The sequence below is a fragment of the Trachypithecus francoisi genome, unplaced genomic scaffold (assembly GCF_009764315.1).
Source record: "Trachypithecus francoisi isolate TF-2019V2 unplaced genomic scaffold, Tfra_2.0 Lachesis_group20, whole genome shotgun sequence".
NCBI classification, from domain to species: domain Eukaryota; kingdom Metazoa; phylum Chordata; class Mammalia; order Primates; family Cercopithecidae; genus Trachypithecus; species Trachypithecus francoisi.
This window is the reverse complement of record NW_022681466.1, coordinates 65,507,969-65,571,899: the sequence shown is the minus strand read 5'-3', so window position 1 is coordinate 65,571,899 and position 63,931 is coordinate 65,507,969. Positions and strand designations below refer to the sequence as shown.

General features: G+C 42.7%; 1 protein-coding gene across 1 annotated transcript; it reads right to left on the bottom strand.

Moving 5' to 3' along the window:
• Nucleotides 1-3,684: 3,684 nt before the first annotated feature.
• Nucleotides 3,685-29,903, bottom strand: TEKT1 (tektin 1). Its single transcript, XM_033184852.1, has 8 exons — nucleotides 29,794-29,903; nucleotides 28,271-28,477; nucleotides 17,062-17,227; nucleotides 13,723-13,851; nucleotides 13,048-13,191; nucleotides 10,695-10,917; nucleotides 4,456-4,652; nucleotides 3,685-3,938 (listed from the first exon to the last, which is right to left on the bottom strand). The coding sequence occupies exons 2-8, from the start codon at nucleotides 28,458-28,460 to the stop codon at nucleotides 3,731-3,733; spliced, it is 1,257 nt and encodes a 418-aa protein (XP_033040743.1). The 5' UTR covers nucleotides 28,461-28,477; nucleotides 29,794-29,903; the 3' UTR covers nucleotides 3,685-3,730.
• Between the last annotated feature and the right edge of the window lie 34,028 nt (nucleotides 29,904-63,931).

The window sequence follows — 63,931 nt, the reverse complement described above, 5'->3', positions numbered from 1 at the left end:
TGAACTTGTTGACAGCAGGCTGTACGAACATTTGTTGGAAACTTCAAGAATCTCACTAGCCTCCTCTATCCCAGAGCCTGGGATGGCAAAGTGCTACACCAGAAAAGGGCTATGTGGATCACAAGAACGGTGTAGGCCTCATGACTCTGAGATAATAGAACAGAGGCACAGAGAGGCTAAGCAACTTACCCAAGGTCACACAGTAAGAGAAAGAGTGAGTCAGGATTTGAACCTTGGTCTATCTGACATAAAGGCCAGCATCCCATCTATAAAATGGAGCTAGTAATCATACCAGCCTCTTCAGGTTTTTGTAAAGATTTGGTGAGAAAATATACGAGAAGTCACTTTATGAACTGTGGATCACAGCCGAGTGTGACAGGTCATCGCTATTGTTGTCCATCAGTCAATTATCTGGGATGGCCTGAGGTTGTGTCACACCTACATAAGCCACAGAAAAACTAACTCATGAAGGAATCAGGGCTGAGCATGAATGAATGAGAAACTACGCTTAAATAGAGCCCAGACTGAACGGGAACCAAAGGTGGGTTCTAATACCATTACTCACTACTGTTATGTGATCCTGCTCTCCTGGGAGGGCGGCTCTGACCTTGTCACTCCCAACCCTGGCACCCCCACAGCATGCTAGAGTGGTGGTGGAGGGCGAAGATGACAAGACATGGGCTCTCTGGGTTAGGGTGAGTGGCAGGCAACAGAATCCACAGAGCAGAGGAATACCTACATTGGGTACTCTGGGAGAAAAACAACCTTCTGGAGATTTTCCCAGCGTGCCGAGTCCTGTGCCACCGGGATAATTCCCACTTGTCACTGCCAAATGAACCACAGGAGAGACAGAAACTTTACTCCTGTGTTTCTTTTAATTATGTGGATGACAGACACGTTCGACTTTGGTTCTATCTTAAGAAAATTCAAGTTTAAGTGACTCCCAATTTAAGCGATGGTATTTTAAAATAAATTTTGTATTATCTAAGAAGAAAGCTGTATTTTATCTTGAAAAGATATCTGGCTTGGATGGGTCAGAGGGGTATGGAACAGGGTGGCCTTCACCAGTAGCTACGAAGGCTTTTGCAACTGTGGGCTAATTGCAGGTGTCCTTCATGAAACACAGGCTAAGACCAGATTTCATTTGGGAAACACGTCGACACCCAGTAAGACCTAGGGTGCATGAGCAGGTTTACCAGCAAAACGTTGTTTTCTTGAAATCTTAGATGTTTCTGCATTTTGTGTCTACATGTTGAGAAATGGCCTCAACCGTAATCAAAATTGCATTTCCCTTAAAATCAGCGTATTCCAGACACTGTTGAGAGTCTTCCATACGTTATCTCGCTCACCTAGGCTTTATTAGTCTTGTTTACAGATTAGGCAACTGAAGCTCGGGGAAGTTGAGTAACTTGGCGGCGATCACACCACAGGTAGACCGTGGAACTCATCCACCAGCTGATCTGAGTTACATCTCCCTGCAGAGCCTGAGATCTCAATCCACCACTGAGGCTGGCTGCCTCTGAGAGCAGTATTCACCAGGAAGGATTTAGTCTACTGTCTCCACATCCTCTGGGACAGACCTCATAACCCTGCTAAGTTAGCAGAATCTCTGAGGTCTGCCCAGTGAGCTGGGAAGGCCTATTTGGACTCTTCCAAGCCAGAGCAGAAGAGCACCCAGAGGTTTCCTAGTGAGCAGAGAGGGTCCTCCCTCCTTGATTGGGGCTTGGGAAGGGCTGTGTATTTGCTGAGCACTCTGAGAGGAGATATTCAGCACTGGAGTGGCATAGATCAGAATTAAGCCAGCGCTTTTGGCCTCAAAGGGGATTTCTCCATCCCAGATTGGGAACATCCCTTTCTGATGGCAAAGAGTCTCTGGACCAAGGAACACCTAGATTGCAAATCTCCCAGGTATTAGGCCCACACTCTGCATTATCATTTTGCCCTCCGACGGCCAGATTCAGGGAACAGCAAGGATTAGGAAGAGTTCCGGACCATATAGTCCATTCCTTACTTTACAGGTGGCCCTAAGGAAGGAGAGACACTTTCCTGGCAATGTTGGAACTAGAAGGTAGGTCTCCTGAGCCCCACACCGTCAGGTGTCCATAAGCATCAGGGAACCAAATGTTAGCAGAGTGTAGCAGCGGCTTCACACATGGGAGGGTGCTGAGATGGTAAGCCTCGTGCCTGGAAGGTGTTCCTTCAATGTTAGCGGAATAAGAAATGAACGAGCAGCCTCCCCAGCAAAGGTCTTCCTTTGACAGTAACCCACATCGATCTCCGACCTGCTGCAACTCAGCGGAAGGCAGCCTCCCGTAAGTAGAACTCTTTTTGGAAAAGAAACAGTAAGTATATAAAAGTCTTGCTGAAAACTTGTAAAGAGGTACGTAACCATTAAAATAATTATAAAGACAATTTAGCCGCATGAACAAAGGCTTGCAATAATTAGCAGTGAAGGAAAAAAACAATCATGAAATTGAGTTTATGCCGTAAGTACAATTGTGCAGAAATTATGCTGGTAAAGGGTGGGACTGCTCACAATGGCTTACATTCATTAAACACTTACTGCCCCATGATACAGGCTCAGTATGAAGCCCTTTACAGAAGTGATCTCATTCAACGCCCCCGTAGCCCTATGAGTACAGACTGTTGGAGGTCCTGTACTGCAGATGGCGAACTCCAGAACCTCCAGTCTTACCCATTGACTTGAACCCATGGCATGCATGGAATTTTTTTCTTTTTCTTTATGTCGTTTGAGTATGTAAAAGAAAACAAGAAACCTCTCACAATGATTACTAATGGTCTGGAAATCTCCACCAAACTCACACTCTGAGGATATTTACATTCAGGAAAAGAAGAGATGTAAATATCTTACCGCGTGGTGGCGCTAAAGGACCTACTCTACTGGTACCTGGAAAAGCTTGCGCCTGGAGCCCGGCAATGTTTGCCTCCTCTTCTCCAAGCTGGCAATTCTGAGACTGCAGTTCCTGGGGTGGACACACAGCACACAGGCTGTGTACCCTCATCAGCTGCCTCTCCCACGCCTGCCACCCACAACTGACACGCGCGTCCACAGGCGCCCCTTAGAGCCCTCCTCCAACCTGTGATATCCCCATCCTATGACCCCATAACCCCAGACAACAGCAACCTGGCTCACCCACTCCGCATTCCCTGCCCCCAGATCGAATTTTACTCCGGAGAAAGACCCAGAGAGGTGCCTACAGGCTCAAGACGACTCCCAATGGGGGCTGCTGCTCTTCACCTAGGTTTTGTAGGACTTGAATAAGCTTCCTATGGACCAGCCAGAGGGGTCTAAGTCAGCCATCACCACATTCTTTTCTAGACAAAAGAAATTTTGAGAGCCAAGAGAAAGGTTAGCATCCCATCTCATGAGCAAGAGGGGCATGGTCTACATAGGTGATCCAGCCCAACTACTTTATTGAATTGAATCTGAACTGAAATGTCTTGAAACCCTGTCCTGGGGCCCCAAGTCCTGTGACATTGTAAGAGTGGCCTGTGCTAAAATATGGATTTTAATTGTTAGGCAACCACCACACCAGCAGCACAGGAAAAGAAACTCGCCCCAAAATCAGCCCCCGGAGCGGGCTTGGAATGCCAGTCAAGAGGTCGCTGCAGGCTGGCTAGAGGCTCCGCCAGCCTGAAATGAGAGCTCGGTACTACTGTAACTACTGTTTACAATGTGGTTTAATGAGAATTGGAACTAGCCCTACTATTAGCAGACAGCATCAGGGCGGAGGCCCCCGGCCCAGACCCCTTGGTCTTCGCCGTCCCGGAGTGGGATGGACTTCCTCATCTGCATACACAGCACTTCATCAATATAGATGGTGTTCTCTTTGACCTGGATCTCCTCCTGCAGGGCAAGCTGTCTGCGATGCAGCCCTTTCAGCTCAGACTGCGCTTGGGCTAAAGTTTCCTTCAATCTGGGAGAAAAGGAAGAACAGAAGAGAATCATTTCTCTCTATGCATTGCTTTTTCAAGGGAAAGAATGTTCCCCAGTGTTCAGTGCAGGAGCCAAATCGACATGTGCTCTTCCCCTTTCTCTCTCCTCATGAAGACAGAGATCTCATTAATTTTAGAATAAAATGCATACTGAAAAGGCCCTGGAAAAAAAAAAAGAGAGAGAGAGAGATTTCAAATTGGTGGCCACAGGCCAGATTCATGACGTTGACACCTTATGAAATGCTGATGTTTAAAACTGCAGATTTGACCTAAACATCTGGATGTGGGCTTCTGTAGAATCATTCAATATTGGGATCCATTTTCTCCAAGTCAACAATTTTGGCGGGAGGTGGTGGAGACTGCCCTGTAGCGGGGATTCCTCAAACATTACAGAGCAGGCTGGCTTCATTCAGCCCGCTGGTCACTACCTAGCCTCTGCTTGAAATCCAAGTTGGGATTGAGACCCTAAGGCCCTCTGCCCATTGGCTGCTAACCTACCTTGCAACGTTGTGGGTGATCTCTTGAACCTCCTTCATTAGCCTGTATTGTGCAACGTCACGACACAGCTCCACGTTCGGCCGGTGTGTCCTGGTCTCCAAGCGCGTATGAGCCACCTTGGCTGGCCCTTCTTGGTCAAGGATGGCTTTTTCAAGAGCTGTAATATTTTTCTCCTGGGAAGCAATCTCTTCCATGACCTTACAAAAAGGATTAGAGTAGGTAAGGCCAAGCTGTGCTCCTCAAAACTCAACAGCTGACAGCAGATGCATTGTGATCACGTAAGTTAGGAAAAGGGAACCTCGGATTTCTTCTTAAGCAGCATGCCAGAGTGAGTCTGATCTCTCTTCCCTAAAGCAGTGATTGCTGGTGGGCAAGGTCACTCACCCAGACTTAGAACCTTATGGACTCAAGGGACAGGACGGGCCATTGTCACCTCATCTACCCACAGAAGAATGCCCTCAGCAAAGTCCTGGCCAGCGTGGGGATCTCACTGCTGCTCAAAGCCGCCTGCTCGCCTTGGTACAGGGTACCTTTGTATCGTGAGCAGAAAGCTGCCTATTTCCTCACACTCCTATCCTGCTAGCACCAGCTCTGTCCTCTGGAAGCCTAAGGAAAGCAGTTCGGTCTGAGTTTGGTTGTTATGTTTGAGTGACTTTATGCACAGAAAAAGACTACTTTTAGGCCAGGTGCAATGGCTCACGCCTCTAATCCCAGCACTTTGGGAAGCCGAGGCAGGCAGATCACGAGGTCAGGAGTTCGAGACCAGCCTGCCAACATGGTGAAACCCCATCTCTACTAAAAATACAAAAATTAGCCGGGCATGGTGGCACACACCTGTAATCCTAGCTACTCAGGAGGCTGAGGCAGGAGAACTGCTTGAACCCGGGAGGCGGAGGTTGCAGTGAGCTGAGATCGTACCACTGCACTCCAGCCTGGGCGACAGAGTGAGATTCTGTCTCGAAGAAAAAAAAAAAGAAGAAAAGAAAAGAAAAAGGCTACTTTTAAGTTACTTGGTTTTAACAAAATTAATATTTAACTGGTTTAAAATGTATTTCTTCATGAAGCATTTTTTTAAAAAACTTGTACATCTACTTTTGCAATATACACAAAAGTAGGTAGACTAAGGCACCTCGTATATCCACCATCAGTTTGAGCAATGAGCAGTATGTGGCCAATCGTGCTTCATCTATACTGCTGTCCATCAGCTTCGTTATTTTAAAACTAATCCCACATATTATCTCCTTTTAGTTAAATATTTCCCTTAAATATTTGAGTGTATTTCTAAGCATAAGGATTCTTTTTTTTCTTTTGACATAACCACAATGCCTTTATCACACCGAAAAAAGAGACAAAATACTTATTCTTTAATATTATAATAATATTTAGTGATGAAATTTCACCAGTTGCTTCATATATTTTGGTAGAGTTGGTTTGTCCAAATTATATCCCAATGAGGTCCAGAAATTGCACTTGACTTTCTTAAGCTTCTTTTTAAACACTCCTTAAGCTTTTCATAAGTCCAGTTCTATTTGTTTTTAAATTTTTAAATTTAGCAGACATTAGCAATTACTTTACGCTGATTTTGACTAATAATTGCTCCTACTTCAAACTTACCTAAAGTCCTTTGAATATTTATTTAAAGCAGCATTTATAAATTTGATATATAACTTTTTAAAAGATTTGAATTATCTTAACAAATAAGACCTTCTGGAGTTGTTAAATAAATTTGTCAATCTAATAAATTAGTGAAAAACGATGATGCTTTAAATTCTCTTAAATATTCTAATGCTATCTTCAAATTTAAATTTTCAACTAAAACTATAAGGTTAAAACAATTATGTAATTATATATTTTAAAGAAATTTTTTAAAAACAGTCCAAATCTCTTAAATTTTACAAATACCTTAACCATCCAAAATACACAGATAACAATCCACTTATAATAAAACTACTACTGCTGTGAGTGAGATCAAGAATCAGCAAACTATGGCCTATGAACTAAATCCAGTCTGCAGTCTGTTTTTGTACAGACTGAAATAATAATTTTTTTTAGGTAATAGTTTTCATTTTTTTAGAGCTGCTTTAGGTTTAAAGAAAAATTGAACAGAAAGTAGAGTTCTCATATGCTTTCTCCCCCCTACCTAGGTTTTCCTTATTATTAGCATCTTCCATTAGTGTGGTACGTTTGTTATTAATACAATTGATAAGCCAACATTGATATATTATTATTAACTAATGTCCACAGTTTACATTAGGGTTCACTGTTTGTGTTGTACATTCTATGGGTTTTGTTTGTTTGTTTTGTTTTGTTTTTTGAGACGGAGTCTCACACTGTCGCCCAGGCTAGATAGCAATGGCATGATCTCAGCTCACTGCAACCTCTGCCTTCTGGGTTCAAGCGATTCTCCTGCCTCAGCCTCCCAAATAGCTGGGATCACAGGCATGCACCACCACACCCAGCTAATTTTTGTATTTTTAGTAGAGACAGGGTTTTACCATGTTGGCCAGGCTGGTCTTGAACCTCTGGCCTCAGGTGATCCACCCGCCTCAGCCTCCCAAAGTGCTGGGATTACAGGCGTGAGCCACCACACCCGGCCGATTCTGCGGGTTTTGACAGATGTATAACTACGTGTATCTACCTTTACAATATCATACAGAATATGTTTTGCTGGCCTAAAACCCCCCAGGCTGCTCCCATTGATCCCTCCTTCCTTCCTCCACCCACCCAAACCCTGACAACCATTGATCCTTTTCGTCTCCATAGTTTTGTCTTTTCCAGACTGTCATATAGTTGGAATCATGATTCATATCCTACAGTATGAGTTTCAGATTGGCTTCTTTCACTTAGCAATATGCATTTAAAGTTCCTCTCTGTCTTTTCATGGCTTGATAGCTCACGCCTTTTAGTGCTGAATAATATTTCATTGTCTGGATGTACCACGGTTTATCCATCCATTCACCTATCTTAGCTGCTTGCAAATTTTGGCAATCATGAATAAAGTTGCTATAGACATTCATATGCAGGTTTTTGTATGAATATAAGTTTTCAGCTCATCTGGGCAAATACCAAGGAAGGAGATCGCTGAATCCTAAGTGTGTATGTTTAACCTTGTAAGAAACTGCCACATTCTCTTCCAAAAGGACTGTACCATTTTGCATTCTCATCAGCAGTGAATGAGAGTTCCTGTCGCTCTACATCCTCAACAGCATTTGGGGTTGTCAGTGCTTTGGATTTTCTGTACGTGCAGAGGTGTTGTTGTTTTAATTTGCAATTCCCTAATGACATAGGATGTTGAGCATCTTTTCTTGTGCTTACTTGCCCTCTGTATATCTGTACTGGTGAGGTGTCTGTTTAGATCTTGTGTTCATTTTTTAGTTGGTCTGTTTTCCTATTGTTGAATTTTAAGAGTTCTTTGTATATTTTGGATAATAATCCTTTATCAGATATGTGTTTTGCAAATATTTTCTCCCAGTGTGTGGTTTGTGTTTTCATTGTCTTAAGCGTTTTTAAATTTTTAAATGGCTGGGGAGAAAAACAAAAGCAGAATATTGTCATGTGAAAATTACATAAAATTAATTTTTAATGCCCATCAATAAAGCTGTATTGAAACACAGCCATGCTTATTCATTTATTTATTATTGCTTCTGAACTACCATGGCAGAGTTAAGTCATGGTGACACACTGTATGTGATGTTCTCATGGCTTTGCACTGTTGCCCAGAGCACTATAAATCACAATGACATGTTTATAACTTGACAGTTTTCCAACCGTGTATCACCATACAGTGATATCTTATTTTATTTTATTTTTATGTTTTTTTTTTTTTTTTGAGATGGAGTTTCGCTCTTGTTGCCCAGGCTGGAGCGCAGTAGCGCGATCTCAGCTCACTGCGACCTCCGTCTCCTGGGTTCAAGCGATTCTCCTGCCTCAGCCTCCCAAGCAGCTGGGATTACAGGCGCCCACCAACATGCCTGGCTAATTTTTTGTATTTTTAGTAGAGACGGGGTTTCACCCTGTTGCCCAGACTGGTCGTGAACTCCTGACCTCTCAGGTGATCCACCCACCTCGGCCTCCCAAAGTGCTGAGATTACAGGCATGAGCCACCACGCCCGGCCGTGACATCTTATTTTATTGTTTTATTACCAGTGTGTCTTTGTTTCTGCTCCTTAGCCTCTTCTCTTCCTCTCTTCTCAGTGCTCTCCCCTCCTCGCTCCTCTCCTATCTCGGATCCATCTTTCAAGGCCTATACTGAGTTCTTATTCCACCAGGAAGCCTCTGCAGTATTCCTTGGCTACCATCATCATCATCATCATCAATCAACTAATTTTTATTATTTATATGTATGATATTATATGTTAATCATATATGCAAATTGTATGTGTGTGTATGTGTGAAATGTATACATGCCAGGCACTGTTCTAAATATTTCATATGAGTTGTCTAACTTAACCCTGGCTGGAGAAAACTATTGTTTCTTCCCATTTTATCAAGGAGGAGACTAAAGAACAGGGGCTGGCTGGGCGCGGTGGCCCACGCCTGGAATCCCAGCACTTTGGGAGGCCGAGGTGGGTGGATCACGAGGTCAGGAGATCGAGACCATCCTGGCTAACACGGTGAAACCCCGCATCTACTAAAAATACAAAAAATTAGCCGGGCACGGTGTAGTCCCAGCTACTCAGGAGGCTGAGGCAGGAGAATGGTGTAAACCCGGGAGGCGGAGCTTGCGGTGAGCGGAGATCCGGCCACTGCACTCCAGCCTGGGCGACAGAGCGAGACTCCGTCTCAAAAACCCTGCTTCAGGGTCTCCCTAAGGTCCCACGGCAAGTGTTGAAGCCACACTTCAAACCCAAGATGTCTGGCTCTGACATCTACCGATTTCCACTAGGCTAGTCTACCTCTCCGTTTGCTGAATATTGCAGTTTCACCCTCGATGATACTCTGGTTTCTCCTGCACATCACAGAAATAAATCTTGTCCGCAGCTGGGCTCTGAGCTCCGGGAGGGAGTGTTCAGGATGTGGCAACAGGACAGGGATTCAGGGGCTGAGAAGGCCTGGGCTCCACTCCCACGCTGCCGCTTTGGGGCCCTTCCCCTCTCTGTTTCAGCTGCACCAGCAGTAAAGTGTAGGGTGGGCTGCCAGGGACCTGCTGAAATGGGTAGCTTGAAATCCACCAGTGTGGGAATATTTGTACTACAGATATCGACAAATTCTACAGGAAGGACCCTAATCTGTAGAATTTGCCGATATCTGTAGTACAAATGCTCCCACATTGTATTTGCAGTACAAATACTAACCCCCTCTGATATGGTTTGGCTCTGTGTCCCCACCCAAATCTCATCTTGAATTGTAATCCCCACATGTTGAGGGAGGAATCTGCTGGGAGGTGATTGGATCATGGGGGCAGCTTCCCCCATGCTGTTCTCATGACAGTGAGGGAGTTCTCACGAGATCTGATGCTTTAAAAAAGTGGCAGTTTCCGGTGCACTCTTCCTCCGGTGCACTCTTCCTCCGGTGCACTCTCTTCCTCCGGTGCACTCTTCCTCCGGTGCACTCTTCCTTCGATGCACTCTTTCCGTCTCCTGCCGCCTGGTGAAGAAAGTGCTTGCTTCTCCTTCACCTTCTGCCGTGACTGTAAGTTTCCTGAGGCTTCCCCAGCCATGCGGAACTGTGAGTCAATTAAACCTCTTTCCTGTATAAATTACCCAGTCTTGGGGAGCCCTTTCCAGTGGTGTGAAAGTGGACTAAAACACCCTCTGAGGGCCAGTTTACCAGCACAACACTGGATAACCAGGAGAAACGACCGGCTAGAGTCCTAAAGCTACAGCCGGTTTGGAGAAACTGGCTGCATTAACTCCTGTAGCTTCAGAGCCCTAAAGGACATGTGAGAGCATGTAGTCCATTTCTATATTTCACATACGGAGGAATGGCAACTGGAGTGGGAAGACAGCCAGGCACAAAGCTGCAGCCAGCCCCTAAGCCTCAGGGTTCTGCCCTCTGCATTTGTGTTCTCTGCAACAGTGAGTGAAAATGGAGGCCCAGAGTGGGGCAAAGTCCCACTCCAGTCTTCAAAAATGCAAAGCCTGCCGCTAAGCTGGAGAGATAGGAATGACCTTTACCCACAAGTTAACCCAATATCCCAAGCCCAGAATTCTAGCGGTCTGGCCCAGGGGACATTCTTGTTTTCCATGGTGAAACCTCCTGAATCTGCTCTTCTTCCATGCTCCCTCAAGGGACCTCACCTTGGCCAGATGAACAGCCAGCTTGTCCCTGGCATCCTTGGTATCCTTCAGCCCATTCTTGAATGCCGTGTCCACCACATCACACTGCTTGCGCAGATCATTGGCTGTCTGGGACAGGATTCGATCCACCAGGGCTTTCAGCGTCAGAGAGTTGTTTCGCTGCTTGTCAGCCTTCTCCACATTGGTGCTGGAGAAGTCCAGCCAGTCTTCCAGACTCACGGAGCTGAAATAGACCCCACGCTTTCATTCACAGCATATTTCGGGTGGGGAAGGGCTTGGGGAAGGGGAACGAGCTACACCTACCTCTCACCAGAAGTACCTAGAACATTTCCCTATCTCTAGGCAGAGCAAATAGTGGTCTGTCAGTATCAATAGCTGTCCCTTTGGGCAACCTTCCTACTCTGGCATTGGGCTGGCACCTTATAGACATTATCTCATTTAATCCGCATGATGGCCAGGAGAGCTAACTTTCCAAATCCCCATTTTACATTGAGGGGAACTGAGCTCAGAAAAATGAAGTAACTTGGGTGAGATCGCTCAGCTAGAGATAATTTGAGCATCAAAATAAATACTAATGTGACAGATTGTAATACACTGAATAAAATAGAAACCATCCATCTATATAGATTAAAATAAACAAGTGAATAAATTATTAGTTTGAAGAGGAACTGTCTTCTGGAACGACACTGATGAACTTCAAAATAATGTTACTTGGAAGAAACCAGACACACACACACATCTAGCATATAATGCTGTTTAATGAAAAGCAGGCGAAACCACCCTATTAGAAGTCAGGAAAGTTATTACCTTCAGGATGGAGGGAGGGACTATTGATTGGAAGAGGATAGGATGATAGGGATGGTGATAATGTTTTCTTTCTCGACCTTGTGGTGATGTGAGACTTGTTCAGTTTGTGATTAGAGGCAGCCTCTGAGATGGCCCTTAGTGATCCCCCCTCCTGGTGTTCATGCCTTTGTGTAATCGCCTCGTCTTGAATATGGTATGAATTTATTGACTTGCCTCTCACAAATAGAAGGTTGTCACTTCTGGGATTAGGATATAAAAAGACTGTGGCTTCTGTCATCGGTTCTCTCTCTCTCTCTCTCTCTCTCTCTCTCTCTCTCTCTCTCTTTCTCTCTTGGATCACTCATTATGGGAGAAACCAGTTGCCATATCATGGGACATCCCCATGGTGAAATTCACAAGGCAAGAAATCAAGGCCCACCATCACCCACAATCAGGTTGGAATTGGACCCCATCTGGGCCAAGCCTTCAGATGGATTGCAACCCTAGCAGCTGGCTTGACTACAGCCTCAGAAGACATCGAGCCTGGGGCACCCAGTTGAACAGGGCCTGGCTTCCCCACCCACAGGAACCATGAGATAATACATGTTTATAGTCTTAAGCTGCAAAGTTTTGGGATAATTTATTATACAGCAAAAGATAACTAACACAACGAGAATGCTTCGAACTTGTGCACTTTTCTATATGTATGTTTTATTTCAAAAAGAAGGTTTTAAAAATTAGAGTGAGTTAGGCTGTGATATAATGTTAACTGAAAAATGCAAATTAGATGTCACAGAAAAGGTACATAGTATAATCTCATTTTTATAAACTAAACAAGTTTAACCATATGTGTATGAGTGCATACGTACATATGTTTGTGTGAACCTGCAGCTAACACCAGTTATCTCAGTGGATATAAAAATGGAAAGGGATGGCCGAGTGCAGTGGCTCACGCCTGTAATCCCAGCACTTTGGGAGGCTGAAGTGGGCGGATCACGAGGTCAGGAGATGGAGACTATCCTGGCTAACACGGTGAAACCCCATCTCTACTAAAAAATACAAAAAATTAGCCGGGCGAGGTGGCGGGCGCCTGTAGTCCCAGCTACTCGGGAGGCTGAGGCAGGAGAATGGCGTGAACCCGGGAGGCAGAGCTTGCAGTGAGCCAAGATCGCACCACTGCACTCCAGCCTGGGTGACAGAGTGAGACTCCATCTCAAAAAAAAAAAAAAAAAAAAGAAAGGAAAAAAAAGGAAAGGAGAAAAATTCACTTGCTCTTTATACATTTTTAGATTCTTTTACTTGTTAAAAAGATGTATAGATAACGGAATAAATTGTTTTAGTCTTTAAAGGTTTAAAGGTTTGATGTCAGACTTTCTTAGTTATTGGGCATAACCTGGAGGATCGGGAGCCTCTGGGCCCAATGTCAAGGTCACCATTCAGCACCGCCCTTTTCCCAAGCCCACCACCTCCAAGCTCAGCCAGCTGCAAGGACGAGTCACTAGGTATTGCCTGTCTGAGAAGCACTGGGACATCACCAGGAGGGAGGAAGACGGCAAGGCCCACTCACTTTGGCTCAATCCTCACGGCGTTCTCAGAATATCTGATGTTTGGTGAGTTGTTGTTGAGTGAGAAGCAGATATCATCTATGGTCAGGGCCACAAACTTGTCCTTCAAATCCTTCTCAAGATTGTACTTGGCAGAGCGGTTCATCCTGAAGGGAGAAAGTAAACTGGGTTTCTGCCTCTGGAGTGCCCAGGTGGCACCCACAGGTCCTCGGGGAGGTCCTGGAAAGTGAAGCTGCAGCTAGGTCTGGTGCAGGATGACGGTACTGCCCCACTCCGCCTCCCATCACCCCAACACTCATACACCATTTGATGCCCAGTGACAAATCAACATGACCAAACGTGGACTTGGAGATCCCCCCTTCTACTGTGACACTTTCCAGTGTCACCACTGCAGCCTCCTGTGTGTGAGGGGTCAGCCTCGCCAGTGGGCTCCAGCGCCCTCCAGTTTATAACCAGGGTGAAGTCCAGCTCCATCCCCACCCTTACCAGAGGGCGGCTGCCATGTATGAGGGATGTGGCCAGCTCTTACCCTGAGTGCTAGGGTGATCTGGGGATACAAAGTGGGAGTAGGAGTGTTAAACCCCTTTCTTTCTGTGCCATGAAGCCCAGCTTTTGTGGACACTGCCTCTTCTCAAAATTCCCAGTGGAGATGTGGAAGGCAGGCCGAAGAGTCATACCGAATCTGCTCGGAAGCCTCCTCCAAGGTACGGGTCAGCAGAGCCATAATGCCCCGGATGATCTCAGCCTCCTTTATCAGCTCATGCTCCACTGTGTCGTGCACCAGGTCAATGCCAATGCGTTTCTCCCTGGCAGGGGGAAAGGCAGCCAGTCAACCAACATGTGCAACACGAGGTGACTCAACGTTGGCTAACGTCTGCACACCCAGAGCTACCTGCACAACTGATTTGAGTGTCACCTGATCCATCCGATGAGGCAGTGGGTGACAGGTATTAGCTGGTGTCTATGTGACTTCAAAATATCCAAACACAAGGAAGAAAAATTGATTGATGACTGGTCACTTGGTCTGAAACATGCCAAATGGACTTTTTCCTCTCTTTTTCTTTTCTTTGCATTTTTACAAATTATACTTTAAGTTCTAGAGTACGTGTGCACAACGTGCAGGTTTGTTACATATGTATGCATGTGCCATGCTGGTGTGCTGCACCTGTTAATTCATCATTTACATTAGGTATATCTCCTAATGCCACTCCTCCCCCCTCCCCCCACTCCATGACAGGCCCCATTGTGTGATGTTCCCTGCCCTGTGTCCAAGTGATCTCATTGTTCAGTTCCCACCTATGAGTGAGAACATGCAGTGTTTGGTTTTCTGTCCTTGTGATAGTTTGCTCAGAATGATGGTTTCCAGCTGCATCCATGTCCCTGCAAAGGACATGAACTCATCCTTTTTTATGGCTGCATAGTATTCCATGGTGTATATGTGCCACATTTTCTTTATCCAGTCTATCATTGATGGACATTTGGGTTGGTTCCAAGTCTTTGCTATTGTGAATAGTGCTGCAATAAACAAACGTGTGCATATGTCTTTATAGTAGAATGATTTATAATCCTTTGGGTATTTACCTAGTAATGGGATTGCTGGGTCAAAAGGTATTTCTAGTTCTAGATCCCTGAGGAATCACCACACTGTCTTCCACAATGGTTGAACTAATTTACACTCCCACCAACAGTGTAAAAGTGTTCGTATTTCTCCACATCCTCTCCAGCATCTGTTGTTTCCTGACTTTTTAATGATTGCCATTCTAACTAGCATGAGATGATATCTCATTGTGGTATTGATTTGCAACCAAATGGACCTTTTTTCCCAAGAAGAAGAAAGTTTAAAATAATAATAATAGATTAAAGACCTGTTTCCTTCCTTGATCCTCATTCAGTATTTAGACAAACAATTGAATATAGAAAGATGTTTTAGGGTGGGCGCAGTGGCTCACACCTGTAATCCCAGCACTTTGGGAGGCTGAGGCGGGTGGATCACCTGAGGTCAGGAGTTCGAGACCAGCCTGGCCAACATGGAGAAACCCTGAATCCACTAAAAATACAAAATTAGCCGCAAGTGGTGGCGCATGCCTGTTATCCCAGCCACTCAGGAGGCTGAGGCAGGAGAATCACTTGAACCCAGGAGGTGGAGGTTTCGGTGAGCCGAGATTGCGCCATTGCACTCCAGCCTGGGCAACAAGAGCGAAACTCCGTCTCAAAAAAAAAGATGTTTTATAGTAATAATAACTATTAATAGTAATAACACCAATAGTAATATTGCCTCTGCCAATGAGCACTTACTCTGTGACAGGCATTGTGCTAAGCTTTTTATAAACATTCTTTCTTAGCCCTTTCAGGTACTGATGGGGAAACTGAGTTTCAGAGAGATTAAGTGACCTACCCAGTGTCACGGAATTGTGTATCACTTGCGCTTCTAGCCATGATGCCGTCCTCCTCCCAAACTGACCCTGCTGCACGACGTTTTGCTCTTTTTCAACCTGCATGATAGTGCTTGGAAAGGAGGTTCCCCTACTCACTAGTTGCGTGCCTTTAGTCACTGTGTAACCTACCTGTGCCTTGGTTTCCTTTTCTGTAAAACAGGGATCATTATTAGTACTTCATAGGATTGTGGCACAGTACGAATGAGCTGTAAAAGTATAAGTTACAGTACCTGGCACATAGTATATGCTCAATAAACTTAGCAGCCTCTACGTTATCATTATCTTTAGGCTTAGACTTGAGCCAACTGGGTGTTGAGCTCTGTGATGAGCTGCTATTTCTCTGTGCTGCATAAACTTTCTAAATCTGGCTGGAGAGACTGCTGCCTGGTTCCTGCAAAGGGTCCTGGTTAAGCTTACGGAAAGAATAGGGCTTTCCAGGAAGACGGGGGCATGGTGCATTTGAGAAACTGCAAGTAGCTCCCCACACCTAAGCGCATCCTGCTATTGGGAACGAGATACGGACCCAGAGAGGTCACTGGGGGCCCTATCATGATGAACCTTGGTTTGCTAAACTGAGAATCTTAAAATTTATCTTGAAGCCATTGGGGTTTGAAGGATTCTAAGCATGGCGGTGACCTGGAAAAATCTGCATTTGGAAAAGTTCACTGAACAGCGGGTGTGGAGGGTGCACTAGATTATAGGGGACTATGCTAACAGCAAGAAGACCTGTTAGAGCACTCCAGCTAGGGCTGCGGCAGGACCCAGGTCCGGAAACCAGCATCACCCCAGAGTAGAAAGGATCATTCTACTCATTGGATTTATAGGAGGGAAACACTAATTAAAAGCACCTTCATATAGTGCTGTCTGGATTACAAAGTGCTTCCGTGTGGCTCTGCATGGGAGAGACATACTATCCCCTGGGAGTTGTACTGTCTGTTCTCACCTTCTTCCTTGGAAACAGAACCCCTGGTTTTTTAGCTGAGCACCTGGCTGCCCAAAGTAAAGCCAATCATATCCCAGCTTCTGTTGGTGTGGCCATGTGATTAAGTTCTAGTCAATAGGATGCAAATAGAAATGATGAATACCAGACCCCACTTACTCCTACTTGCTGGAATGTAGACACAATGGCTGGAGCTCCAGCTGCCATCTTAAACCACGAGGTAACATTAGGAGTGAAAGCCATGTGCAGTAGAACAACAAGATAGACGAAGCCTGGAACCCTAAAACTGTGGCCCACCCCTCCAACCCTGGACTGATTATCTCTAGACTCTTTAAATGTAAGAGAGAAAGAAATCGTTTTCTTTAAATTAAATGTCATTTTAGAGTTTTCTCCTACCCACAGCCAAACCTAGTCCTAATATATATTTGAGTTGAGTTACTCAAGAGCAGAGTTGAGGCATGAACTAAGTCCAGTGCCCCTTGCACTGTCCAGCACCAGGGGCATGCCAGGATAACTTCAGGCTCTAAAAGAACACCTGCTCAATTGCCATTTCTAACTCACCATCGCGCACAGCCAGCATTTACTACCCAGCATCTCGTTTGTCACAACACGTGAATCATTTGAAGGACCTTCGCTCCTACCTGTATGCCAGGCACGTCTCAGTAATGTGCAAGGGCTCTTTCAAGCACTCCAGGGCTTTTTCCAATCTGATCTTATATAGGAGTAGATCATCGGTTACATTCACAAGCTGCTCAAGTTTGTCATCTAACTCCTTCTTCCAGAACCGGACTTCCTCGAGTCTCTGTTCTGAAGCACACAGGGAAGTTACACCAGGGTTAATCTATCCCAAGGTAGCTAACATTTGAATTAGCAACTTGAGGATTGTTGTAAAACTACCTGTGATATGCTCTTTTCCTCTTAGCACTGTGCTACTTGGGGCATCTTTTCATCTTTATAAATGTTTATTTGCAGGAAGGAAAGGAAGATACATTTTCTTACAGTCCACATCAAATGTGTCATTCTACGCTCACTAGTTCTTTGGTGCCTACTGTTTTTAATAACTTTTAATTTCATCAAAGATATAAATGTGTGTTGTTTGAAAAGTCAAATAGTATCACAAAGAATTGAAACTCTCTGACCTGTCCCCACCCATGCCCACCTTCTGGGGGAAGCCACTTTAAACACGCTTATCACTTCTTCTGACATTTGCTTATACTGCTATTCACTCATTATCAGTTTTGATATTATATGTTGATTTCCTATGATGAAAGATAATGATTTGCCCTTAACCAACTCACACGACATACTTCCATCTCCCAATATAGTTGTATCACCATTTTGTTAAACAATAAATAAGTAAACTTATTGTTTATTTACATTTTATAAATATATAAATGTTATTTACACCTGAGCCCTATCATACACTGTGATAAATTTCTTATAACATTTTCTGTTTTGGGGAGGGGTTAAAATGGCATTTTTGCTTCACTTTCTTTTTTAAATGATAATTAAAGACAGATTTATTGGGCACTATAAGTAAAAAATGACTATACTGGGAAAACTATATGTTATACATATATTTAATTGGTAATGAGTAGTTTGGCATTTGAATCTTAAACGTCATAATGTACTGCTTGTATTGTAGTGTCAGTTTCCACTTCCATAAACTGACTCTGTTTTTAAAAAAATGTTATTGTATATATTTGAGGTTTACAACATGACGTTATGAGATAGCAAAATGGGTAGCATAGTGACTGCTTCACTTTCTTTATATTATTAACTTTTTCTCAATATGCCTTTAATATATTCCAACCCATGAAGTAAGCTATCAGTTTTCTTTCTTCCTTGGAGATATCTCTCCTAGAGCATCTTCTCCTGCTGCAATCTTCTGCTGGATTCGTTGCTCTCTAGTTTGCTGTGTAGCTATCATCCTATGACTTTGCTTCCAAGAATCCCGTTCATTCTTCTTGTGTTGCTGTCCCGTTTCCTGGATTGTTTTCTTCCTCTTCCTTGATTTACTCTCTCAGTATGCTAACGCATATCCTTCAGTAACTTCCTAAGAAATAGATGCATGTGAGGTAAAGTTTTTGAAAACCTGCAAGTCTGCAAATGTCTCTATTCCACCCTCACCATTTCATTCTCTTTGGCTGTGCCCTGAGTTACAGTTCGTAACTCTTTTTTATTTAGAATTGTGACTGTGTCCCCCTATTTCCTTCTAATTTCCGGAGTTTCTCTTGAGAAGTCTGATGCCATTGTGATTCCTGATTCTTTGTATGTGACCTGTTTTTTCCACTCTGAAAAATTTTAGTCATCTTTCTATTTTCCTAGTGCCCTGAAATTTCACACTGGTGTCAAACTTATTTAATTGTTGTGCCACATGCCAGACATACCCTTTGATATGGTTTGGCTCTGTGTCTGCACCCAAATCTCATCTCGAGCTGTAATCCCCACCTGTTGAGGGAGGGACCTGGTGGGAGGTAAATGAATCATTGGGGCAGTTTCCCCCATGCTGTTCTCCTGATAGTGAGTGAGCTCTCCTGAGATCTGATAGTTTTATAAGGGTCTCTTCCCCTTTCACTTTCTCTTCTCTCTCCTGCCACCATGTGAAGAAGGTCCTTGTTTTCTCTTTGCCTTCCACTATGATTGTAAGTTTCCTGTGGTCTCCCTAGCCATGTGGAACTGTGGGTCAATTAAACTTCTTTCCTTTATAAATTACCCAGTCTCAGGTATTTCTTTATGGCACTGTGAAAATGGAGTGATACAGAGAATTGGTACTGGAAGTGAGGCACTGCTATAAAGATAATCTGGAAATGTGATAGTGACTTTGGAGCTGGGTAACAGGCAGAGGTTGGAACAGTGTGGAGAGCTTAGAAGACAGAAAGTTGTGGGAAAGTTTGGAACTTCCTAGAGACTTGTTGAATGGTTTTGATCAAAATGTTGACAGTGATACGGACAATGAAGTCCGGCTCAGGTAGTCTCAGATGGAGATGAGGAACTTACTGGGAACTGGAGCAAAGTTCACTCTTCTTATGCTTTAGCAAAGAGACTGGCAGCATTTGGCCCTGCCCTAGAGATCTGTGGAACTTTGAATTTGAGAGAGATGATCTGAAATGGGAACTTACGTTTAAAAGGGAAGCAGAGCATAAAGGGTTAAATAATTTGCAGCCTGGTCATGCCGTAAAAAGAAAAACCCATTTTGGGGGGAGGAATTGAAGCCAGCTGCAGAAATTTGCCTAAGTAACAAGAAGCTGAATGCTAATTGCCAAGACAATGGGCAAAATGTCTCCAGGGCATGTCAGAGATCTTCACAGCAGCCCTTCTCATCACAGACCCAGAGGCCTAGGAGAAAAAAATGGTTTCCTGGGGCAGGCCTAGGGCCCTGCTTCCTCATCTTCTTTTTAGATACAGGATCTCACTCTGTCACCCAGGCTGGAGTGCAGTGGTGCAATCATAGCTCACTGTAACTTTGAATTCCTGGGCTCAAGAGATCCTCCCACCTCAGCCTCCTGGGTAGCTGAGACTACAGGTAGACATTACCACACCCACCTAATTTTCTTATTTTTGTGGAGGCAAGGGTCTCTCTATGTTGCCAAGGCTGGTCTGAAACTCCTGGTCTCAACTGATCTTCCCATCTTGGCTTCCCAAAGTGCTGGGATTCCAGGTATGAGCCCACCATATCTTCTCCGTTTTCTCTAAATACTCTTTCTGAAACTCCTATTAGTTATTGAGCCTCCCAGATTGATCCCCCAATTTTCTTGTCTTTTCCTTGCTGTTATTTTTTTGTTGTCCTTTTTTCCCACTTTCTGGAGATTCTCAACACTTCTTTTGATTTCGAAGATTTTCCTGCTCTTATATTCTTAATTTCTAAGAACACTTGTTCTCCAAATGTTATCTTTTTTAAAGACTCCTCTGAATGTCCCAAGGATGCAATCTCTTCTCTAAATTCTTGATGGATTTGATAGTATATTTCTTCTTTTTCTCTATGCACTGTCTGTCTGCTGAGTTTCTGTGTCTTTGATTATTTGTTTTGGTGTCTGCCATGTTAGTGGCTTTCCTCAGTTATTTGGTGATCATCTGATTTAGACCGAGATGCTAAAGTGCTACCTGGAAATGCTGTCTACAGGGACAGTGCTTGTCAACCAGAATGCTTTACTGTACAGAGTGATCAGGTAAGACCCTGGCATCTTGCTGGAGAATCCTCAAATGTTAATATCTATAGATCTTTCCTTTTGGGCCGGTTACTTTCTACTTTCTCTACAGAGAAGTCCTCCAGTCTCCTTCCTGAGGGTAGAAGCCTGGCTACCAGTGTCCTAGGAACCAGCTGGAAGAATTACTATGTACACATAGGAATGAATGAATCACTAAGTAGACATTCATTGAACCCTTTAACCTTTAACCTTTTACCTTTTACTGGGGTGAGGGAGAGCCAGAGTGAAGAGGAAGCTCTTTTTAAAGACTTTCAACCAATCTTGTTTCTGGTTCTATCCTGACCCTTCAGCTTCAGAAGTAATTGGACGCATCCAGTTTTGAGCACTGCAAGATTTCTGTAGCACGAATCAACTGGCTTCTTATTGTTCTCTACCCACCCTGACTCTGCAGTCCCTAGGTCTGTTACCAGTTGACCTTTGCTTTCTAAAATCTTGATTTCATCATTTGTTTACTGTTGCTTCCTCTTTAACTCTGTGTGTGTGTGTGTGTGTGTGTGTGTGTGTGTGTGTCTCAATCTCTCTTATGCTTGGGGCATAGCTTTATTGTTACTTGTTAGCTTTACTGTTATTAATTCTTTACTGCTATTTTGTTGCAATTCTAAAAGGAAGAGAAGACAAACCATGTGCTCAATCCACCAGGTAGATTGGCATCTTCCCATTGACACCTTGTAACTGATTTTCACCTCCACTGTGTACCCTCCACTACCCTACTGGACATCTCTTATCTCAAAGGTCACCAATCTTCAAGTCACCAGTCCAAATTTATTTTGGCTCAGCTCTCAGCCTCTTTGACATTTAGACAACCACTGATACAATAGAAGACTTCCTCGCCTGTGAAACCTCATTTTTTGGCTTTCATAACCTGGGTCTCTTCTTTTTGTCCTTCCACCTGAACTTCTGTTCCTCAGCTCTTCTCTTGGTCCTCTTCAACTCATGTGCCCTTTTCTTCTCTTTCAATACATTCTTTGGGTAATTTAATCTACACTCATGGCTCCCCTTACCCATCTTTATGTGATTACCTCCAGATTTCTAGCGTTACCTCTTAAATTCTAACAGGCTACTCACTGAACTGAACCTTCCAAATTCAAGGTCTTCCTCAGGCTTGGCCCTGCCTCATCTCCCTCTCATCTTCATCATGCTGCTCTTCCTCACGTACTCTATACATCAACTTGGACCTCTCTACTCATTCCCCATAAATGTCACACTCATCCTGCCTTTATTATTTTGTCCAAGCTATCTCCTTGACTTCTGTTGTTAAAATTCATTCATAAATCCAACATACATATTATCGAGCACCTTTTCTCTCCATCTTTACTGTCATTGCCTTCATCTAGGCCAGCAACTTACAGTAATTTTAGTTACTTGTCTTTTTACTTGTGTTTTGTCTCTCTTGCATAGTAGAATGTATCAGTCTTTTTTTTTTTTTTTTTTTTTTTTTTTTTGAGATGGAGTCTCGCACTGTCACCCAGGCTGGAGTGCTGTGGCCGGATCTCAGCTCACTGCAAGCTCCGCCTCCCGGGTTCACGCCATTCTCCTGCCTCAGCCTCCGGAGTAGCTGGGACTACAGGCGCCGCCACGTCGCCCGGCTAGTTTTTTTGTATTTTTTAGTAGAGACGGGGTTTCACCGTGTTCGCCAGGAGGGTCTCGATCTCCTGACGTCGTGATCCGCCCATCTCGGCCTCCCAAAGTGCTGGGATGACAGGCTTGAGCCACCGCGCCCGGCCGTATCAGTCTTTTTCAATGTTCTACTCCTAAGCATCTAGCACAGGGTCAGACCTATTTGAAGGATGAATGAATGAATGATTGAGCTCCGGTCCCATTAACCAGGATAGGGAACTACAGAAGCAGAAGCAAGCTTTGAAGGACAGTCATGAGTTCATCTTGGGATATACTTATTTTGAGGTGCCTGAAGGAATCTAGGTGGCAATATATAGCAAGTAGTTCTCTATTTCCCCAAAAAGTTCTCATGAGAAATTAGAGCTGAAGATTTCTATTTGCAAACCAATAACACAAAGAAAATAGTGATAAAATTTCTAATGAGGTCATCAAGAGAGATTGCATAGAAGGAAGAGAAGAAAAAGCTAAGAAGACCAAGAACAGAACACTAAAGAACACCAATAGGAAATGAATGGAGAAAGAAGCATCAACAATAGAGAAGAGGAAGAAATGGCCAGAGAGAAAGGAAATGAATTGGGAAAAATGTGTGCCATAGAATTCTAAAAGTAACTGGACGCATCCAGTTTTGAGCATCCAGTATTGTAGAGAGGTCAAGTTGGATGAACACTAAGTGAGCGTTAGATTGGGAAATTGAGCAGTCATTGGATGTGACCAGTTGGAAGTGATTTGCCCTCTCCTCCAATTTGACGGTGCTTTATTGGTGCCACTTATGGAATGAATCACACTGTATCCTGGGTATCCTGTACTGGACTCATCTCTACTTTCAGACTGCAAGCTCCCCAAGGGCAAACACTAGTCTGGTGTATCTGTATCATCAGCACCAGCACAGGTACTTGCAAGTTATTTTTAACTTCTTATTGAAATATCAAAAACCTACAGAGGAGTACACATATCATAAAATCATAAAATTCAATGTATTTTCATAGTGAACACACACATATAACACAGACCCAACTCAAGAAACAGAATATAACTGGCATCCTAGGAGGTCTCTCATGACCCCTTCCAGTTCCTATCATGCCACACACCACGGTAGACTTCTAACAGTATAGATTAATTTTTCCCTTTTATTTGGTTTGCTTTACTTTACATAAATAGAATAATACGGCATGTACTTATCTGTGTGTCATTTATTTCACTCAACATCTTACTAAGTTTGTAAGAGTCATCTGTAGTGTTGTGTATAGCTGTAGACCACTCATTCTCTCTGCTGTAAAGTATAGCATATTTATCCATCCTACTTTTGATGAGCATGTGGGTAGTTTTACTTTGGGGCCATTACAAATGGCACTCCTTTGGCCACTGCAGCATATATATTTGGTAAACGTATATTCCTATATGATAAAACTCTAAAGGTAGAATAACCAGGTGAAAAGTAGGCATATCTTCAACTATAGTCAATACCGCCAAAGCTTTCCAAAGTGATTATAGCAATTTATATTTCCACCAGCAGAGTATGACAGTACCAGTTGCTCCACATCCTCTTCCCTCTCCTTTCTTCTTGTTCTCTTCCTTCTTTTTAATTGTAGCCATTCCATGGCTGTATAATGGCATCTCAACTTGATTTTAATTTGTATGTCCCTGATGACTCATAAAATTAGAGCACTTCTTCACGTGTTCATCGGCTGCTTGAATGTCCTCACTTGTAAGGTGTCTATCAAGGTTTTATACATTTGTTTATTATCTGTCTTTTTCTTTTGTACTTTTTTTTTTTTTTTTTTTGAGACGGAGTCTCGCTCTGTCACCCAGGCTGGAGTGCTGTGGCCGGATCTCAGCTCACTGCAAGCTCCGCCTCCCGGGTTCACGCCATTCTCCTGCCTCAGCCTCCTGGGTAGCTGGGACTACAGGCGCCGCCACCTCGCCCGGCTAGTTTTTTTTTTTTTTTTTTTTGTAGTTTTTAGTAGAGACGGGGTTTCACCATGTTAGCCAGGATGGTCTCGATCTCCTGACCTCGTGATCCACCCGTCTCGGCCTCCCAAAGTGCTGGGATTACAGGCTTGAGCCACCGCGCCTGGCCTTCTTTTGTATTCTTAAAAGTTCTTTATATATTCTGGATATGGATTTGTTAGATACATATATTGCAGACATCTTCTCCTACTCTTTAGATTGCTGTTTAGCCTTTTGATGAGGTGTTTTTGTTAAACAAAAGTTCTTCATTTTAATATAGTTTAATTTATTGTTTTTCTTTTCTATGAATGTCTCTTTTCAGTCCTGCTTAAGAATAAGAAATCTTTGCCTTCTCCAAGTCATAAAGATCATAAAGATATTCTCCCCTAAGTGTCATAGTTTCACCTTTCCCGTGTAGATATACACTCCACTTAGATTTGCTGGTAGGTAGGTAGGTAGATAGATAGATAGACAGACAGATAGATAGATAGAAAATATGAGGTAGGGGTTGGAATATCTTGTTTTTTTTGAGATGGAGTCTCGTTCTGTCGCCCAGGCTGGAGTGCAGTGGCGTGATCTCGGTTCACTGCAACCTCCGCTTCCCAGGTTCACGCCATTCTCCTGCCTCAGCCTCCAGAGTAGCTGGGACTACAGGTGCCTGCCACCATGCCCAGCCAATTGTTTGTATTTTTAGTAGAGATGGGGTTTCACCGTATTAGCCAGGATGGTCTCGATCTCCTGACCTTGTGATCCTCCCACCTCGGCCTCCCAAATACAGGCATGAGCCACCACGCCCAGCCAGGATATCATTGTTTTATATGAATATCTAATTGCCAATTAGAAAAGGCTCTCCTTTTCCCATTACACTGTAGTGTTGCTTTGTCATACTCAGATGAATGTGTGTGGGTTTGTTTGTGGACTCTGTCATGTTTCATTGGTCAACAGGTCTATCCCCACTTATACTTTGCTGTCTCAATTACCATAGCTTTGTCACAGCTCTCAGTACCTATGGTAGAAGTCTTCCAACTGTGTTCTTCTTTAAGATAGTTGTGCCTATTTTTTTCTTTTCTTTCTTTTGAGATGGCTTCTCACTCTTGTCGCCCAGGCTGGAGTGCAGTGGCACAATCTTGGCTCACTGCAACCTCCGCCTGCTGGGTTCAAGCGATTCTCCTGCCTCAGCCTCCTGAGTAACTGGGATCACAGGTGCGTGCCACCATGCCCAGCTACTTCTTTTATACTTTTAGTAGAGACAGGGTTTCGCCATGTTGGTCAGGCTGGTCTCCAATTCCTGACCTCAGGTGATTCACCTGCCTCGGCCTCCCAAAGTGCTGGGATTACAGGCATGAGCCATCGCGCCCAGCCTAGTTCCTATTCTTGATGCTTTGCATTTCCATATGAATTTTAGAAGCAATTTGCCAATTTCACCATAAAACCTGCTGAGATTTGCATTGAATCTATAGATTAATTTTTGAAGGGAATCAACACTTTTAAATACTAGGTTTTCCAATCCATTAACTCATAAATCCCTGCATTTACTAAGAGTTTCTTTAATTTCTTGCAAAAATGATTTTTCAGTGCAAAACACTTGCACATCTTTTGCTAGATTCATTCCTACATATTTGATTTTTTTAATGCCTAATGGCTAATTTTTAAAATGATTCAGTGAATCAATGAAGGTTCACTTTTTCCCCCATATATACTGAAACACAGTATTGTGAAAATGAATAATGCCTTCTCTCTTTTTTTTTTTTTTTGAGACAGAGTCTCGCTCTGTCACCCAGGCTAGAGTGCAGTGGCGTGATCTTGGCTCACTGCAACCTCCATCTCCTGGGTTCAAACGATTCTCCTGCCTCAGCCTCCTGGGTAACTGGGACTACAGATGCGTGCCACCACACCCGATAAATTTTTTGTATTTTTAGTAGAGACAGGATTTCACTGTGTTAGCCAGGATGGTCTCGATCTCCTGACCTTGTGATATGCCCACCTCATCCTCCCAAAGTGCTGGAATTACAGGCATGAGCCACCACACCCGGGTGCCTTCTCATTTTTAACACCTACCTATTATTATTTAGAATAATATTTAGAACAGGCCTATCTACAGGGTGGTATCAATGTAAGGGTCAACCTATAAGGAGAGCCTAACATCTAACGTTGCTGACCTGAAGGTTTAGTTTATTGGAAATTAGAAACTCCAGTCCTCAGACCAGGTTTGATCCATAAATGTGTTTGAACAGCTGACCCAGTGTTATAAATAAATTAAATCAGTTACCAACATTGAAAACGTGAATAAATTCCAGCTTTCCAGGTTTTCTTTGAAAAAAAATCGAACAATTAGGCAACACTGGGCCCATGTTCTTTCTTGGAAGAAATGGGTTGAAATCGAGTAGCAGCTTCCTCCTTAGATGGGGCACATGTTCTCCAGGTCCCCACAGTCTCTACTAAACCCTAATGCCTTACACCCAACCCCTATGCTACCTGCTTGGTCCCTATAGATAGTTGAGTTGGTGACCCCTGGTTAATCCCTTTTTGGCATTTACGAGATATTGGTTGGTTGTTTTGTGTTATGTTTATTTTTGTTTTGATTATTTAAGGACACTAGCTTTTGTTTTAATGTGCTTTCCTGAGATCTTTGCTAAAGAACACTATCTTTTAAATACTGTGTTAGGCCAGGTACAGTGGCTCACGCCTGTAATCCCAGCACTTTGGGAGGCCGAAGCAGGTGGATCACCTGAGGTCAGGAGTTCAAGACCAGCCTGGCCAACATGGTGAAACTCCATCTGTACTGAAAATACAAAAATTAGCCAGGTGTGATGGCATATGTCTGTAATCCCAGCTACTCGAGAGGCTGAGGCAGGAGAAGCTCTTGAACCTGGAAGGCAGAGATTGCAGTGAGCTGAGATTGTGCCACTGTACTGTGGCCTGGGTGATGCAGCGAGACTCTATCTCAAGAAATTTAAATAAATATAAATAAATGCTGTTTTAAGTAAGGAATTGCCAAAAGGAAATGACTCTTCTTTTAAGACTCAAGTAAATGTTCTTCTCTAGAAAAACTTTTCCAGTGTTTCATGTCTACTCCACCCCTGTCTTTTTTCCCCCACCCCAGCACCTATCTGTTTATACAACTATCCCTTGGTATCCTCAGAGGATTTGTTCCAGAATCCCTGACAGATACCAAAATCCATGGATGCTCAAGTCTTTTATACAAAATGGTGTAGTGTTTGCATTTAACCTATGCACATCCTCCCATATACTTTCCTTTTCTCTTTTCTTTCTTTCCTCTTTTTCTTTCTTTCTTTCTTTCTTTCTCTCTCTCTCTCTCTCTCTCTCTTTCTTTCTTTCTTTCTTTTCCTTCCTTCCTTCCTTCCTTCCTTCCTTTCTGTCTTTCTCTCTTTCTTTCTTCCTTTCTTTTTCTATTTTTTTTTAAGAAACCGGGTCTTGCTGTATCACACAGGGTGGGCTCTAACTGCTGGACTCACGGGATCCTACTGCCTCAGCCCTCCAAGTAGCTAGGACTCCCAGCAGCTGCTACCACACCCAGCCAGTATACTTTAAATCATCTCCAGCTTACTTATAATACCTAATACAATGCAAACACTATGTAAATAGTTGTTGAATTGTATTTTTTCTATATGTATTTTTAATTGTTGTATTGTTATCTTTTATTGGTTTTTTTCCTAAGTATTTTGGACCTACAATTGGCTGAACCCATGGATACGAAGTGCTGACTGTATTCTGATGATTAATTTTTTTGTCTTTATGCTCTTTAAGCTAAAAGCCCCTAAAAAGCAGAGATTCTGATCATTCGCTGTGATATGCCTCGTGTGTAGTACACAGATGCCCGTAGATGCTCAATAACTGTGCATCAAATCAACAAATAAATGAATGATGGGTGGCTGAAAATCAGACTGGGTTACCTTGTGTCTAAGGGCAGTGAACTTAAACATAGAATCTGGAGAATACACTCGATTTTCTCTAATACGCAAGAATAATACGTTGCCACACCTGAACATGACACTATGGCTAAGCTCATCAGCCTCATCCTAGCATGTTTGCGAATATGCCAAGCATGTTGTCTTACCTAGTTTCTTGTTCACATCACTTTGAGATTTTCTTGTGGTCTTTTCAATTTCATCCACAAGCCTCTGGCTTTCTGCGACCAGGCGTTCCGATCGGGACCTTTGGGCATCTGCTCTGTGGTACTGGTTCTTGTTAGCAGTGTGCCACTCTGAGGGCAGGAACTTGGGCGGAGGTTGTAATAGTTTAGCCATTTGAGGTTTCCAAAGTCCTGATCAGAAGTAGACTCTTTTAGATTAAATGAAAGCAATTTGTCCTTTTTATGTCAATTTTTATTAAAGCATGACATACATACGGAAAGTTGAATAAATCATAATCTGTACACAAAATGAATCCATCTGTGTAGCTGGCACCCAAACCAAGAAACAAGCATTACCAGCATCTCTAACCTCTTCCCAGTTACTCCACCTCAAGCCCCTCAGGATAACCAGTATCCTGACTTTTAACACTACAAATTCGTTTTGCTGTTTTTGAATTTAACATAAATGGAATCATACAGTGTGTATTATTTTGTATCTGACTTCTTTAACTCAACAGTAGAATTGCAGGGTCATGGAGTAATGTTCTGCCAAACAGATGAACCCAGACATGTTTTCTAGGAGAAGAAGAAGAAAGAAGAAAGAAGAAAGAAGAAAGAAGAAAGAAGAAAGAAGAAAGAAGAAAGAAGAAAGAAGAAGAGAAGAAGAAGAAGAGAAGAAGAAGAAGAAGAAGAAGAAGGCGGCAGAGGACGAGGAGGAGGAGAAAGAGGAGGAGGAGAAGGAGGAGGAGGAAGAGGAGGAGGAGGAGACGGAAGAGTAGGAAGAGAAGGAGGAGGAGGAGGAAGAAGGAGGAGGAGGAGGCAGAGGAGGAGGAGGAGGAAGAAGAAGAAGAGGAAGAAAGAAGGAAGAAGGAAGAAGAAGGAAGAAGAGAAGAAGAAGAAGAAGAAGAAGAAATAATGTGACATGTGTAAACTGACAACTGAGTATCGAACCTGTTAAACATGTAAAAGAATCTAAAAACTTTCAGGACAAAGGAAAGGAGAGAACAGGAAGGGGAACAACACAGGGGAAGCCAGCTGGCAAAGGCTGTCAGCAATGGAAACACTAAAATTACCCACTTCATCTCCATACAACTCTGATGGACCGTGAGAACTGCCTTCCTCAGACAGGGCTGAAATCTGCCCCCAATTCCAACTCTACCTCAAAGTCTGAGCCCCTGCTCTTAGGGGCCTCTGGATCTCTGAAGCCTTCACATATGTAAAGATGAAACTGGAGTAAGATCTTGACCAGGCTGAGAACCTTGTCCCACCCAGTCCCCTCAGACAACATGGAGTTTCTCCACTTCTTCCTAGTCCAGTCCGTTTTATGACTGCTACCAAATTTATCTGAGTGTGGAGCCCAGCATTTAACCCAAGACTCCTGGATAAGTCTGAGTAGCCCCCAGAGAGGTGGGGACCTAAATTAGGGCTCATCACCACGACATAAGGATTTGGTTAGGCGGGGAGGGTTGCGGGTGGGGATCGGTGGGGTAGCGTCAAGGTTTACTTACCTCAGCGCCACACAGAACCACTTCGCAAGCTCGGGATGGGAGCCTCCTTACCCCAAATGGAGCTTCCAGCTCTTGCAGAACAAAGAGGTAAACATCGCGGTCTCCATGACAACAAGTGACGCGTTGCCAGGGCAAAGGGGGCGGGTTCCGCCCCTGAGCAGCCTTGCAGTGGCTTGGCGCAGGCGCAAATTCTGCGGATCCCAGAGCCAGAGACCCAGGAGTGTGGCGTCTGAGAAGGGTAGGGCCAGATGCTCCGGCCTCCTCAACCTACCGCGAAGACGCGAGTCACCAAGCAGAAGACAGCAGCCAAAGCCCCAAGCTGGCAGTCAGGAGACCTGCGTCTAGTCCGGGCCCTCCCGCAGGCCGAATCATCTCGGGTCGCTCTGTACCCCGGGTCTCGGACTCCCCGGGTATACAGTGGGGTTGGGCTGGGTGATGCCTCCAGGCCCTCGCAGTCGCAGGTGAATTTGAGGGTTAAAAGTCAGGAAACCAAGTTGATGGATTATGTAAGCTACAATGAGTTTCCTCCAGCGTTTGTATAGGTCTGTTAGCACAACTGGCTTATTTCTGCGTGGGGCGCCCGATAGGGCACTCTGTGAGGGCAGGTGGTGAGTAGGACGCCTTCAGACAAACACTCCAGAAGTCACTCTGCATCCACTAGGAGATGGAAAATATGGGAGAAAAATTAAATTAGAGGGGATAGGTCCAGAAGATTTATATTTGTCAAGCAGGACTTCCAGAAGGAAAGAAAAAAAAATGGCAAAACAATTATGAAGGTGAGAGAGAAATAACTTGAGCTGAAGACTCAAGTCTTTAGATGAACAACCCACCTGAAATTAACACACACACGCCCACTCCTTACATATAGTCCTCCCTATGGATTATACATATAATCCATAGAGTGGATCCATAGAGTGGATTATGCATATAATCCAGAGAGTGATTAACTCCAGGATCCTCCTCAGATACCGAAATCTGCAGATTCTCAGTCTCTTATATAAAGTGCTGCAGTATTTGTATATAACCTATGCACATCCCTAGATAGGCATACTTTACATCATGTCTAGATTGCTATAATACCAAATACAATGTCTAATACAATACCTAATACACTGCCTAATGCAATACATAATACAATACCTAATACAATGCCTAATACCTAATATAATACCTCATACAATGTCTAATACAATATATAATACAATACCTAATACAATACATTATACAACATCTAATACCTAATGTAATACCTAATACAATACCTAATACGACGCCTAATACCTAATACAGTACCTAATACAATACCTAATACAATGTCTAATACAATACTTAATACAATGCCTACTCATCACTTCATTCGCGTGGACTCAACACAGCACTCAGAGCACAACAAATTTAAGTTTTGCTTTTTGGAACTTTGTGGAATTTTTTTCCTGAATATTTTTGATTTGCGTGTGATTGCATCCAAGTATGTAGAATCCACAGATATGAAGGGCCAACTTTATATTTATACCTATTCTGGTGGAATTTCTTAATTCAAAGAATAAGGAGAAAAAGAAAGAATAGGTATCAAGCGTTTCATCTCTAACACAAGTTGCTAGAAATGATGGTTGCTAGAAATGATGCTAGAATAATGCCTTCAAAATTCTATAGAAAATTATTTCATCTGGGATTCTACAACCAGTCAAAGCATTTCATGTGTGAGAGCAAAATGAGGACTTCTTTGAACATACCAGTACTCAAAACGGTGAGCATACATTCTTTATGGAAAAAAAAAAATAGAGCAAAAGTGAAAAATCCAGAAAGAAGAAGACATTGGGTATTTGGATATAAGACATAGTGGAATCGACCCAGCTGTGCGATGAAAACAAAGCTCAGTGTAATAGCTGTAGAACTAAAAAGCAATCAGTCCGAATTACAACTAAAAGTCCAAAGAAGTTTTGAAGAACATCTTTAAGAAGAGTTTTACAGACTATGATTCATAACCCAGAAGTATAACCACATGGTGAGTTGAAATTATGTCTCTTCTGATCCATAAAAAGTAGATAAACGATGTCAGGCTCCATGCCGCATGCCTGAAGTGCCATCACTTGGGATGCCTGGGACGGATGGCTTAAGCTCAGGAGTTTGAGACTGCAGTGAGCTCTGATCACACCATTGCACTCCAACCTGGGTGACACAGACCCCTGTCTATTAAAATATTTTTTTAAATTTTTATAAGTTAAAAAATACACAAATACAAATTCTGAGAAAAGTTAAAAGCTGCACAAGGGCCGGGCATGGTGGCTCACACCTGTCATCTTGGCACTTTGGGAGGCCAAGGCGGGAGGATTGCTTGAGCTCAGAAGTTCAAGACCGGATTGGGCAACATGGTGAGACCCTGTCTCTAAAAACCTAAAAATAAATAAAAAATAAAAACCTGCAGAGGAAAGTTATAAGTATGAAGAACATTAAGTTTTGAGGTCATTTTCAGAATAGTATATGAAATACAAGAGATGGTGCCAAAAGTCACCATCCCCTTCGTGATCATCCCAGCTGAACTCATTCATTCTCTGAACTCATTCATTGATTTGTTCCACAAAGATTTGTTGACCACTCTCTGAACTCATTCTCTGAATTCACTCATTCATGAATTTGTCCACATACCTATTGAACGTCTATGAAGTATCAAGACCTGTGCTAGACACTAAGGATAGATGAAGATAAAACATAGTCTCTGCCTTCTGTGGAGATTACAGACGCACAGCTGTTGACACAGCTGTTCAATTCCACATCTAGGGATTTATCCTACAGATACATCTGCACATGTGCGAAATGATGTAACTGTGTGGAAAAAGTTATTCATTGCAAAGTTGTTCTTAGTAGGAAAAAATTTAAATATCCCAAATGTCCACCCAGAGGAGACTGGTTAAATAAATTATGAAACAGTCATAGAGTATTTTTTACTGTAAAATATATCATTAGAAATCTTTTTTACATCTCTTTGATATGAAGTCACCAGCAAGATATATTAAATGAAAAAAGCAAGGTTCCCAGGAATCATATATATAATATCTTACCTTGTTATGATAGAAAATGGTAGAATGTAATTGTTTGTGTACCCATAGAATTTCTCCAGACAGATACGTAAGAAACTGGTAACACTGGTTGCCTCTGGAAAGAGATCTGGATGGCCGGGATGTGGAGGGGAAAGGAGACTTTACTGAAAAATCTTCTGCCTTTTGAGAGTTGTACAATACATTATCTCTTTTAAAAGAATATACAACTGCAGAAACTCTTTATAATAAATGATTTAAGCAAACGAATGACACAAATAGGGCAGCTGCTAAAAGAGCAGGAGGTGTGAGAGCATTGAGACAGAGCTAACTAGTCATTTGGAAACCAGAAGAATTCAGAGGGAAATGAACAGAGGCGGTACATCTAGCAGACGACACAGTTAGCCAGGGGCCTGAAGACTGGCTTCCAGCCCGGATCTCACCACGGACTAGCCTCAGGTTTCCCATCCGTGATACATCTGTCATGCTCACCTGAGCATTTTATGGATGCAAAAGTGCTACCCAAACGTCCGATCTTATTCACTTCTTGTTTAACTTTCATACAGTGGCCACTATGACCCTTGACCTCTGTTTTGGTAGCACTGCCAGTGGTATTGGGATCTGTGTCAACTTCCCCACCGAACTGCACCTGGATGAGGGGGAGAAAAACTTCCCTCCTAGGAGGGTATTGGTAAGATGGGAATTGTTTTTCGTCTTCAGTTTCACTGTGGAACAGTGAGTTCATTGATAACAGTGAGTTCATTGATAACAGTGAGTTCATTGATAACAGTGAGTTCATTGATAACAGTGAGTTCATTGATAAGAACCAGCCTTTTATTCTCGCTATAAACCACCAGCCTTTTATTCTTGCTATTCCTTATAATAAGTATCAATATCTCAGGCCATTGTGTGAAGCTGGACATTCAAGACCCCAGTGTCCTGGGTCTGTAGCAAGGACTGAGTCCCCTGTTGTATGACGCTATCCCCAAAGTAGCAGTTAACAAACGTGATAACTTAAAAGCTTTTCATTGGAATTTTAACCTACCAAATAACTGGGGTGTGCTTTTAAGAGGCCCTTAGGAGAATAAGAGGATATAAAGCATGAGCTTCCCCTTTGAGATAACAGATTTTCACTGGCAGTAAGGAGGAAGAGATGTTCTCCACCATCTTGCTTTCAGATGGTCACAGCAAATCCACAAGGAAGAAAAAAATGGGAAAGATTCTAAGGACACTGATCAATGACAGGACGGTATGGCACACACCAGGATGTCCCAGCACAGTTCACAAATGAGGCCCTGTTCAGGGTCACCATCTCTCATTTCTAGAATGTGGCTTTTCTCTGTAATTGACACCACAGTACAAAATAAATCAAAATCCTGAGGCTAGAAACATGATAGTCAAGAATATGTGCAGCAGGTATTTATTTCTACGAGTCTTCACGAAATTTTCAAGTAGCATGCTTGTGGTATAGAATTAAATTGTGAAATGCTTCCTGTTTCTCAAAGGATCACCATCGCCACCATTTATCAAGCACATATTATATGGCAGGCACTGTGCTCAATACTTTGGAGATCTTATCCCATTTAATCTACACACAGCCCTTTAGGGAAGCTATGATTAATGACCCAATTTTTTAGAAGAGAAGAGGCACAAAGAAGTTACTTACAGGTACTAAATGGGAGAACAGGGATTTTAATTACCTGACCCCAAAGTCTGTAATGTTAACCACTATTCCCATTGTCTGAGCACCACATTGACTCACATGCTCCTAAGAGACAGGTTAGTCCTTTTCAAGATAGTGCATAATGATCTTTTCAGTGTGTAACGTTGGAGGCTGGACTAGACCTTTCTGAAGTCTGGTTCCTATTTGCCTTCTGGAGTTTGAGCAAAGTGGCTATTTCCTGCCCTCCATCCTATGCTGTATGGCTCTCCTTAAAGAAAAACCAGCTCTGTGCGTGATCCTTTGAGCACCCCATCTGCCTCTACCGGCTCTCCTGTAAGCTTCTGCTCACCCACTCCTGAGCCAGAAGTCTTGTTTCCAGGCTGTCTTCTATGTCTGGAAGTCTGGGCTCTTGATCACAGCAGGATCTTGACTGTGCTTTGGCAATTTGAATTTGAGGACAATGAGCAGTCCCTCATCTCCAAAATCACTGGAGTAACTTTCATGAAACTCTTTTGTTTTCAGGGTTTAAGGTTTTTGCTTTGGAGACACTCAGGGAATATGTGTCTACTCGATCAGGCTTAGAAGGCTTGCTCTCGGCTGCTTTCTAGGCAACCAAACCAAACGTTGAACATATTCAGGGTTTTACCAAGTATTCCAAAAACAAGACCAAATATAATCAAAAGTAAGCAAGAAAGAAATGATGAGACAGCTTTAGAATGACACCTGCATGCACAATGTTATTCATTTCAGCATCGCTGATAATAGTAGAAGACGAGAAGCAACTTACATGCCCATCAGTAGGTGTCTTGCTAAACAAATTGTGGTACATCCTTACCATTGGAAACTATGAAGCTACAAAAGAATGAGGAAGAACCCTTTTGTAACCAAATGAAATGACCTCCAAAGGATAATTTTCAGTGAAAAACAATAAAGAATCAGTGTGATCCTCCTGCCTCGGCCTCCTGAGTAGCTGAAGCAGAAAAGTTGATATTACCTATTTTGTCCTCAAAAATATTTCTAAAAATAAGAGGGGAGGAAGAAAACACATATCCATATTTGCTTGTGAATGCATAAATATCTCTGGAAGGATACACAAGAAACTGGTGACCTTGGCTGACTCTGAAGCAAACTAGGTAGCCAGGGACAATGGTAGAAGGAGACTTTTCACTGAATACCCGTTTGTGTCTTTTACACTTTGAACCATATACATGTATTTACTACTTTTGCAAAAATAGTAATTGAATTTTATTTATATGACGATTATTAAAATTAGTTCTAGACCAGTATTGATAAGTAGGAGCAAGATAGAAAATCTTACAACAAATAAGACAAAGGGCTAGAATATTTCAGTTACAATGATGGGCTATGAACCGGTAAGGACTAGCCAGTTAAAAGAGTAACTACATTTGGTCATTTGCTTTAAAGAAAGCTGAAATCAAATCTCTGCTTTGGTTAAAGTCATTACATAACCTGCGTTTGGATTAATTCCAGTTCCTAACCATTGTTTCTTCTTGTAGTGAGGCCTCAGAAGTCATCCAGGCACAATAATGAATAGAAATTGTGTAGTTTTCCTTCATAATAGTAGTTGAGTGCCTGTATATCAGAAAGTGTTTGCATTATTTATCCATCATTTAACAAGTCCCTTTTTAAGCTCCGCTCCCTACATCGCACAGTGCAAGGTGCTTCAGGGTGGGTAGCATGGGGTCAACCTCTGGTGTCAGACCCAAGTTCACGTCCAGTTCAGGTTTATACAACTTGCAGGATTTGTTTCCCTTGTTTTTTGCTTGTTTGTTTGTTTGGGGGTTGTTTAGTTTTGTTTCTTTTTCTTTTCTTTCTTTTTTTTTTTTTTTTGCCAGGGTCTTGCTCTGTTGTTGCCCAGGCTGAATGCAGTGGCAGCAATCGTGGCTCACTGCAGCCTCCAACTCCTGAGCTCAAGTGATCTTCCCACCTCTGCCTCTTGAGTAGCTGGGACTACAGGCACATGCCACCACATCTCGCTAATTTTTTAATTTTTTGTAGTGACAGTGTTCCACTATGTTGCCCAGCCTGGTCTTGAACTCCTGGGTTCAAGCGATCCTCCTGCCTTGGCCTCCCAAAGTGCTGGGATTACACGTGTGAGCCACCTCACCTAGCATGCATATTTTTAATTGGGATTTTTTGGCTCTCTCTCCAGTGCCTCATTATGTAAGGTATGTAACTTGCAGGGCATGACCTCAGGCAACTTTCTAGTTGCCTGAACTTTCTAATGGCAACAACTAGGACACAAGAACACTTTTGCCACCTGTCCTACTGTTGCTAGAATAATGTTGGCCCTTGAGTTCATATACAAAGAGAAAGCAATTTTCTCCTGGCCACTCACTGGGGCAGAAAAAGCATCCCCGCCCCTCTGCATTAGGAGAAAACACATTTTCTATGAATGAAAGAAAAGGAAGCAGAACTTCTGCTAAGATGATGTCCAGGGAAAATCATTTCTTTTGAAATTATTCTATCTTGTATTAGTCAATAAGGAAGTGTATAATATATAATCAATATATATTATATTCACTGAAAATTGCTTTAAAGATGGTGCTAGGCCAATACTGAGAAGAGTGCCTTTAACAAAATAGGCACTCAGTAATCTTTTTTAAAATTCATAAGCAAAAATAAAAAATAAAAATATGTGGTTAAACTGGATTGTATTTCCCATACAAATACCAGAAGCTTCCAAGAAAAGTATATTTTGAGAACTTTTTTTCTTGAAGGGCATTTTTTTTTCATATAAAGTTTGTATTGAAAAAACTTTTACAAAGAACAATTCTATGCTGTGGCAGAGTATGTCTGCACATCGCAGTTGTCTTTGTTCTTTATGATGAAATTATCAAACACATGAATGAGATCTGAAGGTCCAGTTTCCAAGAAAGGAAGATACTCATGGATGCTGGTGTAAGCCTTCTAGAAAATTTTCAGTCCTTTAGAAAAATTTGAACAGGCCGGGCGCGGTGGCTCAAGCCTGTAATCCCAGCACTTTGGGAGTTGGAGACGGGCGGATCACGAGGTCAGGAGATCAAGACCATCCTGGCTAATACGGTGAAACCCCGTCTCTACTAAAAAAATACAAAAAACTAGCCGGGCGAGGTGGCGGGCGCCTGTAGTCCCAGCTACTCAGGAGGCTGAGGCAGGAGAATGGTGTAAACCCGGGAGGCGGAGCTTGCAGTGAGCTGAGATCCAGCCACTGCACTCCAGCCTCTGCGACAGAGCGAGACTCCGCCTCAAAAAAAAAAAAAAAAAGAAAAAAAAGAAAAATTTGAACAACTGCCTGATCCCTTGAGCTGTGAAAGGTATTTTAAAATAAGTATTACATAGTAAAAATTATGTGTTAACTATTGTTAATAGTCTTCAGTGTTAATTGTGGACTTACTAATTGCATAAATCATGACTATTCCTTAATGTTTTCTTTAAAAGTAGAGTTTAGGATGCTAAACATATGCTTATTGTTTGCAAATGCCTATGCGCTGGGATTTATGTAAGCCAAGCAGTCTGATTGGGCCAAACCCTGGAACATGTAAATATATTTATTTTTATTTTACTATTTGGTACAGCCTGTGTCTCCCGATAATTGTAATAATGTCTGCTACTGAATCTTGGCAGACACCATCCAGTGTTTCTCAGAATACAGGCAGCCCTCCTACACTCTGCATCAGAACCTCTCCCGCAGGGGATGCTTGTTAACGGATGGATTCACAGGACCTGCCACAAACCTGCTGGATCAGAACTTAAGTTTAAAACAGGCTGCACCTTCACAGGTGCTTGCTCTGTCCTGCCAGTGGGTTCCCCTTTGGTTTTGCGTTTCCACAGGAAACAGGACATAGATCTAAAATTGTCTTTGCACAGGGACTGGTTTCCTTTGCTGATCTAATACAGAATAGCTGTTTGTACTGTGACTGCGAGTGCGTTGAGCAGATCCTTTGCATTGTAGGAGAAGAAATTGAGTGCCTCGTTGCTCACCATCACTACGGGCCCTGGTAGCTCTGCGGATAAACCAGCTTGGATTTCACCCTCAAGGATTAACATTGCAACATTGCATAGGCACATAAAGCCACCTGAAAGTCAAGATGAGGCAGGGAAAATCCTGCCTAGAACCCTGGGATCTTGGTGTGGTCGGTTTCTTGTCTTTTGCCATTTGTCAGGCACAGCAGCTGTGATTGCTAAAGCTGGGAGTAACTTTTCAAGAGTCGAACCAACTGCAAGAACCTGTCCTAGAGAAGGGCATGAAGGCAGCTGACCCACGTCCTGCCCCTCTGCTGAGAAACTCCACACCTGGCATTAGAGAAAACTCCACACCATACTCTCTTATGATTCAGTCCTGGGGACATTCAAATTAAGCTGATAAAACACAGATTAACAAGAGAAAAACAATACAATTTTAACTGATGTTAATATTTTTATGTGCACAGGAGCTTCACAAAAAGAAGTGAAAACTCAAATAAGTGGTTAGACGTGAGAAAGTATATACAATTTTCACAAAGGGTGATAAATTATGGATAAGTGACTAGGCAAAGGAAAGAATGGGCTTCTGGGGTAATAAATTGTGAGAAATTGCTTAGGAATATATCGGAGAAAATAATGGAAGATAAAAATTCTCTCTGTAAGGTTGGTTTATGCAGATTCTTCTCGACGCAACTCCCATCACCAGTGATAAGAGTCACTTTCCTTCTTCCGGGTACAGACGGGCATCTTCCTCAAAGCAAAATTTAGGTCCTGCATTTAGGCAGATAAGGGCGGGCGGAGAACTTTTATTACATCTGTTGTTTCTTCATTGCCTACAGCTCAAAATGTCTTTCTTCCCAGGTAGCATATTTGGGGGGTGGCATGTTCTGATCCTCTTTAGGATCATCAGCACCTCCAGCTGGGGTGAGGCTGGACGGGGACTGGCACAAAGGAGGCTTTCAGGCAGTTTCCTTGAGTTCTAACCGCAACTCCTGCAGCATAATTGGCCTGTGGCCTATGGCCTGCTCTCCCCACTGTGCCTGAATTGCTGTGGACTAATTTATGAGTAGCCCTCTGAACCCAGAGGAAGCTCGAGGAGCAGGATTGACATACCCCCTGGGTAGAATTGCTGTAGGAAGATAGAATCAGTGAACATCAAGCTTCCAAGTTCGAACAACTGAAAATGAAAGAATAATTCATTTTTAAAAGAGTTTTGTGAAATATGTGGATAAAGCATACTTTCCGATGAACCTAATACTATGAATGATAAATTATAAATGGGAGTCCTATTTCAAATCTAAGAAAGGATTTTAACTCAAGGAAATCAATGTGTTCCACAAGAGGGCAGTATAATAACTCGTTTATAAAACTAGGCTTGGAAGAGCCAAGGAAGTTTTGTGATCAGTTTTTAAATTTGTGATAAGAACTGCTTTGAACAAAAACAAAAATCAAATACCATTTTTACCGTAAAGGGCTTTTCTATATGACATGAAAACTACTCAAGAAGATTGGGGTTTTTTTAAGTCTGAATAACATACTTTTGAAAACGTAAGCTCCTAGACTTGGAATTATACAGAATTGTTTTCATTAGCTGCTGTGTTGCTCGGTTGCTATGTGATCTAGTAGAAGCTACATACAAAATCAAGGAAATCACATTTCCTCTGAGTCCTCATCTCAAGTTATGCCTGGAGCTACAAAGTTTGCGGGAGAGTTTAAATTGGGAAAGATAGTCATCTTTATAGCTAGCTTCATCTGAACTCTGAGTACCAGGCTGGGCGCGTTACATGGATTCTTTCTTTCAGCCCCATGGTAGCTCTATGAGTTAGGAACTATTATTATCTTCATTTGACAGATGAGGAAACCAGGCCCATAGAGGACTGAGGGCTTGCCCGTGGGACACGGCTCATGCAGAGTTGGGATTCAAATCGGGCAGATCAAATCTAGATCCCAAGTTTGAGCTATTTCTAGGCAATTAGTGGCAAAAACAGAATTAGAACCCATATATCTTTGTTACAAATTAAAGAGTGACTTTACTGTTGAAAAAGATGTGTATGGGCAGGACTGAGTAGAAGAAACCTTTGGAAGAGGGCTGATGGGCCAGACACAAAGAGACTGTGTTTGCAAAAAGACAGGTTCATGCCAAGAAACAAGAACATTCCAGGCTGAGCTGGGATGCCCCAGTTATGCCGATTATGCAGTGTCAGAGTGGCCAAGACCAGAGGGATTTCCCCGCTGCCTTCGCAAACTCCAAAGAGCTCTGAGATCCACAGGCTGGTGGGGTTCCCAGGAGAAGCCTGCAGAAGGTGTTTCCTCCTTCAGGGCAGAGAAGAGGATGGACAGAAGTTCCCCTAAATCCCCACAGCCCTTAGTCAAGTTCATCCTGAAGCTATCAGAATAATCATCACTGCTATCCCTTGAGAACCCAAATGCCAGGCCCTGTGCTGAGCATTTTACTTGTATTAGCTCATTTCATCCTCACAGCAACTCACTGAGGTGGGTCCTATGTTCACCATCTGGGAATTTCACAGGCTGGCCCCTCTCACAGGAGTTTCATCACGTAAGGCATGCATACATATATGCATGACAAAGTATGTCTTGTACACAAATTGGTTTTCCTAAACCCTCATCTTTGAGCAATGCAGGCGATTTTGTTTTTCAAATGCAGCCCACTTCTGAGTCAGCGAGGCAGATTGCTCACTTCTCCCTTCCAAAACTCCACTGAAATGGCAATAAAGGAATCAAGAATATATCAACTCATAAGGGGATAAAATGAAGGAAGAGATGAACATGGATGACAGAGTCCCGCAAATATCTGGAAGAGGGAGAGGAGCAGGAGCTGACTTGGCAGAGCTGGAGATCACTACCTGGCTCCCTGCAGACGAGGAAACTAGCAAGCAGAAAGGGGGTGGTTTTGTAGAAGTCTAGGTGCTGAGGACCGGGAGATCCAAATCTACAGAAGGTGGGCATAAGGCATGGGACTAAAAACAGGGCGGGGTAAGTGGCCTGTATAGGGGGAGGATGGACCCCCTTCCTCCTCCTACAGCAGGCACACCCCAGCTCCCTCCACCCACCCATTGCACACCTCCCCACCCTCACTGCCAGCAGGAGGTTTGACACGTTCTCTCTGGATAACCGAGTGGCTCCAGAGAAAAGACCTCCAAATTCTGACATCTTGGAGTCCTGTCCCAATTTAAAAGCCAGTTTGCTGCCCAACGACCTTGTTGTAAGTCCTTTTGTGGACAAGCCTCACCTACTCCCTCAGAGTTCCCATTCATCTTTTCAGTGAGTCACACTTAGACAGGAACAGGCAGCCCAGGATCACCAAACGTTTAAAGACAGCCTCCAACTTGGAAGAAAGAGTTCCAAACAAATAGGAAAAAGGAACTTGGAGAAAGCAGAAATGATGGAAGATGTAGAAAAAAATGTGAAAATAAAAATTTGATAAGCAGTTTCTTCAGAAAAATAAAATAAGGGTGATATCCATTAATTAAGTTAGATTTTTTAAATAAACTTTAAGTTCTGGGGTACATGTACAAAATGTGCAGATTTGTTACATAGGTATACACGTGCCATGGTTGTTTGCTGCACCCATCAACCCATCATCTACATTAGGTATTTCTCCTAATGCTATCCCTCCCCTTGCTCCCCACCCCCTAACAGTCCGTGATCTGTGATGTTCCCCTCCCTGTGTCCATGTGTTCTTATTGTTCAACTCCCACTTATGAGTGAGAACATGTGATGTTTGGTTTTCTGTTCCTGTGTTAGTTTGCTAAGAATGATGGTTTCCAGCCTCATCCATGTCTCTGCAAAGGACATGAACTCATCCTTTTTTATGGCTGCATACTATGCCATGGTGTATATGTGTCACATTTCCTTTATCCAGTCTATCACTGATGGTTCCACGTCTTTGCTATTGTAAATAGTGCTGCAATAAACATGCATATGCATGTGTCTTTATAGTAGAATGATTTATAATCCTTTGGGTATATACCCAGTAATGGGATTGCTGGGTCAAATGGCATTTTTGGATCTAGATCCTTGAGGAATCACCACACTGTCTTCCACAATGGTTGAACTAGTTTACAGTCCCACCAACAGTGTAAAAGTATTCCTATTTCTCCACATCCTCTCCAGCATCTGTTGTTTCCTGGCTTTTTAATGATCGCCATTCTAACTGGCATGAGATGGTTTCTCATTGTAGTTTTGACTTGCATTTCTCTAACGACCAGTGATGAGCTTTTTTTCATGTGTCTCTTGGCTGCATAAATGTCTTCTTCTGAGAAGTGTCTGTTCATATCCTTCTCCCACTTTTTGATGGGGTTGTTTTTTTCTTATAAATTTGTTTAAGTTCCTTGTAGATTCTGGATATTAGCCCTTTATCAGATGGATAGATTGCAAAAATTTTCTCCCATTCTATAGGTTGCCTGTTCACTCTGATGATAGTTTCTTTTGCTGTGCAGAAGCTCTTTAGTTTAATTAGATCCCATTTGTCAATTTTGGCTTTTGTTGACATTGTTTTTGGTATTTTAGTCATGAAGTCTTTGCCCATGCCTATGTCCTGAATGGTACTGCTTAGGTTTTCTTCTAGGGTTTCTATGGTTTTAGGTCTTACATTAAAGTCTTTAATCCATCTTGAGTTAATTTTTGTATAACGTGTAAGGAAGCTGTCCAGTTTCAGTTTTCCACATATAGCTAGCCAGTTTTCCCAACACCATTTATTAAATAGGGAATCATTTCCCCATTGCTTGTTTTTGTCAGGCTTGTCAAAGATCAGATGGTAGGCCTCTGTTCTATTCCATTGGTCTGTATATCTATTTTGGTACCAGTACCATGGTGTTTTGGTTACTGTAACCTTGTAGTATAGTTTGAAGTCAGGTAGCATGATGCCTCCAGCTTTGTTCTTTTTGCTGAGGATTGTCTTGGCTATGCGGGCTCTTTTTCGGTTCCATATGAAATTAAAAGGTTTTTCTAATTCTGTGAAGAAAGTCAGTGATAGCTTGATGGGGATAGCATTGAATCTATAAGTTACTTTGGGCAGTATGGCCATTTTCACGATATTGATTCTTCCTATCCATGGGCATGGAATGTTCTTCCATTTGTTTGTGTCCTCTGTTATTTCATTGAGCAGTGGTTTGTAGTTCTCCTTGAAGAGGTCCTTCACATCCCTTGTAAGTTGGATTCCCAGGTATCTTATTCCCTTTGTAGCAATTGTGAATGGGAGCACTCATGATTTGGCTCTCTGTTTTTCTATTATTGGTGAATAGGAATGCTTGTGATTTTTGCACATTGATTTTGTATCCTGAGACTTTGCTGAAGTTGCTTATCAGCTTAAGGAGATTTTGGGCTGAGACGGTGGGGTTTTTTAAATATACAATCATGTCATCTGCAAACAGGGACAATTTGACTTCCTCTTTTCCTATTTGAATACACTTTATTTCTTTCTTTTGCCTGATTGCCCTGGCCAGAACTTCCAATACTATGTTGAATAGGAGTGGTGAGAGAGGGCATCCTTGTCTTGTACCAGTTTTTGCTCATTCGGTATGATATTAGCTGCGGGTTTGTCATAAATAGGTCCTATTATTTTGAGATACGTTCCATCAATACCTAGTTTATTGAGAGTTTTTAGCATGAAGGGTGTTGAATTTTGTTGAAGGCCTTTTCTGCATCTATTGAGATAATCATGCGGTTTTTGTCATTGGTTCTCTTTATGTGATGGATTACATTTATTGATTTGCATATGTTGAACCAGCCTTGCATCCCAAGGATGAATCTGACTTGATTGTGGTGGATGCCCTTTTTGATGTGCTGCTGGATTCAGTTTGCCAGTATTTCATTGATGATTTTCACATCGATGTTCATCAGGGATATTGGTCTGAAAGTCTCTTTTTTTTTGTTGTGTCTCTGCCAGGCTTTGGTATCAGGATGATGCTGTCCTCATAAAATGGGTTAGGGAGGATTCCCACTTTTTCTATTGATTGGAATAATTTCAGAAGGAATGGTACCAGCTCCTCTTTGTACCTCTGGTAGAATTCGGCTGTGAATTCATCTGATCCTGGAATTTTTTGGTTGGTAGGCTATTAATTACTGCCTCAATTTCAGAACTTGTTATTGGTCTATTCAGGGACAAGACTTCTTCCTGGTTTAGACTTGGGTGAGTGTATGTGTCCAGGAATTTATCCATTTCTTCTGGATCTTCTAGTTTATTTGCATAGAAGTGTTTATAATGTTCTCTGATGGTAGTTTGTATTTCTGTGGGATCATTGATGATATCCCCTTTATCATTTTTTATTGCATCTATTTGATTCTTCTCTCTTTTCTTCTTTATTAGTCTGGCTAGCAGTCTATGTATTTTGTTGATCTTTTCAAAAACCCAGGTCCTGGATTCATTAATCTTTTGAAGGGCTTTTTGTGTCTCTATCTCCTTCAGTTCTGCTCTGATCTTAGTTATTTCTTGTCTTCTGCTAGCTTTTGAATTTGTTTGCCTTGCTTCTCTAGTTCTTTTCATTGAGATGTTAGGATGTCAATTTCAGATCTTTTCCACTTTCTCTTGTAGACATTTAGTGCTATAAATTTCCCTCTAAACACTGCTTTAGTTGTGTCCCAGAGATTCTGGTAAGTTGTGTCTTTGTTCTCATTGGTTTCAAAGAACTTATTTATTTCTGCCTTAATTTCATTATTTACCCAGTAGTCATTCATGGGCAAGTTGTTCAGTTTCCATGTAGTTGTGTGGTTTTGAGTGAGTTTCTTAATCCTAAGTTCTAATTTGATTGCACTGTGTTCTAAGAGACTATTCGTTATGATGTCCATTCTTTTGCATTTGCTGAAGAGTGTTTTACTTCCAATTATGTGGTCAGTTTTAGAATAAGTGCAATGTGGTGCTGAGAAGAATGTATATTCTGTTGATTTGGGGTGAAGAATTCTGTAGATGTCTATTAGGTCCACTTGGTCCAGAGGTGAGTTCAAGTCCTGAACATCCTTGTTAATTTTCTGTCTCGTTGATCTGTCTAATATTAACAGTGGGGTTTTAAAGCCTCCCACTACTATTGTGTGGGAGTCTAAGTCTCTTCGTACATCTCTAAGAACTTGCTTTATGAATCTGGGTGCTCCTGTATTGGGTTCATATATATTTAGGATAGTTAGCTCTTCTTGTTGCGTTGATCCCCTTACCATTATGTAATGGCCTTCTTTGTCTCTTTTGATCTTTGTTGGTTTAAAGTCTGTTTTATTGGAGACTAGGATTGCAACCCCTGCTTTTTTTTTTTTTTTTTCTTTCCATTTGCTTGGTAGATCTTCCTCTATCCCTTTATTTTGAGCCTATGTGTGTCTTTGCATGTGAGATGGGTCTCCTGAATACAGCACACTGATGGGTCTTGACTCTTTATCCAATTTGCCAGTCTGTGTCTTTTAATTGGGGCATTTAGCCCATTTACATTTAAGATTAATATTGTTATGTGTGAATTTGATCCTGTCATTATGATGCTAGCTGGTTATTTTGCCCATTAGTTGATGCAATTTCTTCATAGTGTTGATGGTCTTTACAATTTGGTATGTTTTTGCAGTGGCTGGTACTGGGTGGTTCCTTTCCATGTTTAGTGCTTCCTTCTGCAGCTCTTGTAAGGCAGGCCTGGTGGTGACATAATCTCTCAGCATTTGCTTGTCTGTAAAGGATTTTATTTCTCCTTCACTTATGAAACTTAGTTTGGCTGGATATGAAATTCTGGGTTGAAAATTCTTCTCTTTAAGAATGTTGAGTATTGGTCCCCACTCTCTTCTGACTTGTAGGGATTCTCCAGAGAGACCCACTGTTAGTCTGATGGGCTTCCCTTTGTGGGTAACCCGACCTTTCTCTCTGGCTGCCCTTAACACTATTTCCTTCATTTCAATCTTGGTGAATCTGACAATTATGTGTCTTGGGGTCGCTCTTCTTGAGAAGTATCTTTGTGGTGTTCTCTACATTTCCTGAATTTGAATGTTGGCCTGTCTCACTAGGTTGGGGAAGTTCTCCTGGAGTGTTTTCCAACTTGGTTCTATTCTCCCTGTCACTTTCAAGTACACCAATCAAACGTAAGTTTGGTCTTTTCACATAGTCCCATATTTCTTGGAGACTTTGTTGATTACTTTTCATTCTTTTTTCTCTAATCTTGTCTTCACACTTTATTTCATTAAGTTGATCTTCAATCTCTGATATCCTTTCTTCCACTTGATCAATTTGACTATTGATACTTGTGTATGCTTCATGAAGTTCTCATGCTGCATTTTTCAGCTCCATCAGGTCATTTGTGCTCTTCTCTAAACTGGTTATTCTAGTTAGCAATTCGTCTAACCTTTTTTCCAGGTTCTTAGCTTCTTTGCATTGGGTTAGAACATGTTCCTTTAGCTTGGAGGAGTCTGTTATTACCCACCTTCTGAAGCCTACTTCTGTCGATTCATCAAACTCATTCTCCATCCAGTTTTGTTCCCTTGCTGGCAAGGAGTTGTGATCCTTTGGAGGAGAAGAGGCATTCTGGTTTTTGTGATTTTCACCCTTTTTGCACTGGTTTCTCCCCATCTTCATGGATTGATCTACCTTTGGTCTTTGATGTTGGTGACCTTCAGATGGGGTTTTGGTGTGGACATCCTTTTTGTTGATGTTGATACTATTCCTTTCTGTTTCTTTTACTTCTAACAGTCAGGCCTCTCTTCTACAGGTGTGCTGGAGTTTGCTGGGGGTCCACTCCAGACCTTGTTTGCCTGGGTCTCACCAGCAGAGGCTTCAGAACAGCAAAGACTGTTGCCTGCTCCTTCCTCTGGAAGCTTAGTGCCAGAGGGGCACATGCCAGATGCCAGCCAGAGCTCTCCTGTATGAGGTGTCTGTCAACTCCTCCTGGGAGATGTCTCCCAGTCAGGAGGCATGGGGGTCAGGGACCCACTTGAGGAGGAAGTCTATCCCTTAGCAGAGCTCTAGTGTTCTGCTGGGAGATCCACTGGTCTCTTCAGAGCTGGCAGGTAGGAACATTTAAGTCTGCTAAAGCTGTGCCCACAGCTGCCCCTTCCCCCAGGTGCTCTGTCCCAGGGAGATGGGAGTTTTATCTATAAGCCCGTGACTGGGGCTGCTGCCTTTCTTTCAGAGATGCCCTGCCCAGAGAGGAGGAAACTGGCTACAGCAGTTTTGTTGCACTGTGGTAGGCTCTGCTCAGTCCAAACTTCCAGGTGGCTTTATTCACACTGTGAGGGGAAAACCGTCTATTCAAGCCTCAGTAATGGCGGATGCCCCTCTCCCCACCAAGATCGAGCATCTCAGGTCAACTTCAGACTGCTGTGCTGGCAGCAAGAGTTTCAAGCCAGTGGGTCTTAGCTTTCTGGTCTCCATGGGGATGGAACCCGCTGAGCAAGACCACCTTGGCTCCCTTACTTCAGTCCCCTTTCCAGGGGAGTGAACAGTTCTGTCTCACTGGGGTTCCAGGTGCCACTGGGGTACCAAAAAAAAAAAAAAAAAAACAAACTCCTGCAGCTAACTCTGTGTCTGCCCAAATGGCCACACAGTTTTATGCCTGAAACCCAGGGCCCTTGTGGTATAGGAACCTGAGGGAATCTCCTGGTCTGCTGGTTGCAAAAACCATGGGAAAAGCGTAGTACCTGGGCTGAATAGTACCATCCCTCATGGCACAGTCCCTCATGGCTTCCCTTGGCTATGGGAGGGAGTTCCTGACTCCTTGCATTTCCCAGGTGAGGCAATGCCCCACCCTGCTTCTGCTCACCTTCTGTGGGCTGCACCCACTGTCTAACCAGTCCCAATGACATGAACTGGGTACCTCAGTTGGAAATGCAAAAATCACCCGTCTTCCTCATTGGTCTCGCTGGTGGGAGCCACAGGCCGGAGCTGTTCCTGTTTGGCTATCTTGCCGAGTTCCCCCTGCATTTTCTTAAATTATAGCTTTTAGTATTTTTTCTGATCCTTTGCTTTGGTTTTTGTTCATCTTTCCATTGTGCTTTTATTTTGTGTAATGATATTATTTTGCCCTTTATTGTCTCTCTTCTTTTCTTTATCTTTTTTTTGAGACGGAGTCTCGCTCTGTCCCCCAGGCTGGAGTGCAGTGGCCGAATCTCAGCTCACCGCAAGCTCCACCTGCCGGGTTCACGCCATTGTCCTGCCTCAGCCTTCCGAGTAGCTGGGACTACAGGCGCCCACCACCACGCCTGGCTAATTTTTTGTATTTTTAGTAGAGACGGGGTTTCATCGTATTAGCCAAGATGGTCTTGATCTCCTGACCTCATGATCTGCCCGCCTTGGCCTCCCAAAGTGCTGGGATTACAGACATGAGCCACTGCACCTGGCCATCTCTTTTCTTACAGTAACTTTGTATGGGATCTGACTTCACTACTTTTCTATTGCCATTTTTATGTGGATTTTGTTTTCCATGTTAATAAAAAGAAGTTTGTTCAGATAACACACCTAACTTCTTGGATTCCCATCCATTTTTGTTCTTGTAATGTTCAAAAACACGATGGCCTGCTTTCCGAGATTTCCTGGCTTTGTTTCCCCGCCCTGTGCTTTTCTGGATCTTTTCTTTCATTTATTTCAGTTGAGTTTTTCCAAGGGTTTCTCTGAAGTGTTCTGCTGCATACTGGAAGAGAACCCTGGCTGCCCAGTTTCAAGAGTTCCCTTAGGTCCTTAGGTCTTATCATGGGGCCTGGCACCTACTCGCTATTAGAGTGGTGATAGGCTTTGGATCTGTGTCCCCTCTAAATCTCATGTCAAACTGTAATCCCCACTGGTGGGAGGTGACTGGATCGTTGGGGAGATTTCTCATGAATGGTTTAGCACCATCTCCTTGGTGCTGTTCTTGCGCTAGTGGGTGACTTCCCCTGACATCTGGTCGTTTAAAAGTATGTGACGCTGTTTTAGTCTGTTCTTGCATTGCTATAAAGAAATACCTGAGACTGGGTAATTTACAAAGAAAAATGGTTTAATTGGCTCATGGTTCCACAGGCTGAACAGGAAGTATGATGCTGGCATCTAGTTGGCTTCTGAGAGGCCTCAGGAAACAAAATCATAATGGAAGGTGGAGGGAGAGCCAGCACTTCACATGGCTGGAGCCAGAGGAAGAGAGAGAGAGGGGAGAGGTGCCACACACTTTAAAGCAACCAGATCTCATGAGAACTCGATCAATAAAGAACAGTACCAAGGGATAGTGCTAAACCATTCATGAAGGATCCACCCCCATGATCCAATCACCTCCAACAAGGTCCCATTTCCGACATTTGGAAATTACAATCTGACACAAGATTTAGGTGGGGACACAGATCCAATCCATATCAGGCACCTTCTCCCTCTCTCCCTTGCTCCTGCCTTCAGGATGTGATGTGCCTGCTCCCCCTTTGCCTTTTTCCATGATTGGAAGCTTCCTGAGGCCTTCCCAGAGGCAGAAGTCACTGTGTTTCCTGTACAGCCTGTAGAACCATGAGCCAATTAAACCTCTGTTCCTTGTAAATGAGCTGGTCTCAGGTATTTCTTTACAGTAGTGCAAGAATGGCCTAAAACAAGTGGGCATGATCCCTCCTAGTTGCAGCTGTTATTCCCAAATTGGCCTACTACAATTTTACCATTTTCAGGTTTGTCATATGTCCTGTTGTTTTCTTCCATGTTCTCCTGCACAGGTGAGATGCGGATAACACATAGGTCTTATGGCTATTGGTGGTTTGTCCCGTTTTGGAGTTTGCAGGGATGACTTGTCCGGCTTTTTGTAAATGTGATTCATGGGTATTTGATTTTGCTATCTAGTTGTTCTGTCTGTGTTTATGTGGATATCCAGGAAGATCCAAATTCTGTGCTGCCTCCACTGAAACTATCTTCCCAGAAATGTATTACTTTTTATCATTAAAAAGGAGGTATAGGAAGATCAATCTACGCGCTGAATTTGGAAAGGTGTTGCTTGTTTGTTTTTAGGTTGCAGTGATGGCAGGGAGCCAATGTTGATTTCTGATATAGGAGGATAATGATCAGAGCAGGTCATCTAAAAGATTAACTTGGCAGAAGTGTGAAGATTTAAGAAAGGTAGTGGAGTGAGAAGGCTAATTCTGACACGACATCAGCAGTCCAAATAGGAGATGATAACGAGGGAAAGGTGAGTGGGAAGGGTAAGGAAAAGACAGCTGTGGGGAATTCAATAAACGCTGAATCAGTGGCTTGGTGGTGAGGGAAGGGTGAAGAAGAATTAGAAGAATCAGAATTGACTGAAAATTTGTAGGATGAATGTCTAGGGGAATAACATTACCCAAAACACCAGTGTAGATGAGGACAATGATATGGTGACAGTAATAATGAGGGGTTAGAGGGAGAGCAGTGACTAATTTTTTTTTTTTTTTGAAAACTTGCATTTGACTACCTGGAGGTACCTCAAGATAAAGATGTTGTGTATGCATGTGCAGGGCTCAGGGAAACGTCCATGCTAGACACACAGATTTGAGAGTCATCTGCAGGGTATACTCCAGGAAAGATAGAACAAATGGCACTACATAGCCACAGAAAACTTAGAAACACTATTCCCGAAATGAAGATTGCCTGTGCTCATTGAAAATATTCACGGTGTTTCAAGTTAACAATTAGTAAAGGACCAAGAGCAAGAACTGTCCTCAGGAAAATACTGGCAATAAAAAGAACGAATGGAAGCTCTACGTGTACAGGTGGTGCTTGTGAACTTTTCTGAGTAGTCTGCTGGTGATTATTGGGGCATCCCCAGATGTTGATATTTGGAGATATTTTCTCTAGGGCCATTCAGAATTTTTTTTAATAGATGATTCTTCCAATGGCCTGAATTCAGAACAACACCTGGCTCCTGATGGTCTAGGGGCAGGGAGTGGGAAAAACGATGGAGCTTCACTGTTCATTTTGCAGACTTTGACGTTATGCCCATTTTACCTCATCCCCCTATCCGACTGATCTCGGTACCTAACGCTCTAAGTTCAGATCCCCTTCATTTTGATTCTCCAGAGAATAAAACTCTAGGGTCTTGACAAAGGTGAATCTTCTGTGCAAGGTGGGGTATGTGGGTTGGGCATTGTTCCATATAGAGACTTTTAGCCAGTCCTGGCATTTCTCACTTTCATGTATTCTAGGAAACGGGTAACTACAAGGCTTGGATCTTTGAGGGGTTCTCTGAGAGCTCTTTGGCTTGGTACTTACTGGTGTTCCCCCTCAACGCATTTTAGGGTATAGCTTCTATGTAAAGCTGGAATCCATTTCTCCATCTGTGCTAGTCTGTTTTGCATTACTATTAATATAAAGGAACACCTGAGGCTGGGTAATTTATAAAGAAAAGAGGGGCCGGGTGCAGTGGTTCACACCTGTAATTCCAGCACTTTGGGAGGCCGAGGCAGGCAGATCACGAGGTAAAGAGATCAAGACCATCCTGGCCAACATGGTGAAACCCATCTCTACTAAAAATACAAAAATTAGCTGGGCGTAGTGGCACACACCTGTAGCCCCAGCTACTCGGTAGGCTGAGGCAGGAGAATCACCTGAACCCGGGAGGCGGAGATTGCATTAAGCCAAGATTACACCACCACACTCCAGCCTGGCTACCGAGCGAGACTCCGTCTCAAAAAAAAAGAAAAAAAGAAGAGAGGTTTGAGGTTTGTTTGGCTCATGATTCTGCAGACTGTACAAGAAGCATGTCACTAGCATCTATGTCTGGTAGGGGACTCAGGGAGGTTCCACTCATGTTGAAGGGTGAAGAGGGAGCAGGCGTGTCACACGGTGAGAAAGTGAGCGAGAGAGATGCCAGGCTCTTTTAAACAACCAGCCCAGCTCTCACGTGAAGTAATAGGACAAGAACTCACTAATTACCAACAGGAAGGCACCAAACCATTGATGAGGGATTTGTCCTCATTACCCAAACACTTCCCACCAGGCCTCACTTTGAACATTGAGAATCAAATTTTAACATGGTATTTGGTGGGGACAAACCATATCACCGGCTGCTTTTAATATTTAAAAAAGTATTTTGAGAGAAGGGTAGTGCAGTGAGAAGTTAAAGGCCCCTGTCTTTAGTCTTCACAACGTTTTTCATCGTGAGAAAAATACTGACTCAACTCTGGCTAGTCAAACGCAAGTTTACAAAAATATATATATCTTTCAGACCCTCTGAAAGAAGCAGACTGCTCCTGCAGGATCCGGGAGACACCCCAAATACTGTGAGTGCCCCAACTGCGGAAGTGGGTAAGGGAGACCCTCCTTTCCGGAACACACCCTCCCCACTGGAGAAGCTGAAGGTCTGTTTCCGGGAGATGCTCCCGACTTCACCAGAGAAGCTGAAGGTCTGTTTCCGGGAGATGCTTCCGACTTCACCAGAGAAGCTGAAGGTCTGTTTCCGGGAGATGCTCCCGACTTCCCCTGGAGCTGAGTCAAGTTAGAGAGCTGGGCCAAGCGAAATGCAGGGGCGGAGGAGGCAGCAGGGAGGCCCTGGGAGCTCTCTGAATCCCCAAGTAGCCTGTTCCTGCCTGGCACCACTGGGATCCATCAGGAGGGAGGCCAGAGGAGCAAGGGGTAAAACCCTACCAGGGAGAAGGACTTCCCTAGCTGAACTTTGTAACAATTTGAGTGGGGCGAGAAGCCTCCTGGCCAGAACCTAGGGGAGGACACCGATCCGGCTTGCAGACTTCACAGGTGGGGGAAGAACTAAAGCTCTTTTGTTTCACAGGTGGGAGGCAGAAAGCCTCGGACAAGTTTTCAAGGCCGCCCTTTGCCTGGAAACAGACTTGGAGGTGTTCCGGGGACACGGTGGGAGTGAGACCAGCCCTTCGGTTTGCGTGGGAGCTGGGGGAGGCCTGTGACTGCTGGCTTTCGCCTACTTCTCTGACAACCTGCATGACTCGGCAGAGGCAGCCATAGTCCTCCTAGAGAACCCTGGTTTAAGATCTCCAGGTGAAATAGGTTTGTATTATAAGTAACTCCTGTACTTTTTAAGTTGTGAGACATGCATCCAAGGTTGAATTCTGAAATAATATCTGAATTAATTTCACTGGAGTCTTCTGTTGCCCACGTAGACTAGGGAATTCTCCTAGTTCTGCTAGTAATTACTTTTTGGTAATGGGGTGCTGGTGTAGTCTAGCAAGGAAAGGCTAGAGAGCAATTAAGACCAAGGGAAAGACCTTGGGCCACGGAAGGTTGAGTTCTCTGAAGGTTTTTAAAATATAAATATGTATTTTTACTGTAGAGATGCGGTCTCACTGTGTTGCCCAGGCTGGTCTCAAGTGATCCTCCTGCCTTAGCCTCCCAAAGTTCTGGGATTACAGGAATGAGCCACCACACCTGGCCTCGCCTCTGAACGTTTTGAAAATTTTAGTTTCAATTGTCTATTTGCTTGTTCAGTCATTCTGTATGACTGGATATGGTGAGGATCATGTAATTTGGGGGAGAGAGGAAGAACTTTTGGATTTTTTTGGATGACTTTACTGGTGCGAAGAGTTTCCTGGTCACTTGACAGGGCAAGTAGAATTCTTTAGGAAGGGAAAATTCGTTCTAACAGAATCAACAGTAGTAGCTGTGGGTTTCTTACATGGGAAAGCTTCTAGTCAATAAGTGAACATAAAAACAATGGCCAGGGCATATTAATAACACTGACTTAGGAAGCTGAATAAAATATCATTGCCAATGGAGCAAGAGTCCTGCTGGAGGTGGCTCTTTTCCTTGCTCTACCTTTATAACTTTTCCAGGATTCTATTTTTGGCAGATATCCCAAGTAAAGAGTGAAGTTTCCCCCACAAATGATGATGAAGGAGTCGAGTCAGTATTTTTCTCATGATGAAAAATTTTGTGAAGACTGAACGTCAGGTCAGGGACCAAAGAGAGACCAAGTAGCCTTCTTAGTGTCTTCAAAGCCTATCTTTGGACTTTTTGGTGGGTAAAACATCCACCTTGTTTTCAATTAGCCTTTTAATCTTCAGGGGCCTTTAACTGAGATATTTTAATGTCCTCAAATAGAGGATAAATTGGCAAACTGAGTAGGTTTAATATCTGGTCTGATTACAGTGGGACTGGGACAGGTTTATAAACTGCCACTTAGCATATTTATCAGCTGGGCTTCCTCTTGCCTTAGGGGTCTTATTGCCCATATAAGCTTCTGTCTTGAGTATGACCAGCTCTTGTAATAATAAGGTCTCTAGAAGGTTATCCACATTTCCCATTTTTAACTAGTATTCCAGCTGTAGTCACAAATTCCCTGACTTTCCACAACACGTCAAAGTCGTGTGATACCCTAAAAACATCTCTATTATCTGTGTTGATGTTAACTCTTTGATTCTCAGCTAAAGTGTACATTCTTGTGAGTGCCACAAATTATTCTATCTGATCTAATTTGCACTGGGTAAAGCCTCATATGTTATGGGACTGTGGATATATGCAATGGCATATCCAGCCTGGAAACCCCTTTCTGAGGTCAGAGGTATGAACTATCAACAAAGAAAATGAGATCTGGCTCTATAAGAGGTATTTCAGCAAGATCAGGACAGGGAAAGGTTAGAGCTTAGGTGGCTGAAATAGTCATGGTGGTTGTACTTCTGTTGGGAGAGAAATGGTAACAAGGTTAAGATTTTGGTAATGGTGAATAGTATGTGAGAAGGAACAAACAAAAGGATCTCATAAGAGGTAAGGTTAGAGATTGAAAAATGTTGGGGGTTTGCAGTCAGGACAAAGATGTGAACCACTTGGGCACAGAAGTGTGCGAAGTATGACCTAGCACAAAATCAACTGTGGCTTGAATCAAATTTGCTGTTGCTATGACAACTCAGAAGCAAGGAAGGAAGGCTTGAGCCATAGGGCCTAGCATGAAGGTAAAATATCCAATGGACCTCGGGCTCCTTTTGTATTTCTGAGACAGGACATCCAAAGTATGTTCTTCTCTCTCAGGAATGAATAGGGAGAAGGGCAAGGAGTAGTTTGGAAGTCCCAAGCTGGGGGAAGAGAAAAGGGGGGTTTTTAAAAGGATCCAATACTGTGATAGAGGCTAATTCTCATTGTAGGGGTTCACACAAGCAATCCACATTCTACAACAGCCAACTAGTCTCAGAAAGTCCAGGAGTTGTCTCATTGTTTTAGATAAAGTATAATTAGGGATGCTCTTGATACATCTGGAGACAAAGTTTTTCCCTTACAGGCGATGTCATATTTTAGAAAGTGAAATTGAAAATAGCAAAACTAAGGATAGTGAAATTATATTTTGTCTCTTGAAAATGATGTCCCTTTTAAGTCAGATCTTCCAAAAGGTACTGAGTATCTGCCAATAAATTATCAAATGTACTGGAGCAAAGAAGGAGGACATCTACATATTGCATGACGATGCAATTACAAGGGAAAACCAAATCCTTTAAATTTGCATTCTTAAAAATCTTAAACATTTATTTTAGGTTCGGGGTACATATGCAGGTTTGTTACATAGGTAAATTTTGTGTCATAGAGGTTCAGTGTACAGATTATTTTGTCACCCAGGTGATAAGAAGGTTTCTTCATAGTTGGTTTGTTTTGATCCCCACTCTCCCCTACCCTCCACCCTCAAGTAGGCCCCAGTTCTATTGTTCCCTTCTTTGTGTCCAGTTATAAGTGAGAACATGTGGTCTTTAGTTTTCTGTTCCTGCATTAATTGGCTTAAGGTAATGACCTCCAGTCCGATCCGTGTTGCTGCAAAGGACATCATGTTTTTTTAATGGCTATGTAGTATTCCATGGTGTATATGGACCACATTTTCTTTATCCAGTCTACTATTGATGGGCATTTAGGTTGATTCCATGTCTTTGCTATTGCGAATAGTTCTGTGATGAACATAAGTGTCCACGTGTCTTTAGGGCAGAACAATTTATGTTCCTTTGGGTATATACCCAATAATGGGATTGCTGGGCCAAATGGTAGTTCTGTTTTAAGTACTTTGAGAAAATGCCAAACTGTTTTCCATAGTGGCTGAACTAATTTACACTTGCACCAGCAGTATATAAACATTTCCTTTTCTGTGCGACTTCTCCAGTGTCTATTGTTTTTGATGTTTTATTAATAGTAATTCTGATTGGTATGAGATGGTATCTCAGTGTGGTTTTGATTTGCATTTGTCTGATGATTGAACATTTTTTTCATATGCTTTTTGGCCCTATGTATGTCTTCTTTTGAAAAGTGCTCATGTCCTTTGTCCAATTTTTAATGGGGTTGTTTGTTTTTTGCTTGTTAATTTGTTTTAAGTTCCTTATAGATTCTGGATATTAGACTTTTGCCAGATGCATAGTTTGCAAATATTTTCTCACATTATGTAGGCTGTATGTTTGCTCTGTTAATAGGTTTGTTTTTGTTTTTTTGTTTGTTTGTTTTTTCTTTTTTTGGGTGGGGGTTGCCGTATAGAAGCTCTTTGGTTTAATTAGGTCACTTTCTCAATTTTTGTTTTTGTTGCAATTGCTTTTGTTTTCTTCTTCATGGAATTTCTCCCAGGTCGTATGCCCAGAATAGTATTTTTTAGGTTATTTTCCAGGATTTTTATGGTCTTAGGTTTTATATTGAAGTCTTTAATCCATCTTGAGTTGATATTTGTATATGATGAAATGAAGGAGTCCAGTTTCAATCTTTGGCATATGGCTAGCCAGTTACATCAGCACCATTTATTGAATACATACTCCTTTCCTCATTGCTTGTTTTTGTTGACTTTGTCAAAGATCAGATGGTGTCGGTGTGTGACTTTATTTCTGGGCGCTCTATTCTGTTCCATTGGTCTGTGTGTCTGTTTTTGTACCAGTATCATGTTGTTTTGGTTACAGTAGACCCATTGTATAGTTTGAAATTAAGTAATATGATGTCTCCAGCTTTGTACTTTATTTTTTAAATTATTCTTTAAGTTCTAGGGTACATGTGCACAACATGCAGGTTTGTTACCTATATATACATGTGTCATGTTGGTGTGCTGCACCCATTAACTCATCATTTACATTAGGTATATCTCCTAATGCTATCCCTCCTCCCTCCCCCTATCCCATGACAGGCCCCGGTGTGTGATATTCCCACCGTGTGTCCAAGTGTTCTCATTGTTCAGTTCCCACCTATGAGTGAGAACATGCAGTGTTTGGTTTTCTGTCCTTGTGATAGTTTCCTCAGAATGATGGTTTCTAGCTTCATCCTTGTCCCTACAAAGGACATGAACATTTTTATGGCTGCATGGTATTCCATAGTGTATATGTGCCACATTTTCTTAATCCAGTATATCATTGATGGACATTTGGGTTGGTTCCAAGTCTTTGCTATTGTGAATAGTGCCACAATAAACATACGTGTGCATGTGTCTTTATAGCAGTATGATTTATAATCCTTTGGGTATATGCCCAGTAATGGGATTGCTGGGTCAAATGGTATTTCTAGTTCTAGATCCTTGAGGAATTGCCGAATTGCCACACTGTCTTCCACAATGGTTGAAGTAGTTGACAGTTCCACCAACAGTGTAAAAACATTCCTATTTCTCCATATCCTCTCCAGCACCTGTTGTTTCCTGGCTTTTTAATGATCGCCATTCTAACTGATGTGAGATGGTATTTCATTGTGGTTTTGATTTGCATTTCTCTGATGACCAGTGATGATGAGCATTTTTTCATGTGTCTCTTGGCTGCATAAATGTCTTCTTTTGAGAAGTGTCTGTTCATATCCTTCTCCCACTTTTTGATGGGGTTGTTTGATTTTTTCTTGTAAATTTCTTTAAGTTCTTTGTAGTTTCTGGATATTAGCCCTTTGTCAGATGGGTAGATTGTAAAAAATTTTCTCCCATTCTGTAGGTTGCCTGTTCACTCTGATGGTAGTTTCTTTTGCTGGGCAGAAGCTCTTTAGTTTAATTAGATCCCATTTGTCAATTTTGGCTTTTGTTGCCATTGCTTTTGGTGTTTTAGTCATGAAGTCCTTGCCAATGCCTATGACCTGAATGGTATTGCCTAGGTTTTCTTCTAGGGTTTTTAATGGTTTTAGGTCTAACATTTAAGTCTTTAATCCATCTTGAATTAATTTTTGTATAAGGTGTAAGGAAGGGATCCAGTTTCAGCTTTGACTAGCCAGTTTTCCCAGCACCGTTTATTACATAGGGAATCCTTTCCCCATTTCTTGTTTCTGTCAGATTTGTCAAAGATCAGATGGTTGTAAATGTGTGGTATTATTTCTGAGGACTCTGTTCTGTTCCATTGGTCTATATCACTGTTTTGGTACCAGTACTATGCTGTTTTGGTTACTGTAGCCTTGTGGTATAGTTTGAAGTCAGGTAGCATGATGCCTCCAGCTTTGTTCTTTTGACTTAGGATTGTCTTGGCAATGCGGGCTCTTTTTTGGTTCTATATGAACCTTAAAGTAGTTTTTTCCAATTATGTGAAGAAAGTCATTGGTAGCTTGATGGAGATGGCATTGAATCTATAAATTACCTTGGGCAGTATGGCCATTTTCACGATATTGATTCTTCCTATCCATGAGCATGGTATGTTCTTCCATTTGTTTGTGTCCTCTTTTATTTCATTGAGCATGGTTTGTAGTTCTCCTTGAAAAGGTCCTTCACATCCCTTATAAGTTGGATTCCTAGGTATTTTATTCTCTTTGAAGCAATTGTGAATGGGAATTCACTCATGATTTGGCTCTCTGTTTGTCTGTTATTGGTGTATAGGAATGCTTGTGATTTTCACACATTGATTTTGTATCCTGAGATTTTGCTGAAGTTGCTTATTAGCTTAAGGAGATTTTGGGCTGAGACAATGGGGTTTTCTAAATATACAATCATGTCATCTACAAACAGAGAAAATTTGACTTCTTCTTTTCCTAACTGAATACCCTTTATTTCTTTCTCTTGCCTGATTGCCCTGGCCAGAACTTCCAAAACTATGTTAAATAGGAGTGGTGAGAGAGGGCATCCCTGTCTTGTGCCAGTTTTCAAAGGGAGTGCTTCCAGTTTTTGCCCATTCAATATGATATTGGCTGTGGGTTCGTCATAAATAGCTTTTATTATTTTGAGATACATCCCATCAATACCTAGTTTATTGAGAGTTTTTGGCATGAAAAGCTGTTGAATTTTGTTGAAGGCCTTTTCTGCATCTATTGAGATAATCATGTGGTTTTTGTCTTTGGTTCTGTTTATATGCTGGATTACGTTTATTGATTTGTGTATGTTGAACCAGCCTTGCATCCCAGGGATGAAGCCCACTTGATCGTGGTGGATAAGCTTTTTGATGTGCTGCTGGATTTGGTTTGTCAGTATTTTATTGAGGATTTTTGCATCGATGTTCATCAGGGATATTGGTCTAAAATTCTCTTTTTTGTTGTATCTCTATCAGGCGTTGGTATCAGGATGATGTTGGCCTCGTAAAATGAGTTAGGGAGGATTCCCTCTTTTTCTATTGATTGGAATAGTTTCAGAAGGAATGGTACCAGCTCCTCCTTGTACCTCTGGTAGAATTCTGCTGTGAATCCGTCTGGTCCTGGACTATTTTTGGTTGGTAGGCTATTAATTATTGCCTCAATTTCAGAGCCTGCTATTGGTCTATTCAGGGATTCAACTTCTTCCTGGTTTAGTCTTGGGAGAGTGTAAGTGTCCAGGAAATTATCCATTTCTTCTAGATTTTCTAGTTTATTTGCATAGAGGTGTTTATAATGTTCTCTGATGGTAGTTTGTATTTCTGTGGGATTGGCGGTGATATCTCCTTTATCATTTTTTATTGTGTCTATTTGATTCTTCTCTTTTTTCTTCTTTATTAGTCTTGCTAGCAGTCTATCAATCTTGTTGATCTTTTCAAAAAATCAGCTCCTGAATTCATTGATTTTTTTGGAGGGTTTTTTGTGTCTCTATCTCCTTCAGTTCTGCTCTGATCTTAGTTATTTCTTTCCTTCTGCTAGCTTTTGAATGTGTTTGCTCTTGCTTCTCTAGTTCTTTTAATTGTGTTGTTAGGATGTCAGTTTTAGATCTTTCCAGCTTTCTCTTGTGGGCATTTAGTGCTATAAATTTTCCTCTACACACTGCTTTAAATGTGTCCCAGAGATTCTGGTATGTTGTATCTTTGTTCTCATTGGTTTCAAAGAACATCTTTATTTCTGCCTTCATTTCGTTATGTACCCAGTAATCATTCAGGAGCAGGTTGTTCAGTTTCCATGTAGTTGAGCGGTTTTGATTGAGTTTCTTAGTCCTGAGTTCTAGTTTGATTGCACTGTGGTCTGAGAGACAGTTTGTTATAATTTCTGTTCTTTGACATTTGCTGAGGAGTACTTTACTTCCAACTATGTGGTCAGTTTTGGAATAAGTGCAATGTGGTACTGAGAAGAATGTATAGTCTGTTGATTTGGGGTGGAGAGTTCTGTAGATGTCTATTAGGTCCGCTTGGTGCAGAGTTGGGTTCAATTCCTGGATATCCTTGTTAACTTTCTGTCTCGTTGATCTGTCTAATGTTGACAGTGGGGTGCTAAAGTCTCCCATTATTATTGTATGAGAGTCTAAGTCTCTTTGTAAGTCTGTAAGGACTTGCTTTATGAATCTAGGTGCTCCTGTATTGGGTGCATATATATTTAGGACAGCTTTTCCTGATGAATTGATCCCTTTACCATTATGTAATGGCCTTCTTTGTCTCTTTTGATCTTTGATGGTTTGAAGTCTGTTTTATCAGAGACTAGGATTGCAACCTCTGCTTTTTCTTGTTTTCCATTTGCTTGGTAGATCTTCCTCCATCCCTTTATTTTGAGCCTATCTGTGTCTCTGCATGTAAGATGGGTCTCCTGAATACAGCAAACTGATGGGTCTTGACTCTATCCAATTTGCCAGTCTGTGTCTTTTAATTGGACTATTTAGTTCATTTACATTTAAGGTTAATATTGTTATGTGTGAACTTGATCCTGTCATTATGATATTAGCTGGTTATTTTGCTCATTAGTTGATGCAGTTTCTTCCTAGCATTGATGGACTTTACATTTTGACATGTTTTTGCAACAGCTGGTACCTGTTGTTCCTTTCCATGTTTAGTGCTTCCTTCAGGATCTCTTGTAGGGCAGGCCTGGTGGTGACAAAATCTCTAAGCATTTGCTTGTCTGCAAAGGATTTTATTTCTCCTTCACTTATGAAACTTAGTTTGGCTGGCTGGATATGAAATTCTGGGTTGAAAATTATTTTCTTTAAGAATGTTGAATATTGGCCCCTACTCTCTTCTGGCTTGGAGAGTTTCTGCTGAGAGATCTGCTGTTAGTCTGATGGGCTTCCCTTTGTGGGTAACCCGACCTTTCTCTCTGGCTGTCCTTAACACTTTTTCCTTCATTTGAACTTTGGTGAATCTGACAATTATGTGTCTTGGAGTTGCTCTTCTCGAGGAGTATCTTTGTGGCATTCTTTGTATTTCCTGAATTTGAATGTTGACCTGCCTTACTAGGTTGGGGAAGTTCTCCTGGATGATATCCTGCAGAGAGTTTTCCAACTTGGTTCCATTTTCCCCATCACTTTCAGGCACACCAATCAGACGTAGATTTGGTCTTTTCACATAATCCCGTATTTCTTGGAGGCTTTGTTCATTTCTTTTTACTCTTTTTTCTCTACACTTCTCTTCTCGCTTCATTTCATTCATTTGATCTTCAATCACTGATACTCTTTCTTCCAGTTGATCGAGTCGGTTACTGAAGCTTGTGCATTTGTCACATAGTTCTTATGTTATGGTTTTCATCTCTATCAGTTCTATTAAGGACTTCTCTACATTGGTTATTCTAGTTAGCCATTCATCAAATCTTTTTTCAAGGTTTTTAGTTTCTTTGCACTGGTTGTGTAGTTCCTCCTTTAGCTCTGAGAAGTTTGATAGACTGAAGCCTTCTTCTCTCAGCTCGTCAAAGTCATTCTCCATCCAGCTTTGTTCGGTTGCTGACGATGAGCTCTGTTTCTTTGGAGGGGGAGATGCACTCTGATTTTTTGAATTTCCAGCTTTTCTGCACTGCTTTTTTCCCATCTTTGTGGTTTTATCTGCCTTTGGTCTTTGATGATGGTGACGTACTGATGGGGTTTTGGTGTGGGTGTCCTTTCTGCTTGTTAGTTTTCCTTCTGACAGTCAGGACCCTCAGCTGCAGGTCTGTTGGAGTTTGCTTGAGGTCCACTCCAGACCCTGTTTGCCTGGGTATCAGCAGTGGAGGCTGCAGAAGATAGAATATTGCTGAACAGCGAGTGTTGCTGTCTGATTCTTGCTCTGGAAGCTTCGTCTCATGGGTGTACCCAGCCATGTGAGGTGTGAGGTGTCGGTCTGCACCTAGTGGGGGATGTCTCCCATTTAGGCTACTCACGGGTCAGGGACCCACTTGAGCAGGCAGTCTTTCTGTTCTCAGATCTCAACCTCCATGCTGGGAGATCCACTGCTCTCTTCAAAGCTGTCAGACAGGGACATTTACCTCTGCGGAGGTTTCTGCTGCTTTTTGTTTAGCTATGCCCTGTCCCCAGAGATGGAGTCTACAGAGGCAGGCAGGCCTCCTTGAGCTGTGGTGGGCTCCACCCAATTTGAGCTTCCCAGGGGCTTTGTTCACCTACTTAAGCCTCAGCAATGGTGGGCGCCCCTCCCCCAGCCTTGCTGCTGCCTTGCAGTTAGATCTCAGACCGCTGTGCTAGCAATGAGGGAGGCTCCATGGGCGTGGGACCCTCTGGGCCAGGTATGGGATATAATCTCCTGGTATGCCGTTTGCTAAGACCCTTGGTAAAGCGCAGTACTAGGGTGGGAGTTACCTGATTTTCCAGGTGTTGTGTGTCTCACTTTCCTTTGGCTAGGGAAAGGAATTCCCTTCCCCCTTGGCGCTTCCCAGGTGAGGTGATGCCTCGCCCTGCTTCAGCTCTCACTGGTCGGGCGGCACCTGTGGACCAGCGCCAACTGTCCGATACGCCCCATTGAGATGAACCTGGTACCTTAGTTGAAAAGGCAGAAATCACTCGTCTTCTGTGTCGCTCACGCTGGGAGCTGGAGGCTGGAGCTGTTCCTATTCAGCCATCTTGGGCACTCCTACAGTTTTTTGAGTTTTTAGCTGATGTTCCTTTGATCTTTGAAACTGCTTTCCTTTGCGTGGGGTTTTTTGATTTTATTTTCTTTGATGCCGTGAGGGTTTGACTGTGGTACAACATGGGTTCAGTCAACTGTCTTTGTTTAAAATATTTCAGGGAGCCAAGGCTCAGTTCATCACTCCTGGTCTGCATGTTCTAACTCTGGGGAGCTAGTACTGGGTCCTAGCTTTGTTCTGTGGCCCTTCAGGGTTAGAAACTTGCTGCAAAAAAGGGGGGCTAAGGTGTTCCTGGCTCAGTGGCCACAACACTCTGCCGCTGGGTGCTGTCCAAAGTGCTTTGTTGTGGCAGTGGCGGTGGGATCCGTGCTCGCATGCATTTGCCAGCAGCCACAGCAGCACAGTGGGGTGCCTGCACATCAGCAGTGGTGGGGCACCAGTGGGGGTGGGATGGCAGCATCTGTGCATGCACTAGCACTGGTGGTGATGACAAGGTGGGATATGCATGCG

Excerpts from the sequence above, each read along its gene's own strand:
- TEKT1 (XM_033184852.1), bottom strand. The coding sequence starts at position 28,460 with ATGGCTAAACTATTACAACCTCCGCCCAAGTTCCTGCCCTCAGAGTGG. Across the intron at positions 17,228-28,270 it reads TGATGTGAACAAGAAACTAG|AACAGAGACTCGAGGAAGTC; the intron begins GTAAGACAACAT and ends TGTGTGCTTCAG. Across the intron at positions 10,918-13,047 it reads GCCGTGAGGATTGAGCCAAA|CTCCGTGAGTCTGGAAGACT; the intron begins GTGAGTGGGCCT and ends GGTCTATTTCAG.